The following is a 55,000-nucleotide window of genomic DNA, read 5'->3' on the forward strand; positions in this document are numbered from 1 at the left end:
GAGAGAGAGAGACACACACACACAATGAAGCATAGAATGAGTGCATGAGAAACTGCAAGGAAGGAGAGAGAGAGGGAGAAAGAGAGTTCATTAGGCTTGTTGCAGAAATATGGCTTTGACTGCACAAGGGATCTGCACTTTCACATATTATACTAACAAAAATCAAGAAATAAGAACTTTAAATTGGCGAGGGAATTTCCAGTGGATCCAGACCACTGCTAATCCCACTCCAATGGACTGTGTGAAGCTGCCCTCCACCGCCAACAGACAAAATAAGAGTATACATTACGCAATATAGGCCTATGTATATTTATACTGTGTAAATGTTTGTAATAGAAAATATAAGCAACGAAAATATTAATAGTAAAAGATGAACATGATGATGTAACGCTGCGGTTTTGGACCCAGATGCAGACACGACAGACACAGGACAGGACGAATGCTTAGTGGCCGTTCACACCGTACGCCGAAGCAACGCTCAACCTAAGCTCAACCTACGCTGAACCCACAAGTTTCATTTAGGCATCCTTGTTAACAGGCGAGGCCGTTCACACCAGCCGCGCGCGTGTCACGCTCACTTAACTAACTTCACTTAACTAACTTAACTTAACTTAACTTAACTTTAACTTAACTTAACTTAACTTATGTTAAGCGCCTGGTGTGTACAAAGGCTTAGTCTTTTTACTTGACTAAAACACAAAATAAACAAGAACAACTGCCCGAAACAAGGCAGGGAAACTATAACTATACTGGGTAAAAGATAAACTAAATACACAATCTCTTTTAAAGCAGCACAACTGAGGAATCCTCTCAGGAGTCAAAACGTGAAGAGGTCACGAGCTTGAGTTGCGTGGAGGTGAGTCAAGATCAGCAGCGAGGTCTGAAAGCACAGACGGTGATATAGGCTGCCAAACGGGTGCAGGGAATCACAGTGGAAATGCAGATAGATTATCACCGCTCTCCTATTCACCTTATGTTCAGACGCGGGGGTGGGCCAAATTCTGCAAGAGACAGTGCAGGGGGTAAAACAAAGAACGTAGCCTACTACTTTGAGCTCGGTACACAGCAAGCAAGCAGAGTATCCACTGTTAGCCAGGTCAGATAACGTTCTGGTCGACAATGATGAGCACTTTCTTGTAAAACATACCTGGACTCCAACAAAGAAAGCTTCAGATAGTTTTCTCTCCTCCGAGCGCAGCTCGAGCCACTTAACGTCTATAAGACCCGCAGACGTTAACGTAATTCCCTGGAATGCGAGAATTAACGAGCCAGTTACATGGCGTTGCATTCTTATACATTGCCGTTTGCTTTTATTTGGTATGTTGCATACAATTGTCTAAATTATTAGTTAATTCAGAGTTAGATGATATTGGAGCAGCCAGCCATTTTCTCTTTCTTTTTTTTTTGCCGGAAGTCGTCACACGACCACACAACCGGGTCAAATGGGCGTGGCTACATAAGGTGAATAGGCTCTTTCCTCCTGCCGGCACGAGCCTCTAACTGTAGTGGGAAGAACGCCTGGTACCTCAGACAGCAACGGGCCGGCCTCTGCATCAGGCCCGGTGTTGGGGGGGGGGCCTGACCGGGCCGGGCCTCCCCATTCCCCAAACTGGCCCCCCCATTCAATTTTCTTTTCTTTTTTTTTGGGGGGGGGGAACGTTTTTTCCGTTTTTCTGTTTTAAAGTTTAAAACGGAATCTGGCTGTCATTAGGCATTGATTAACTGAATGCTATTGCTAACTGTTACTTTGAACATCCATTTGCAATGATTCTGGCTGGATATTAACTATTGTAAATTTGTCACAATGAATGCAATTTGTGCACAATGTGTAAATACATTTAATATTAATTGTTTAGGCCTAATTATTTGTAAAGTCACAACACATTAGAGATGTGTGTAGTTCTTCATAGATTTAGCCTCTTAATTTTGCTCTCAAATGCACCAGGTTGACGAATTTTACTTTAAAATGTACAAAATCTTCTTCCGGGGGAGAATCCCCCCGGACCCCCCTTGGGTAGCTGGGCCCCCCCCAAGCTAGGGGCAGGCCCCCTCTGTAATTTGGGTCTGGAGCCGGGCCTGCCCTGCGTGCTGGAGCTCTGCCACGTTCAGCACCTCGGATGGCTCCCCTGCCACAGGAGGGGAAGCGCTGGTCTGCACTCCAGCGACCGTGTCAGATGTGAAGCTTTGTTTTCACAAAAACAATTGAGGATTGGCTTGCATTGGCCTGCACATTAGAGATAAAAACAACAACAACACGCCTTTATTTCCCTCATGCATTCAGATTGAAAATTAGGCATGGGCAAGACAAAGAAGGAACTCCTTTAGCTCAGAATAGGTGACTATGTCACAGGGTCACAAATATAGCAATGATCATATTGTATATCATTATCATAGATAGGTAAATCGTCCAAGCCTAGTGAACACCAGGCATGCTTAGAGACGTTTGTTTAAACACTGGAGCCTTTAGGGCAGGTGTGAGAATGATGCCGTTCAATCCTGCACTAACTAAGATGCCTGAAGATGAGTCTTGGTCCTCTTCCAAACAAACTGCAGTGTGCTTTGTTAGGAGTGAGAATGTCATCCAAACCGACTACAGAAAACAACCCCCACAATGTGCAATTTTATGGGTGTGAGAACACAGATGATGCCATCTGATAGCAGTTCTGCTTGGAAAGCATCAGAAAATGAAGCAAAGACAAACCGCTTCGACAGATGCTCCAATTCAGCTATTTCTCCATGTGTTTTCAACCGGTATGAGGATCAGAGAAGGTACATTCCGGCAGAGTCTTGAACACTGAAACTACCATTATCTTCTATTGTTTACACCAGGGGGTCCTAACCCTTTTTTTGCTTGTGACCCCACATTGACATCACAACGGTTTTCACATAATTGTGTTGCTCGGGAACAGTTTGGAACCTATAGCTTATGTCCTGTCAGTTATTGTTTTAGCAAACACTGCAACAGGAAGTAAGCCGGGGGCCGTTTAGAATGTTTATGTTGTCAATTTAAAACCGTTGTAGAACTCTAAACGTGGAATTCTGACTTTTTTCTCTCCGAATTCTGACTTTTATCTCAGAACCCAAATCAATTTTTCACATGTGGCGCTAATCCTCTTCCATAGTTTTAAATAGTGTGTGGTGTAAAAAGAAAAAGAAAAAAAGGGGTCTTCTTGGGGTCGCGACCCCAAGATGGGGAAGGGAACCACTGGTTGACACAGTCTTTACACTATCATTTAGCTCCTGGGTTCATGACTGACCGCCTCTTCCCACGTTCCCCCTGCTCTCCCTCCCCTGCACCCTCCCACCTCTCCTTCTCTGTTCTCTCCTCCTCTCTGTCCGCTCCCCTCTCTCACATTCCCCCTGCACTCCTTCCCCTGCACCCTCCCACCTCTCCTTCTCTGCTCTCTCCTCCTCTCTGTCCTCTCTGGGGGGGGGAGGGGGCGGAGAGGTCTGTTCCCTCCCCCGCCTCCTCCTCCCGCGTTCCCCCTGCTCTCCCTCCCCTGCACCCTCCCACCTCTCCTTCTCTGTTCTCTCCTCCTCTCCCCCTGCACTCCTTCCCCTGCACCCTCCCACCTCTCCTTCTCTGTTCTCTCCTCCTCTCTGTCCTCTCTGGGGGGGGGGGGGGGGGGTGGGGGAGGAGGGGGCGGAGAGGTCTGTTCCCTCCCCCGCCTCCTCCTCTCGCGTTCCCCCTGCTCTCCCTCCCCTGCACCCTCCCACCTCTCCTTCTCTGTTCTCTCCTCCTCTCTGTCCTCTCCCCTCTCTCACATTCCCCCTGCACTCCCTCCCCTGCACCCTCCCACCTCTCCTTCTCTGCTCTCTCCTCCTCCGCATTTCCCCCTGCGTCTCTCCTTCTCTGTTCCCTCCTCCTCCGCGTTTCCCGTTTTCTCCCCGCCTCCTCCCTCCCTCACACTCCCCCTGCTTCTCTACCCTGGCTCTCCCTCCCCTGCACCCTCATCTCTCCTTCTCTCCTCCTCCACATTTCCTATTTTCTCCCCACCTCCCCCCTCTCCTCCGTCTATATTGCTCATTCTCTCCCCACCTCCTCCCTCCCCCTGCTCTCTTCTCCCCCACACCTCCCCCCCTTCCCCTCTCCTGCTCTCTCCTCTTGCTCCTTCCCCACCTCCTATACCCTCCAACATCTCCCATTCCCTCCCCACCTCATCACTCTCTCACATTCCCCCTGCTATTCTCCCTTCTCCTGCGCTCTCCTCTGCTCTCCCCTCATTCCTATATTTTCTATATTATCAATTGTTCAAATGTTATCTTTATTCTGTATATTCTTGTTACTGTTGTGTCAGCTAGAATTAGCTAGACATACTTTCTGTGAAGCCCTCTGAGACATGCTTGTGAATTAGGGCTATATAAATAAACTTGACTTGACTTGACTTGACTAGAATCAAAGACCAATTTCCAACCTGTGAGATCTGAAGGCTTTTCTACAGTATGGCTCGAATTATGGGTTAAACATGCTCACACGTATGCATATTATACCGTCACACAGACAGACACACACACACACACACACTCACACACACACACACACACACACACACACACACACACACACACACACACATGGCGACTCAGTGGTTAGCTTTGTTGCCTCATAGCAAGAAGGTCCCGGGTTCAACCCCCGGTCCGTCCCACATCCTTTCTGTGTGGAGTTTGCATGTTTCCTCCCACCATCAAAGACATGTATGTTAGGGTTAATACTCCTGTCAGTGCCCCTGACCAAGGCACTGGCAAAAAGAACTGGAGTTGGTCCCCAGGCGCTGCATTGCAGCTGCCCACTGCTCCTAGTTCTAGGAAGGTTCCTATTAGTGGATGCACACGCGCACGGTATACACACATGTTTCATAGAATGTGGTTAACTAATTAACAAATATTTATTTTTATTGCAATGAGGCCAGTCGGAACAAAATTATCTATTTCAAAACATCCTCAATATACTTAACATCTGACAAATATACTGTGGAGTTTGAGCAATAGGCCTAAATGTTTTGCATTACAAAGTAAAACAGCAAAAGTTTGGATGACTTAATGAATGGCTAAAAAGTTCCGAGTTGCTGCGTTTATACAGTCGGCGTCTCTCCAAAGAAGCCGGCGTTTGAAACGTCTCTTTGATCTTGTGTTCACAATAAGCGCCGCTTTGCAGCAAACCGATCCAGCAGTTTCCTTTCTACTTTCTCCACCAAAAAGCTCAGCAACTAACTCTTCACAAGCAGCTGCTTGCCCGTGGCCACGCAGTCGACGTGATCTAATTCTCTGATTTCTTCTTAAGGAGGGAAAGCTAACAAACTCTTCAGTTGGTGAATTTTTGAACGATAGGAGTCCTCTTTATGAGCTTTGGTCATTAATGTTACGCTTCCTACTACTGGGTGTTCCTCTGACTTATACTTATTCCTCTTATGTTCTGTTTTCCTTCTGCCGATTTGAGTATTTGAGCAAGATGGCTGTGAGGTTGCTCGATTTCATACATATGAGAGAATTAGTGCCCTGGTACAATAAATAAATACTAAAATCTCCAGCAGAATTCAAATTATGCCAGACTGGGTAGTGCAGTGGTAGATTCCCTGCCTACCAACACAAGGGTCGCAGGTTCGAGCCTCCGTGTTACTTCCGGCTTAGTCGGGCTTCCATACAGGCACAATTGGCTGTGTCTGTGGGTGGGAAACTGGATTAAGGGTATGTGTCCTGGTCACTACACTAGCGCCTCCTCTGGTCGTTCGGGGTGGCTGTTTGAGGTGAGGGGAACTGGGGGCCATAGCGTGATCCTCCCACGCGCCACGTCCTGCCGGTGAAACTCCTCACTGACGGGTGAAAAGACGCGGCTGGCGACTGCACATGTATCGGAGGAAGCATGTGCTAGTCTACAACTCTCCCCAGATCAGCAGAGGGGGTGGAGCAACGACTGGGACAGCAGGCGGGAATTGGCCAATTGGGGAGAAAATTAGCCTCGCGTCACCAGGCTCTCAGGAGAAGAGCCCTGGTATTCTCTTACTGCAGTGCTTACTTAGTCGTCTGAGATCCACCAGATCTCGTGGATCCCACCGCCTAGTTTGTGCTACAGAATGATCATTCCCCCATAGAAAGATGTTTTTTATTTGATGGTTTTAGCGTTCATTCACACCATACGCCAAAGCCGCGCTCGAGCCACGCTGAAGCCCCGCAGTTTCATTTCGGCGTCCTTGTTAACGGGTGAGACCGTTCACACTAGCCGCACGCCACGCCACGCCACGCCACGCCACGCCACGCCACGCCACGCCACGCCACGCCACGCCACGCCACGCCACGCCGAAGCTGCGCTGAAGCGATCGTTCGGGGATTCTGTTCTATTTTCCAAGCTGGTGAAGCTGCCAGGCATGAAGTCAATGCAAGTTGAAAACCACGACAGACAGTCACTGACAGCAGAACCATACTGCTCAATCGTTAAAACACTCACTGTATGACAACTGTTTGCACTGATATGTGAAAGTATTGATCTTGAAAACGGGACTTGTTGTTTTCCTATTTAATTTCAGGCTCATCCCAATGTTTCTAAAATAATAATAATTAATTAATTATTATATTATTTTGAAGTATTTTGTTAAAAGCGCTGCCCTGGTGCTATCCCACTCCTTGTAGATTTAGACTATTTAATTAAGCGGAAAAATATGCAACTACCCCCCCCCCCCCCTCCCGTATCAATCATACTTGTGTTGCCTTTGAGCAACACAGTCAGCCGGTTGGGTTTCAGTCGTGCCAGACTTCAGACAACGCCCTGCAGATGTGCCTTGGTTTAAACATCAGGCTTTGGGGCGCACGCAGCCTCAGTCTCCTCATCTCTGTCAGGTTCAGAGCAGGGAAAATGTTCTGAACTCGCTATTTTCAGTGAAATGTATGATATGAGAAGCCGACTCCCCGCTGCCGAGTGGAGATAGAGCTGTATCACACTGCTTATATGAAAAACTGAGCTACAGTATGCAGGAGCCATGCAGGGAACGCCTGGTAACTAATGACAGCATTATAACGCAATTTATTTACTTGGCACAGAGCAAGGCAAATAGAACAGATGGCGAGAGGGCACGGAGATAGTGCTGCGAAGAATTTGTTGTCACAGTGTTTACGGAAAATGTGTCGCTTCTTTGTACACAGATAAAAACCCGTGTAAACTGTAGAAAAGACTCCTTTGTCTCTTTGCAAGAGAAATGCTGTCAGTTGTACACGCTACAGTATATAATAACCTGTCATTCGCAGTAATGAAACATACACAGTGTTTTTGTAGTTACTCTTACTGTATCTAACGCTCGCTCATAGCATGTTTACAGAGACAATCATTGCATGCACAGGCTCAAGTTTGTGTCTTTTGTTGAAAGTTTCCAAGTCGTTCGTTCTGTTTTTGATCCTAACTCAAACTTGTTTAGATTGTTCCTGCATGGGAGATGAAGAACAAAGCTTTTGGATTTTCACCTTCTGTCTCTGACATGGTTTGCAGGCTTATATTCCCATTTGCATGACAAAAACAAGACAGCTGGTTCCTCAGAGAACCACTGGACCAGCAATAGTCACAACTTAATCTTTGCATCACCCTTCAGCTCACCCCCTCGGGGCTTTTAAAAAAGTCGTTCTTTTCAAAACTTCGATATCGGTTGGTGGTGGTGCTGCTGACACCTAGTGCAAATGAGGGGATTTCCATGCTTTTAGCTGTTCTCCTGGCCTGGGCTAATGCACTATCACAGCGGTGTGTGACTAGTGAAAGGAGGTTTAGGCGCTGGGTGGGATTAAAGTGGGAGGAGGCGGCTGCAGGTGAGGACTTGATGCAACTCAGCGGTACAAGATGGAAACACTTCTGGAGTGAAGGCTGATACTCGACCAAGCTCCGTGGGGGTGGGGCCCCGCGAGTCTCCGTGAGTCACCGTGCGGACCCCGCGCTGGGGCTGATGCTATTATGCTCAGAAAGTGATCAGCATGTACAACGGTAATAGTGAGAACAGCCCGTGGAAAGGTCGCAATGAAGCGCTATTATGTGCAGTACTGAGTGCGCTTTCACTCTCAAACGACCGCACATCAGCACATGAAGGAATCACCAAACTTGTTTTTACTGAAAAGCCGTTTTACTTCTCAGCCCTGATTGCCTACTCTGTGCTGCTTTTAATCTCTCTCAATAATGCTCTCAACACAACACATTTACTTGGTGAAATGACTAAAAACGAACACTTGCAAATCAAAGTTTATAGCCTACCACATGGGTCAAGAAATGTGGCGAAAAAACAGCTCAGTGTTCAGGGCTCAGTGGCTTGAAAGCGGACATGTTTGGAGAGAAGCCGTGCGTTGCTCGCGCTGTGAAAAAGAAAGAAAATCAGGCACACGGCGAGCGCCCGACGGAGGTAGCGAATAACCACGGCCAACAAATTTGATGCACTAGAGATGGCGTAGATTATTCATCTCAATGTAATTCATTCAAGAATAGTTAATATTGCAGAGAGCTGAGAGCTGAGCATCTGACATCAGCAAGAGTGTGTGTGTGTAGGAGGAGGCATTGCTCTCCCACCCACTGTTATGATGATATAGCAGGTACAGTATGGTGACAGTCATCTGGACAGCTGGGTCGCTAGCTACTAGCTGTATTAGTCACTCACAAAGGTGTATGCACTCTGAGCACAGCGCGCGCACACACACACACACACACACACACACACACACACACACACGTGCGCGCGCGCGCGCGCACGCACACAGGACAGCACATTATTAAAGAAGGACTTCATTAAAATGTATAGGACACCTAGTAGTGTGAGACTAGCACTGTGTCTAACAAGACAATTATGTAATACCTGATGTGATACAGAAGAAATGTCATGAATGTGAGCTAGCATAATTATTGAACGATATCAAATTAGACTAACTGCTATAGCCTAAGGTCGCCTTCTGCTATGGCTCAGCTATAGTGCAGCAATATAATTTCCCACACGTTTGCCACTGGATAGAGTTCATTGCCTTTTGTGCCACAATGGGGAGGCATTCATGGCGGCTCTGGCTTTCATATGTTATCACTTCATATTTCTCTTCATTAATGGACTTTCTCGAATTTACCGTTCACAAATTTGTCTCTGTTGCACTATCAATTTTACAGTCAGCATTCTGAAGGGACTTTCAATTAGGGCGAGCTCGACAATAAAACCCCGGTCCACTATTATTTATCTCTGGCCTGAGATGAAAAATATTTCATGTAATGTCGATTTTATGCGAGGCAATTAAAGTTTCTGTTTGCTGAAGCAGCATGGAGGAACAAGTCTAATGAGATTACAGTAGCCGGGCGCCGGGCTCACTGTCTATAGGGGGACAAAGGAGGCCACTGGATCTCTTGTATGCGAGAGACGTCTTTTTTCAAGAGGATACTCTACGCAGTGTATACAGAATCCCGCCGGTCTTAAAGATACAGTCTAGTAGTCTAATGTATGCATAAAATAAAAGGAAAATAGTGAAAATAAAGTCTCAACACTTTCTTAGCCAACCATACGGGTAAAATAGGGTTTAGTGGGTGTCAGTTGGGTGACAGGGTTTCAACAGGAGACACAATAGTGCAGTTATGAATTTGCGCCTTAACGCTAGAACCGCCAAGGGGGTGAATACAGTACTACCCATGCAATTTTTTCAATTGTACAGTTTGATTTGTATTTGTATCCTGCTTTAGTATACGTTCAGACGGTGTCTCGTCATAGACGCGTGGTCAGTGGGTCAGCATGGGGGGGAAATCCTCCCGTTCTCCCCATTCAGCATAGTTAGCATTTAGCTGCTAGCCCAGCCCATGGCAGACAGGATCGGGGATTCAACCCCCGCAGTAAACGCACATCTGAACAGACGTCTTTGTACCTGCTCTTGAATCCCCAATCCTGTAGTGTAGAGCCGCAGCAGAAGCAGCCCAGTGAAATAATATTTTGGTGGGGGGAAAAAACCCCATATATATATTATAATGGGGTTTTTTCCCGCCACCGTCCTACCATTCGTCCTACGGATGATACCGGGAGTAACGTTTTGTGGGCGTTCCACTTCCCACACAGACCTACTGTATGGACTGCAGGTATCTTGAATGGGATAGGGTACAGTAGAACCCAATGACTTTATCATAAGATGTCTCTTAGCTAACAAATGATCACACGTTATTATCATTGTCACATTCCTTCCTAGCTAGCTTCAATCGCGTCATTTTTCAAGCTTGGGAATGGCGCAAAAGTACAGAAAAAGGACTTTTACGCTCACACTGTATTTATACTGTATTTTATACTGTATTTATAAAAAACCTTTTGTGACTCAGGAAGACATTCATTGAGGATTCTTTATTAGTATTCTGGGTTTTTCACAGTCTTTCCACAGACGGAGGAAAGCCACGGCTGTACAGTAAACAACACTGTAGGAACGGCAGGGATGGTAATGATGAATGTAGCTGGCTGTATTTTTGCCTGAGTCTGCATTGTGGACATTATACTGTACTATAACTCTCCCTTCTGGCTTGTCAGGCAGAGTGAAACAAGCTTCTCAGGAGAGCTGAACAGTATCTCAGGTTGGACTTTGGCTGGTGCTGCTGGACCCGTGCGTTAACCCCAGTCAGCCTCTGTAATGCCTCATCCTCCCTATGCCTGTCGTCATCATCAATAAGTTGCTGCTCCCCTGTAAGAAGAGTGCTGTATCTGTAATTAGGCGTCCAATGTGCCACTATCACCTTGCGTTGCAATCTACCACACACGCACGCACACATGCACACACACACACACGCACACGCACACACACACACACACACCGACACAGTCTCCTAACTCGGAGTAGAAGCGACATACGGCGTAAAAGGATACAGAAGTTTGGACAGGAAGCGACTAAAATTAGACACGGTGGCCGATTCTCTTGCAAATTGGAAAGGACACAAATGCTCGTAGTGCAGTGCAGTACAAGCATTCACACTTTGATGCACATACTGTTTGCGTTCACGCGTACCCTCCTGTCCATCCTCTCACACACGCTACTCTCCCCTAGGATGGATTGTGTCTGTAGCTGTTTTATCCAAACAAGTTGCTATCGTTCTCACACACTCTCTATTGGGGAAGTACCTATATGTGCCATCTTACTTACTAGTCTGGGGCCATTCACTTTGCAGTTGCGCCTCCGCTCTAGAGCAGATATGGAAATTGTTAGGAAACGGAAACGTCTCTTTCGTCCATTACATTTCTGATACAAAAATTCTATTGGCTTCAAAGATGTAATATTATCGATCCGGCAAATTTCTTTAGGTAGTTCTTGGGATACGGTAGCCTACTTTGTTTGGTATGTCTGATGTTTTATTCGAACTCATAGTAACTCGAAACCAGATGCAAATGACCGGATACAGCCCGGGCGGTCTCTAGACCGGATGTCAAACTGAACAGTGATAGAAAGGTGACGTGCGCGAGGTTAAAATAATACTATAGACATATTTTGGGTGACATTAACTGTGGCAATGTTGGAGGTTCACGGTGAATGGCAGATTATATTTCTAATTGTAGGTGTTTATGAAGAATTCAAAATACGATGAATTTCTGTGCTGATTTGTTGACTGGAAACTGATCATTTCAGCACTGATATCTGATCAACTTTCTATTTAGGCGTCAGCTTGTTCAGTAGCAAATCATAGTATAGTCAGAACCATCACTGTCTGATTTGCACACTAGCTAATGCATCTTACACATAAATGAGCAAACCTACATATTTATCTCTGTATGTATGTATGTATGTATGTATGTATGTATGTATGTATGTATGTATGTGTCTGTTTCATTTTCCTCTGACACCATCGCCCTGACAGCATTCATATTTGACAAAGGTTAGCAAAAATGGCTACTTAGTGGCCAAAATGAGTGAACACAGGTTCAGCACAATGGAGAACTTCATTCGTTAGCTACGGATGGAGCACACCTGAGCAGAGTTGGAATCAGCCACGGAAGTGGACTATGAAAGCCCTCGAGAGGTTGCATGACAACTCTGAGCGAGGCCTGACTAAATGGCCAGTGACTGTGTGCTCCAACACGGTATCTAGTAACTAGTTTAATAGAAACTAGTGACACGTTGCTGCAGCTACAAGCTAGTGTGATGCCAACATTGCCATCAGTTGCTAAATTTGCCTGCTGTCCACTCAATTAACCAGTTGGTTTTTGCCTTTAACTAGCTTAATTAACCAGTTGGTTTTTGCCTTTAACTAGCTTAATTAACCAGTTGGTTTTTGCCTTTAACTAGCTGAGTTGACTCTTCTACAAGCCGGTCTGTGTTTTTGGAATAGAGACGAGGCTAAAGACAAGACAGTTTACTGTGTCACTGTCACTACATTTCCACCACAGTGGACGAAATTGAAAGATTGAAAGAGATCCACAGCATATTTGACTTGCAGGTTAAACACAAAATGCAGCAAAGGGAATCCACCCCCCCCCCCCCTGGCTGTTCACACTGGCAGCTTAGAATTCTTAGTGAGGTTCTGCTGCTGGCGTAGCCCTGTGATTATCTCTGTTATACAGCCATCTCCAGGTGCAAGAGACATGAGATGAATGCTAGCGCCTCTGTCAGGATTACAGTATGCTGATGACAAGTGGTGTGCGGTTCTATTTTTTGGACACCTGTGGACAATTACTAGGCAGCTCTCTGTAGGTTTGGGTCCTCGTTGCTTGTCATTTTTTTCCAAAGGGCAAAGTATACAGATGCTTTTAGCAACAAAAACGAATGCCTGCATGTCTGATTTTGGATCACTGAGAGGGGGAGAAGCCCGGGGAGCTGTCTCTGGTGCTGAAACAATGCTGCAGGAGTGGATAAACGTTATCAAGAAGAGCCTTTGCAGGGCATCAGTTCCTCAGGCTGTAATGCACACAGGCTCTGAGGAGCTGTCTGCAGTTTCTCACAGAGCACAGTACAAAAAAAAAAAACCTTTTATATTTCCTGGCCTTTATTAAGTCGGTCCTTTTTATTACCCCCCCTTGACATGGAAGAGTTATGGCCCGGGGGGCAGCGGACATAGCGGGGCAGTCTGTCAGTCCTGGGAGGGCTGGAGACACATCGGCTGTGTAGGTGGCTGCAGTCTCACCTCTCCTCAGAAGCTGTTCTAAGAAGAATTTACTGTACCTCATGATTCTGGGGAAGAGTATGGCTCCTCCTATAGGTTAAGCTCATAGTGCTGCCAATGCAAGTGATTAGTCATAGAGGGTTCCAAGTGTGCTGCCTGCGAGACAAAAGGACAGGACGAGAGCAGGAAGTGAGAAGATGGCACAGGACGAGAGGAGGAAGTGAGAAGGAGCTGAAGTGGACCAGATTGTGAGCGTTTCTCAAGCTGCACCCACAGCCGTGCTGCAGTGCTGTTTCATTCAGTGGAGAACGCAGCACGATGAGGCACCAATGTGGTGTATATATGTGCCCTAATCACGTACAGTAGTCATGTAGTCCAGTGGTTCTCAACGTGGGGTCCAGCAAATTGATACATCTTGAAGTGTAACCAGTATTTCATTTACATGAAGTGAACCCAATCACAGGATATAGAAGAAAGACTGCTTTGATCATAGTTTCACTGTTTTATAGATACCGATCTCTCCACGACCATGGCAAACCATCTCAGGCAATCGAGCTTGGAAATGGGTCTTCACATCAACAGCCTGAAGACTTCTACCATGAATGTGCACGGGAAAGGAAATGTGAAAATCCAGAGGGTGATGAACTTGAAAATGTGAAAAAGTTTAAGTTCTTGGGATCTTATATCACCCCTGAAGGAGACAGCGCTGCAGACAACAAGATAAGAATAGGACAGGCCAGGAGCATTGCAGCAAACCTGACGGAAGTGTGGAAGTCAGAAGATCTACTAAGCCTGAAGTTGAAAGTGAAGCTTGCGAAAGCGCTGACGTGGAGCGTCGCGCTGTATGGATGTGAAAGCTGGACCTTAAGGAAGGCAGAGGAAAGGATGATTGAGGTCTTCGAGCTGTGGCTGTGGAGACGAGTACTGAGAGTCAGTGGGAATAACTGTAGAGCAAGGAATGCTGGAGGAAGTAAAGAAGAGGAAGCTGAGAAAGTATGACCACTGGAAGAGACGAGGCGACAGCCTAGTGCTGCTGGCAACACTAGAGGGAGAGGTGTGAAGGAAGGAGGACGGGGGAGAAGGAAGACAGAATGGATAGACAACATCAGAGACTGGAGAGGAGATCTGGAATCTGCAAGAAAGGCTGCCATCGAAAGGAATGCCCACGGCCCATCATAGGGCTAAGGCGAACTGAGCTGAGCTGAGATACCGATAGTCGTGCAATTCTTGCCAAAATAATATCTAACAATAACAACTCTCCTCAGATTTGGGTCTGAGAGACGCAATCTCATCTAATTTAGATGTGATATGTTAAAGGTGGAGAAGCACTGATGTAGTCAACAGGGTTTTGAATAACGGCTTTGAATAAGCCCTAGAAGAAAATGTGGCACAGTAACTAACAGTACTTTGCAAAAGCCTTCAGTCCTTCATGATCTCTGGCAGACAAGTGAGAGAGACGTAATGAATTCACGAGGGAGGGCGCGCGAGGTCGACGCAGACACCGACAGGCGGCGTCGGGCGCCTGAACCCGGGAGCAAGGGGAGGGCCGAGGAGAGCGAGCGGGCTGCTAATTATTACAGCACAGCCACACAGCCGGAGCTGCCACGCTCTCGCTGCTAGCACGCTGTTAAGCAAGCGCCCTGGGACACAAACCGGTCCTCCGTACGAGAGAGACACCGACCGCAGGCCCAGCCGCGAATAATTAATTCAATTGTGTGCAGCCCCCCACCCCCCACCCACCACCACCACCACCTCCACCCCCCATCCCTTTGAAAAACCTCTGCCACCGTCTCGATTCTAATCCTTCTCCACGCGATTGATGCAAGTCTCTCCATCACTCCGTTTATTCCCCTTGTGCCGTTGTTTTCTCCTGCGTCTCATCCCCTCGTTATAGACTCTCTATTTCTCTCGGCTCCAGATTTCCCTCCGCTGGCCCCGGCAAAAGGTTGAAACGGCAATCCTAATATGCTGCATTGCAAGTTTAATTAGTGCACTAAGAAGCCCCCCAAGATCACTTTAATGTCAACATTTTTCCAAGAAGCTATTTCGCCTTATGTCAAAAAAAAATTCCAAGAAGCTGCATGTCCCCTTAAAGTCAAATTTAAAAAAAAAGGCATAATTCTTGTGAGGTGCAGTAATGAGCTCAGTGTGCTGGCGGTGATGTTGCACGATGTTGTTTCTTCCCCCAGCGAGCCGTTTTCCGAGAGGTGCCTCCGCCGATACGGCGAAGCACCGAGCTGAATTAATGCAGTTTGTACCATATAGCCTAGTGTGAAATAATATATAACATGCTTTGATGTTGTCTCCATCCCAGGTGACCTTATCTTCTTATAGAAATATTCAGGAACTGCCGTGCAGAGGTAAGATTGCCACAATTGATAGTGGGATTGCACGGGTTACAGTATATGTACCAGCAGATTTAGAGTTATTGCGAAACATCAATATTCCACCTTGAGTACACTGTTCTAGAGTAAATCCCCGGCACTAATGGATTCTCTTGGCGCGTGGTTCAGCCTCATCCATAAAAGTTCACTCAGAATCAGACTTGAACATTAATGGATTTCACTGTTACACAGCAACCCTCGACTTTCATTATCACATTTTTGCATGGTGTATATTTGGAGCTTAATAGCTGCAATGCTATATTTAATTTATTATGGTTTAAAAATAATCAGATAGCAGCGTTTCAGTAACCACAGCTGTCGGGCTACTTTCTTACCATTTAAGATGAAGACTTGCGTTTCAAAAATCAGCCCTGGAGTCCGTCGTTAATTGAGAGCTATTAAGATTACTGATGGGGGACAGTCGTCCCGTTTCAATGACACTCTTTGCCGCATCTCTTCAATGAATCTCCTGATGAACAATAACAAAGCAATGTGACTCAAAGGACACCGAGTACTGGCCGACGTCCATGTCTTATTCACATAATGCGCGTGTTCAAGGTGAGCAAGTTTCAGAACGATTCAGATCCTGAGGTAAAGTGACCCACTCAAGCCAAAAGCAACCCCCTTATTGTGTAAGACTTACAGTATCAGAAAGATTGAGGGGGTCAGTACTTACACCTACCTACCTACCTTTATAGAGTTAAGCCCAATTTATGCTTCGTCTGCCGACACTTTTGAAACGGTCGCCGACAGAAATGAGGACTTGAGTCGACACTTTCAAGTGTCGGCGAGCAGTGTCTGCTACCTGGTGAAATGTCTAGTGTCGCTGACTACGTCATAGTATTGCGCAAGTCTAATTGGCTATATAGACGGCACACGCTTGGCTTCCTTGTTTTGGTTGGGGTCCACCCGCTAGTTTTCGCTCGATTGAAATGAATGAACGTGTCCCCGCTATTTTTATCAGCCTGTCCTTGATGTATGACTTTGTGAAAATCACAAAGAACGTCGTGACCAATTTCCCAGAGAGAGAGGAGGTGAGTTGTGTGGTTGTGTGCTGTTTATATGCGGCTGCAGCCCAGTACGTTACATCTTGCCTCCGAGATGGTTTCACTGTGCATTTCGTTCCCTCTCTTCTCTTGACTGTCTGCAGCTGCTTATAGCGTTCGAGTGTCACGTGACCGTTGAACCGAGGCGAACGTCCTCTGAAGTATAAATGCAACACCATGAGCGACACTTTCTTTTTCGTCTGCGACCATGTGCTGAGCGACACTTTATAATAAGTATAAATTAAGCTTTAGTCCTAAAGTAAGACACCTTTATGCGGGGTCAGGTGTAACTTTTGGACTGGCTGCACAGGCCAACACCCTCACACCTGACATGTCTTTGTTGTGACTGTTATGCTTCCCATGTGGCTGGATTTATTTAAATCCATATCTGTTAGGGCTGGGTATCATCACTGCAGTGTTGTAGTCAAGTCACTACAAGTCTCCACCGTCCAAGTCCAAATGCCTGAATGCTCAAGTCCAAGTCAAAGTCTGAGTCATCAGCGCTCAGGTCTAAGTCGAGTCCCAAGTCCTGAAAATGAGTCCAGCACTCTGACTCGAGTCGGACTAGACTACAACACTGCCTCACTGATTTCCCGATTCAATACGATTCCGATACACAAGGTGCCGTTTTGATTTCCAATTCGAAACTATTCGATATTTCACTTACAACCAGTCCATATCCGCCAGGGATGTGCGTGCCACATACAAATGAAGAGATTTCACGGCTCCTCAGCAGCATGACAGACACCACCCTCCTCGGCTCCGTCGTTGACGTCTCGTACGATGAATGTATTCTACACCGCGACAAGAAAATGGCATCATAGAACCAGTCAGCGTAAACTGCCATGTGATGAGCAGTAACAGTCAGCCATAAAGATCACATTTGAAAAACAAATTGGATTTTGCCTTGCTGACTGAACATGGCGGGGCACACTCCCATCACAGGCTGACCACTCCAGCATCTGGTTTCTGAGCATCCTGTCACTTAAAATTAGGGGTGCACCGATCACGTTTTTTGCCACCGATCACCGATTGCCGATCGCCTATGGGAAATATCTGCCCAACCGATCACCGATCACCGATATATAAACTCCTCAAAGAAAGTTTGGAAACGTTATTTTAGGTCGATTATTTCTCCCCTTTAATAATACCAATTGGCATTGTATTTTATATCGTTGGAAAGCCTGAGGGCTTTTTTTTTTTATAAAAAAATTGCCGATCGCCGATCGCATATTTGAGGTCAAAATCGGCCGATACAGATTGCTTGCCGATCGATCGGTGCACCCCTACTTAAAATGTATGCATCCTGCCTTCAATCATCAGCAATGCCTAATGTAAGAGTCTTCAAGTCGAGGTAGAGCTCATTTGCAGGAGTCCAACCAGGACTTGTTTCTTGATTTCTGTTCTCCAGACCAAATGCTTGACTTGGAGGCATTTGCTTACAAAGAAGGGTACTTTCCTTGTATCCTTTACTTGCACCAGCTACTAGCACCTTTCCTCACAGCAAGAGGTAGCGAGAGTCAACCGTTGGGCAATTAGAGCCCCAGCCGGTGTTAAGCCTGTGCGATTGTCACCGTGCCCATCTGTGTTGACCTTATCTCCTTTCGGCTGAAGGCAAAAGCCCTATCGCAGAGTCTCAGGCGATCCCTGGAGACCAGCGGGGATGAAAGAAAATGAATGTCAGGGATGTTTATTTCCTAATAGCTGGACAGTTTGTCCTTGTGGGGTAGACAGAGAGACAGAGACAGAGACAGAGAGACAGAGAGAGAGAGAGAGAGAGAGAGACAGAGAGAGAGAGAGAGAGAGACAGAGAGAGAGAGAGAGAGAGAGACAGAGACAGAGACAGAGAGAGAGAGAGAGAGAGAGAGAGACAGAGAGAGAGAGAGATGATGGTTTGGAGGACAGAGCCTTGAGCACTCAGCAGTCAAAACAGGAATGTTTTTATCCAAACGCCCTCAAGAATGGAGTTCAGGAGAAGGAACAGTGAACAAATACTCTGCAGCAAATGCTCATTTCAATTCCATACAGGCCCATTCACATCTGCTATGCCTCGGGTATTTACACTTTAAAGGGGAATTTACTCAACTAGGCATCCCGCGCGCTCGATTCCTAGCTGGCCCTGCAGCTCAGCCACTGCGTGGCCTCGCCTCCGCCCTGCAGCTCGATCACTGATGACATCATCCCTGATGACATCACATCATTAGGCAATTAGGGCAATCACCTAGAAATCCGGCTCCGTCAGGTCACCTGCACAGCCCAGGGGCGGAAGCCATCATCTCCGTCTGGTTCCTCCCCTACTTATACTCCCATCACTTATATAGCCTCAGACTGATGACATCACTGATGACATCATCACTGATGACATCATCACTGAATTATAGCCTCAGCCTTAGGGCAATTAAAAATCTGGTCGGGTGCTCTTTACACTTCCTGAAAGTTTCAGCCCGATCGCACGTAAAATGGCATAGCTGTGGCCGGCCAAAATTCTTGAAACAAAGAAACAGACAGAGTCCACATTGCCAAATTTATATATAGATTGATATTACATTAGTTCATCCCTATCTTCCCCAATAAAGAAAGACCTCAACATCTTTTAATTAGATTTTTAGTTGCAATGCAATGGGTATTGATTTGAATTTGTATTAAACTATAATCACTATTTTAAGTATAAAACAACTCATTGTCATAAAATCCAACTTTTTCCAACAATATCCCTTAGTGTGGCTTCAGTGGGCCTCAATAATTTGTGCGTCCTATAAAGCGGTTCTCATTTGAATATTGTGGAATGTGTAAAGCCATTTTTCTCGTCTTTTTTTAAATACTCATAACTTTTGATCTGAGAGAGCTATCTCAGTCATACCTTTTGATCCGAGAGAGCTATCTCAGTCATTCAAAGTTGCGTCTAGGGGAGAGTTTCTAATTTATGGAAATATCAAAAAATGAAAATGTGAACTTTTTATCGTGTCGAGGGTTTTTGCAGGCCTCCTCCACACATAAGTATTTCTGCATTACAATCCCCCCCCCCCCCCTGGATGCACAGTTGGAGGTTTGTTTATGAAAAACTCTATTTGCATTTGGTCCAGACTTGACGGTGCACTCTCCCTTTTAGCAATTGCACAGGAAGAGAGGCAGGTGGAAAAAACAGAGTTGAAAAGTATGCGGAGAGATAAAGAGGAACTAAGATGTTCAAAAACAAGCAAACATCGTCTCAGTCGAGAAATGTCATGGTGGGATTAGTGGCGAGCGGCGGCTCCCTGGCGTAGGCTTACCCCCCCCAAAAGCTCCCTGTGGCACGGCCCAACCGCCCAGCAGCAGGTATAATCATCCTCCTCACCGCTGCCTTTCAAAGTCTTGACAAAGTGCACATAAGTGCTGCGTTTAGCTCAACCCTAAGCTTTATCCAGACTCCAGAGCTGCAAGAGTTCCGCCATCGAGTTCAACGGGGCACCAGCAGAAAAACCTAATTTGCTCAACCACCCGGCTGTGTGCCTCATAATAATAAGCCCAGCAGATCTTTATCGTGATCCATCTTCTGTCGCATAAATCTTCCGTGCGGAAACTCCTCTGTGATGTAGCACCCTGCCCCCTACGGGCCGTCCCGGGTCACACTCTGGGCCATAAAGCATTCGCGAGCCGATCGATCGGCGCTCCCTAAGGGTAGATAACAGTCACAAGACGGTGGTGTTAATGCCTCGACTGTTGCCGATGCTGGGGCCCATTATGCAGCCTGGGTTATGGGACACCACCACCCAGCATCCGGCTCTCTCTCCCGCTTCAGCTACTTTGGCAAATTCTTCTTCATCCATTACCGTAATTCACGCTGGGACACGGGAGTAGTTTCAGGCTTTATCTCTCTGCCTCTCAGCCCAGCTGACGGAGATCACCCGGAGAGAGGAGGAGGAGTGCGTTTCACGGTGAACCCGTAAGATGAGAGGGTCTTCACACATTGACTTGGGCACAGAAAGCTCACCCAGAACCACCCGATCACAGTTTTGTTTGCTTTATTGGATATCGATTTGACGTTGAGGTGGAGGTGGGGAGCACGGGAAAGGCGAAACTGACTAGTCTTCAATTTGTCATCATCATCCTCGAAAGCTCTCTTTGCTGTCTCTTTTCTCTCTCTCTCTCTCTCTCTCTCTCTCTCTCTCTCTCTCTCTCTCTCTCTCTCCTTCACCTATATCCTCCTCTCCACCCTTCACACTTTACTGGAGCTCTCTTGCTTGCTGACCGGTATATAGGCAGCTGCTCGCTGAATGGAAATATGATTATTTTTTGTTGCCATGCTTGTCAATTAGAGTCATTTTGTCTGATGCGTTCCTTTAATAGCTCGCTCCATCTGCCAGACCACACTTGCTTTCACTTAAACCACAGCCTATGCCAGAAGTTTCCTTCCATTTACGCAGCGCACCTCCACTAAGCCAACGCATTTAGCACGGAGAGAGACACAGACGCATACAGTAGTGCGAGAGAGAGAGAGAGAGGGAGAGAGAGAGAGAGGGACAGAGAGAGAGAGAGGGAGAGAGAGAGAGAGGGACGGAGAGAGAGGGAGAGAGAGGGAGAGAGAGAGGGAGAGAGAGAGAGAGAGGGAGGGAGAGAGAGAGAGAGGGAGAGAGAGAGAGGGAGGGAGAGAGAGAGAGGGAGAGAGAGAGAGAGAGGCAGAGAGAGAGAGAGGGAGAGAGGGAGAGAGAGAGAGAGAGGCAGAGAGAGAGGGAGCAGGGAAAGGCCAATTTGTCGCTTTTGCTCGACGACGCCGGCTCTCGCCCCGGGTGAAAAATGGGGTTCACAGGGAGCGCGCTTCTCCTCTCCGCGTTTTCCGACGCCCCTGTGCCGCGTCTCGTCCATTTAGATTGGATTACGAGTCGTTCACGGAGCTGCGCTGAACAGATTGCCCCCCACGCCCCCTCCCCCCGCCCCGCCCCCCACGCCCCCTCCCCCCCGCCCCGCCCCCCACGCCCCCCACGCCCCCCCTCCCGTACAAATACTTATCTCGCTGTCTGCGCTCATTTACATGTGGACATCAATCACCCCCAGCTGGCAGCGGAGACGGATGCAGTCGCGTGGTTGGAAAATATTACTTAGTCTTTCTTCATCTGGAAGAAAATGTGCTGTGCAATCGTTTTTCAGCAACGCCCTACTTTGCATTCATAGAGTCCCACAGATTCACCACACCAGCTGCCCCACAACTCCAGTCTTGTACTGATGGACCGCTGAGCAGCTTCACTGGACTCATGAAGAGCTCAGTGCCTCCTTCAAGGACAGCTCACTGGAGGTTGTCGAGGGAGGAGTGTTACTCAGTCCCCCCCCCCCCGCCCCCACCCTCAGATTTTATCACCCAGTCCTCGGATTTGAACCAGCGAACTTCTGTTTCCAAACCCCCCTTGTCTTAACTGACCCCCATCTGCTTTTATATTGTAATCTATTCCCTCCAAGTAATAGTGAATTCACGTTTAGCCAGCTGCACTCAGCCTGCATTCTGAAACCGGCCTCTTGTCCAATACACGTTCACATCACATTATGTGGGGCATCACATAATTGAGATCAGATTAGAATTCCTCAATGGAACAAAAGATTCTCTCGAGATTAGAAGATTAGAAAATACGATTATGTTGACTGCCTGTCGCCACACGTAGGCGACGCGCGCGCACACGCACGAGCACACACGCACACACGCGCACACACACACACACACACACACACACACACACACACACACACACACACACACACACACACACACACACACACTGTCTTCATTGCCGCACTAGAGAGTGTAGTGTGTTCATCACAGCTGTTTCATCACTCATTCTGGGATCTATGCTCCTGACTAGGATGAAAAAATACATTAAAAATGAAATAAAACCACCGTCTCTTCCCTTGAAACGCAAAAATAACACACTAACGAAGCTGACCGTGAAATCTAAAATGCTCTGTACCTGCAGTAGATTTGGATAGGTCGCTCTGAAATTTCACTCCATGCTGTTTGAGGAGTGGGGAGAGTGCAGAGCGGCAGAAAGAGGCTGCGCCACAATTAGGCGAGTGTTGATGCAGAGCTCGTAAAGTTCTTTAATCTGTCTCCAAGTCCGGTGGTGCTCTGCCCCTAATTGCCGACTCCCCGTCTTAATTGGAAATGCTTCGCTTGTTGCCGTGGTTACCTGTTTGGGCTGGCGGGTTGCATTAGCCTGTTAAGAACCTCCCGCTCCCTCCCTGACACTGTGGATTGCATCTTTCACCCCATGCCATCACTGACAATGGTGCACTCAGTCCCTCCTCGCTTCACTGCAACGCCACTCCTTACACACACACACACACACACACACACACAGACACACACACACACACACACACACACACACACACACACACACACACACACACACACACACACACACACACACACACACACACAGAGCATAAAGTTGAGCCCCATACAGCACATCCTTGTTGCCTTGTTACAGTAGTTAAAGGGATAGTTGTGATTTTTTGATGTGAAGTTGTATGAGGTACTTGCCGACAGTCAGTGTACTACATGCAGTGGAATGCAGCCGACGCTGTCGCAGTTTGGAGAAATGGAAACCGGCCGCGTCAGGCAAGTAGTGTCTGCTGAGTGTGAAGGGGGCCATGAGCAAAAACGTAAAAAAATAAATAATAATAATAATACAGAAAAAATACAGAAAATGCTTCCATACTGCTCACCTGGCGTAATCCAAGTCTTCACAAACGCTGAGATGCCAAGTTGACTTGAATTGAATTGAATATAACTTGAAAAGATGTCATTTACACCCTGTTTTTAGCTGAAATCTTCACTTCACTACAAAACTTCAGCTAAAAATTGCTGCCAAAAATGTGTTATTGTAAGTCGCTTTGGATAAAAGCGTCTGCCAAATGACGTAATGTAATGTAATGTAAAAATAGGGTGTAAATGATGTTTTCTCACGTCAATTTGGCATCTCAGGGCTTGTGGAGACTTGGAAGGATTTTATGTATTTTCTCTGATGTGTGTTTTTTTTTTAAACGTTTTTGCTCATGGGCCCCCTTCACACTCAGCAGACAGCTCTACTTGCCTGGCACGACCGCCGGTCTCCATCTCTCCAAACTGGGAGCGCACCCGACGCACCGGCTGCGTTCTACTGCATGTAAATACACTGACTGTGTGTGCAAGTACCTCATACAACCCCACATCAAAAAAATCCAAACTATCCCTTTAAGCCAAACAATCCGCCGCATTGATATCGCCCATGGTGGCGCCTTTTAGCGTCAGCGCCTTCACCTTCTGAAAGGCTTCCTCAGCATTTACTGAGGATTCTTTACGACAGAGGGAAGGCAGGTTACACTTCTGCCCAGTCATCATCTAGTGTAATAGTATGGCCCGTTATGAGGACGAGCTGACGAGAAATCATTAGCTGGGTGGGAAGCCGGGACATAACGTCTTGATAGATTGATGGGAGTCTTCTTTCTTCTGTTTATTCCTCTCTCTGTCTCTCTCGCTTCTCTCTCTCTCTCTGTCTCTCTCTGTCTCTCTCACTTCTCTCTCTCTCTCTCTCTCTCTCTCTGTCTCTCTCTCTCTCTCTGTCTCTCTGTGTCTCTCTCTCTCTCTCTGTCTCTCTCTGTCTCTCTCACTTCTCTCTCTCTCTCTCTCTCTCTCTCTCTCTCTGTCTCTCTCTCTCTCTCTCTCTCTCTCTCTCTCTCTGTCTCTCTCTGTCTCTCTCTCTCTCTCTCTCTCTCTCTCTGTCTCTCTGTGTGTGTCTCTCTCTCTCTCTCTCTCTCTCTCACCACAGGTCAGGAGTGGCCATGCCATTTGGCTGTTTAACAATCGGGGAAAAGAAGGATTATAACAATCCTTCCGAGGTGACCGATAAATATGACCTGGGACAGATCGTTAAATCGTGAGTACCTCATCCGCCGCTTGTAGAACCTCCTATCCTCTATAATATATACTTTTTAAAAGAAGAAGCAGTGGCTTCATATTAACCATTTATGACTGCCTGAATCTTTTATTAGTATTGGAAATTGTTCTGTGGGAATGGACCACTTTGATATTCCAGTCTGTGACTTGGAGCTGTTCCTCCTATCTTCCCTATCATCTCAGGGAGGAGTTCTGTGAGATATTCCGGGCCAAGGACAAAACGACCATGAAAATGTACACGTGTAAAAAGTTCCTGAAAAAGGATGGAAGGAAAGTCCGCAAGGCCGCCAAAAACGAGATCCTCATCTTGAAGATGTAAGTGGCTGACTTCACAATTAATTTAATTAATTAATTAAACGAGATCCTCATCTTAAAGATGTAAGTGGCTGACTTCACAATTAATTTAATTAATTAATTAAACGAGATCCTCATCTTAAAGATGTAAGTGGCTGACTTCATCATAATGTGCTTCATTGCTGCATAAAACAACGAATGATTAGGCTTGTGGTAAGATTCTCAAGCTCCACAAAGAGTTTTTGTTGTTTCCCTTACCTCATCTTCAACACTGTATTTTCATTATGTCATTCATCCATTTTGTGTATTTCCTTTGTGGAAAACCAGAAAAATAAAAAAGATCTCTCTTGTTGCTTGTTTTTATAATAAAAAAGAACATAAAAAGTAAAGCAAACCCTGCGTGATCGATCGCACACGGCTGACATTGCTCTCATCAGCCGGTGGCAGTTCTTTCATTATCTCACCTTTTAGCAAAACCCTACATTAGCATAACCCGGGCCTTATCGAAACTCTTTGCTACAGACAGCAGGTGAACCTGGGCCTTATCGAAACTCTTTGCTACAGACAAGTAGGTGAGGCAGACAAGCCCCTGCTGTGTAATGGGAGACGAGGGTGTCATGTCTTTCAAATCACTGAGCCTGCTAGTTGTCCTGTCTCGGTTGAATTCTCGCACGATGGCAACAGGAGGATCTTCTCAGCTTCATAGACGCTCAATGCGTTTCACAGGGTCAGTGACGTGGAAAAGTCCATCGTAAACGACCGCTTAGCAAATACTCCCAAGTACACGCCGAGTGCACATGGCATGTCACGGCAGCTCGACAAGCCAAATCCACCATGAAGTTGCCTAGCTAGCTGGTGGTGGGGCGCTTATCAAAGGCACGGTCAGCTGCATGGTCGGTCGTCCTCGTGCACAAATGGACGCATCATCACATCACATAAAGCTCTGGCTTCTGCCCGCTCATCTGTTTAAACATGCAGATCCCGGGGCCGGGGAAGTGAGCTGAATTGATTACGTTTGCGATTTTTTTTTTTCGTTCTGCGTCGGTTGCCTCACATCTTGGCTTCCTTAACTATTGTAGTGTGTTATTCATGAGCAGTGTTGTACATTATGCGTCTAACCGAATGAATGATGCAATCGCCACATCCCTCTCTCTCTTTCTCTCTCTCTCTCTCTCTCTCTCTCTCTCTCTCTCTCCCTCTCTCTCTCTCTCGCCACTTGTGTCACATCTCCTCAGGGTGAAGCATCCCAATATCCTCCAACTGGTGGATGTCTTTGAGACCAGAAAAGAGTACTTCCTGTTCCTTGAACTGTGAGTTGAGACCTTGAGACGTCTGATGGGGTGGGGCTCTGTGCTTGTCTTTGCTTTTGGAGCTGAGGCCTCCATGCGTGTGTTGATTACGCACTGGTGGGGAATGAGCTGTTATCGCCTGAGGCCGTGTAGATATGAGAACAGCTCTGAACTTCCCTCATTTGGTATTCAGATATTGCTTGCTAGCTGCTCCACGTTCTCATCAGCATGTGTTCCTGGGGAATTTGATGTATTTCCATGGCCACGGATGTGTTAAATGTGCGATACTCGCCTCCTCCCCCGAGGACACTTGATTTGTGGGTTTTGGAATTCTCGTTATGAGTTCGACTCCTAAACAGGTGGCGGTCGATTATGCAATCTTGTCAAAGGTTTTTGCTCTTGGAGAATGTGTAATGTTCAGCTTTCCACGTTCTTTACATAGAAATACAATCAGTTACCACATTACCACTATTTTAGATGCTCCAAGCAGCAGAGACATCAGGCAAGCGTTTCATTTGAAAATTGAAAAAAGGGTGCCTGGATCATCATCAAACATTCTCACATTCAACAACAGACGCGTGCAATGCATGATGGGTCGTCCTGTCTCCTCCACAGTGCGACAGGCAGAGAGGTATTTGATTGGATCCTGGACCAAGGCTACTACTCCGAGCGGGATACCAGTAATGTGGTGCGACAGGTGCTGGAGGCTGTCGCCTACCTCCACTCCCTGCGCATTGTTCACAGAAACCTCAAGGTAACACGCTACGGCAGGAGAGGTTTTACAAATCAACGTTATGCATTGTCATAGTGTGAATATGAAAATGGCAACACAAGTTTTGCAGTTTGCATCACTGTCAAATGATTGTTACCGTGACCTGAGGCAATTTATTTTTGTCGATTTCAAGTGGTCACAATGACACAAAAAAACTCACAAATCATGGTGCTGTCACTTAGAATCAGGATCACTTTTATTGCCACAGTAGGTAATCAGATTATATTATGCGGAATTTGACTTACTGCAAGTGTGCAGCGTAGCGGTCACATCAATAGTCAGAAGACATAAAATACAGAAAGGCTAAATAACATCAAAAATGCAGTCCGATATAAATTATACAACACACGCACAAATCAGAAAAAGCCTTTGAAGTGACATATGGTGGTGGTGGTGGTGGTGGTGGGGGGGTAGGTTCAGTGGACGGTTCTGGCCTGCTGTTAGTGCTTGTCATGTTAATTTACTGGGTTCTACCTTTCTCAAAAGTTATTGACCTTGTTCACAACAAAACCAAGATCACCTCGGCACCTCGACACCCCTTAGAGAGGGGACAATGTATAAAACACTAGATTGACAAAATGATTGATAAAGATGTCAAAGTCACTGATTGGTTTTCTCTTTGAACTGGGTAGTTAATTGTATAGTTATTTTATAGGATACTTCTTGTCAGTCAGCTCATCATTTCTGTTAGGAGGCGGAGAAAAGGTCTCACCACTTCAAATCAAACAGTGAAGAAGAGGGTGATCTCAGCACATTATATATTTTTCACTTGGTTGTTTAAATACAAACTTGCTGCCATCTTGATGTGCCATTTTTCCTAGCTGGAGAACTTGGTGTACTACAACCGCCTGAAGCACTCTAAAATAGTGATCAGTGACTTCCATCTAGCCAAGCTGGAGAACGGACTGATCAAAGATCCCTGCGGGACCCCGGAGTACCTGGGTGAGAATATTCACTTTAAGTGGCAAGAAAACATTGGAGTGAGACATTTCTGGACATATTTTATTTTTCCACGGGGACATCAGTGGCTAGAGTGATGTCCCCTGTCATTTTCACATTCCCAGAAATTCTAACCATGTGTCACTGCTCTTCTGCAGCTCCTGAGGTGGTTGGCAGACAGAGATACGGCAGGCCTGTGGACTGCTGGGCTATAGGCGTCATCATGTACATACTGTAAGTTCTGTTTACAATGATGGATTTGTGTTTGTTCCTGCATTCATGCATTAGTCACATGTGATATCTCATAATATAAAAAAAACTATTGGCCTGAATTTAACAAATTAATGATTAGGGATGGGACGATATATAGACAAAATCAGTATATCGAAATACAAAAATGTGACAACATGTATTGGGTAGTTTATTTTTTATTTTTATAAGAAATATTGTATTCTGCAGTCACAGGCTCTGCATTGAAATTATATTATTATTTTGACTTTGTAATGGCATTTTTAAATTGTTGTTTTCATTCTAGCAATAGTCCACTGGAAATTTCTTGGACCCAGTAATGGGGTTTCCTATGAACTTTTATGATTGAAATGTCATCTATAGTCATCTATAGGCCTATAGTGGATGAAATTCAACTTGGTTTCCAAAAATTGCATGTTGAGCAGTTTGAATAATTAGCATAATGAGCTGATGTTTATGATGTGCAGAAATTCATCTATTACCATGGTGCGGTCATGCAACCTTTCCTCATTAGCATAATGTGCATAAATTAGGTACACATTTGGTCAAAATCAGGAAATGGGCATATTTTTTGCTTTTAGTTAACTAGAAAGATGATCTTAGATGTTTCGACATCTAGAAATTTATCTCTTGCCATAATTAAACTAATGCAGCCTTTCTTCATTAGCATAATATGCATAAATTGTGTAATGTTAATAACTTCGCAGAGGCAGCAGATCCAAACCCAAATGTCCCTTTCCCTGGCCTCATTGTCCAGCTCTGACTGGAGGATCACAAGGCGTTCCCAGGCCATGCGTTCCTCGTAATCACTCCACCTCGTCCTCAGGCTGCCCCGTGGCCTTTTCTCAGCTGCACGTGCCAGGCAAACCTCCCTGGAGGCATCCTTCCTAGATACCCCCCAAACCACCTCAACTGGCTCCTTTCCATGCAAAGGAGCAGCGGCTCTACTCTGAGAGTCTCTCACGGGTGAACGAGGTTCTATCCCTGAAGGGGGACATCCCAGCCACACTCCTGAGGAAACCCATTTTCGTCCGCTTGTATCTGCGATCTCGTCCTTTCGGGCATGACCCATAGTTCAAATGAAAACTATATAAAGTTTGGCTGAGCTCCAGCTAAATTCTCAAATATCGCCACCTGCTCGCCACCCAGGTACTATGTACTAACTTAACTGATCTTATCCTGTGTGCACAAAATTGTCAGACTAAACTCAGGCTGACACCCCAAATACATAAAATCCGCTACAGAAAAATGTATATTATTAATGGTTTATTAACTGGCCCCTGGCCTCCTGTCATTTTGCAAATGTGGCCCCCGGGCAAAGCAAGTTGAGTATCCCTGCAGTAGGCCATATAGGGCTTTCCAGTAGACTGCCCATGATATTGTAGAAATGTTTAAATTTATGGCTCAGAAATAAACAGAAGCAGCCTTACAGTCATTAGACTTTTATTTATTACGTCGCCTTGTGGTTCTATCTTAATCGTGAACCTGTAGGCTTGTTTGAGATTTGCAAAAGATACTGTATTATCTCCCATTATATAATAGGGTTTGTTGAGATATGGGATATTCATATACGCAGGCAGCCAACCGCATTGTTTGCATTGTCTTAGACATTTGTGTCTAGATGTTTCTCAGGGTTTTGATGCTCTTTACTCTGCTTCCTCAGGCTGTCAGGCAACCCTCCTTTCTACGATGAAAGTGACGACGATGATTATGAAAACCATGACAAGAACCTATTCAGGAAGATCTTGGCAGGCGACTACGAGTTTGACTCTCCCTACTGGGATGACATCTCTGATTCAGGTATACTTTGAAGATGAAGCAAATACTCCAGAGGTACAGCACATATTGACAGCTTGCCGGGCAAACATTTCAAATTGGGGAGTGTTTTTCCCCTGTTAGCGGTTGAGTGTTCAAAAGCAGATCATATTTATATTCCCGTCCAACAGGAGAATAAAGCTTTTTGTTTGTTGAGTTCTTCCTGTGTGATTGTTCTTTTCCCCCCCTGGCAGCTAAGAGTCTGGTTGCTCGTTTGATGGAGGTGGATCAAGACCAGAGACTCACAGCTCAGGAGGCTATAAACCACGAATGGTAGGACAGCAGCACTATGTGGCACATAATGAACAGACCCTTGATATCATACCAACTAGAAATCTGTGCACAAATGTCTAGCGGGGAGACTGGAGAGGATGTGACAAGGTTGTTTACACATTTAAAAATAAGTTTTATACGTGAAAAGTTTTATAAATGAAAAGTCAACAAAACTTCACATCACACCACACCACACTGCATTTCGGAAATTCGCACATCTGAGCGGTGCTTGCATAAGTTTCCCTGTTGAATAAATAAACTATGAATTGAGTAATGGCGTGTGCAGCAGCCCATATCTGTGTGGAACTCGTGTCAAAAGATAAGATAAGCAAAGCATAAAGCCCTGTTGTGAATTTGGATTTGTCCCTTTTTTGTACACCAGGATCTCTGGAGGCGCAGCTTCGGATAAGAATATCAAGGAAAATGTCTGCGCACAAATAGAGAAGAACTTTGCCAAAGCTAAGTGGAAGGTAAGCCTGTTGTGTTCTCTGTTCCTGGAAGCCCTTTTTTTCCTCAAAGTTCAGTAGCAGTAGTACGGTCCTTGAACGAGGAGGTAGCCCAGTGTTGCGTAACTGTGAGTCGATTCATGCCCGGTGAGACTCGGTGTACTCTGAGTAAGCTTTCAGAGGTACGGCAGGCTACCTACCTGAGCTGATTCTCTGCATGCCTCCTCCCACAGAAAGCCGTGCGGGTCACCACCATCATGAAGAGACTGAGAGCGCCCGAGCAGAGCGACTCCTCCAGGGTGGTCAGCCCCGCGGACCCGGCGGCTCCCCGCCCAGCCGCCACCGCCGCTGACCCCTCCGCGACGGCCGAGGGTGAGCCCGCCGCGCTCGCCCAGCCCCCTGCGGAGAGCGACCAGGCGGAGGCCGGAGGAGCTGGAGCCCCCAGGCTGGAGCCGGGACCCCCATCACGTTGTAACGGAGAGGCGTCACCTCCTCTCCAAGCAGCTGCCGATGCCGGGGACGCGCAGGGTTAGACCCCCCCCCCCCCCCCCCCCACACACACACACACACACACACTCTGCAGCCCCCCGCCCCCCCCCACTCCTGCACACTGTACATTAGCTGCTAGCTAGCATGGTGACGCGGACTCTGCTTCTCTCTCACTTGCAGCATTGTAGTATCATCTCATGGAGGCTGTGTGCTATCTTCTCTCCTGTGTCGCATTGCATTGGCTTTCCTCTTACATGTATTGTGTCTTTTCTCAATGACCCTCTTGGCTTCCACGAATGGTGTTTTATGTCGGACTAATTGCCGTCAGCGCTATCTCAACACATTCAAATTTTAGGGGCAAAACAGATTTAAGCGATTTAAGCTAAAGTCTTCATTCTGAATACTCTCTCTTTTTAGCGATAAGAGAATCCAGGGAGACGCGTCATTGTGTTGAAAAATTCGCTTTGATTCCTTTTTAATGAGCCAACTTTGGAAACTTCCTCTCCCCCCGATTTTTGCTATTACAGTATTTGTTCTGTTCTAATGGTCGTCAGTAGGGTACCAAACGGCTTTGCTTTGCTCCTGAAATCTTTATTACAGTATGTATCGTAATATCTACTCAATATGTAGTGGTCCAACATTAGTATTCATTTCAGAGGGGAAACATTGTATCTCTTTCTTATGTGTTATTGTTGACACCGATGACCAATTATTGTGAAATGATGCTGAGATTGGTCACTGTCACTGGGAGTTTTTTATGCCCAATATTGTATTTTGAGATAGGCAGCTTCTCCCGCACGAACGTGCGCGCACGCCAACACACACACACACACACACACACACACACACACACACGCACGCACGCACGCGCACACACACACACACACACACACACACACGCACACACACGGGCAGACACACACACACACACGCACACGCACACACTATGTTCCTTTGCTAGCTTCCTGCTCAGGAAAGAACCTCATAGCTGTAAGTGTAAAGATTCTGTATATAGAGACCTTTGTAGAAGTAGCCAAAACAGCATGCGTTCTCAGTTTTTGCTGTTGATCTTACATAATAGAACCACTTGGTGGCGCTACTTGGCCTTTACACACTCTGCCAACCTTGTCTTATCGTCGGCCACAGCACTCTTGCCTCTGAGCAGACGCCTTGCCGAGGCCAATGTTCTTTTCATGCCCACATCTATTGGCCCTGCTCTAAATGTAGTGTTCTGACAATGAGTTGTCTCTGTCACATAGTCGTTTCTATGCACCAAACGTCATTTGTAGCCCATCTCTATAGATACATACATACGTACGTCTCATTCTACCTGTATCTGACTTGATTTGATGATGTCCTTTGTCTTAGGATATTGACTCTATAATGCCACACAATGTCTTAATAGGCAGTTGCAGTTGTTAAAGAAATAGAGTATTGACTTTGTGGTAACTACTGTAGAGGGAGAGGGGGTATTACAAAGCATTTGTTTGATGTTTTCCAATCTACAATACTGTATTATTTATTTATTTATGTATGTATGTATGTATGTATGTATGTATGTATGTATGTATTTATTTATTTATTTATTTATTTATTTATTTATTATTTATTTATTTGTCTGTTTGTTTATTTACTTGTTTGTTTATTTTGGGGTTGTCGATTTATCAGTTCATCTCATTGTTTACTGCATAGATTTTCAGCTATACTTGATGAATAATAACTACAATATATCCATTGTCCCTGGTCCGCTTGAGCATGAATAATGAGCTACAGAAGAAGTTCTCTGTCATCACCCCAGAGTAAATTGAGCAATACTCGACTGGCTGCAGAAACTGTGATTCCTGGTGTCCTTTCAATACAGTCCATGTACCTGTGAGTACACGTCTGTAGTCCTCACAAACCCTCAGTCCCCTGGCCCATCTGGATAACCTGTGAGTAAAAGTCTGTAGTCCTCCTCACCAACCGTTAGTCCCCTGACCCATCTGGGTAACTGAGTAGAAGTATGTCGTCCTCGCACACTGTCAGTCCCCTGGTAGTCTCACAGTAGCCAGACCTAGATACGATACATCTACGTCTGGAACACAACTCTTGAAAAGTGGTTAACGCCCGCCCCCCAAGACAAAAAAAAAGAGGTGTGACAGACATTATGAATTGACCAACCACGGACGGCATGCCGGACTTCCGTAACAGCCCAGCCAATTAGATTTCGCCACAGGGTTCCTGACTTGTGAAGCGTGCTGACGTTAGATGTTGGGTCTGACCACGTGAGACTAATCCCCTGGCCCATCTGGATGGCCACTTTACCTGACAAGTGACTGCTGTCAAATCAGCATGGGGAGTGGGGCGGCCTCTGACCTGTGACCTCCGACCTGTGAGTCCCCACCTGATTAACTGTGCCGCTGCACATTGCATCTTCTGTACAAAGGGTTTTCATTCCCTGGTGGCAGCAAGACAGCAGTCACATTGTCAATACGATTACTACCAGACGGCATACTTATAACCGTAATGTTGACGGTTTCCACTTGGGTCTTACTTTAGTCCTGGCCTTTAAGAGGCTATATTTCTGGTGGGCACCTGTAAATTCATATGGAAATGTGTACTTCAGATGGGGGGACTACTTTCGAGAAAATCAACTCTAGAGAAAACTAATCACATTTGCTTCAATCAAATCAACAATCAAATTTTTGTCATTTTTAGAATCTGAACTTTGACTTGTTGTTCCAGAGTCTTTTAATTAATATGTATCTCTCACCTTTGAAAGTGCACTATAAGGATGGGTGAGCAGATATATTACCCAGATTATACCATTATATAATTTATTTATATTGTCTAACATAAATATGTAGATTTTAATGAGAGGCTTAATCAGAAGAATATCAGAGATTATTTATGCGAATAGATTATTTTAGTGTAGTCCATTATCTTTGTTTAGATGGCAAATAAATACTGTTTAAACTCTGTTACACAGTTTAAAAGCAATGCTTTTTCCAATGCATTTTTCTCACTGTATTTAGTATTCCATGTCTGTTCATTTTGCCATGCACCTACAAGTGTATTTGTAGATGTTTCCCAGGACCAGTGGTCACCTGTAGGTCCTGTCTCACATTTGTAAGCTCTGTACCGTACTCCTTGACTGAGTTGATGACTTTGATGGTAATAAAAATTGACTTCATCTGTTTACTCAACTATGATCATCTCTCGTTTCTCTCTCTATCTTTCTGAGCCATGTGTCAGACTGGCTTATTGACGTGAAACGAGAAGATGTACCAAGTAGACAGAGTGTGCATGCATAGCATCATTTTTGTGAAAGTAATCTTCAAGTCCACGTGACGGCTCCGTCGAAGGTCTGCAGGATTATTTAGGAAAACGTGAGAAATAATCAACATCATCGCCAACCCAACCCGGAGGAGAGCATCTGCGCTAAGCCCTCTCAATTAGCACAAGCTTAGCGCCCGTCCTGGTGGGGTGTGAAGGTGTGAACTCATGTGAGAAGAATCCCAGCGTTGCCGGTTGGTGCGACTTTCCAGGCCACTTGCATCGCCTTGGAGACTGAAGAGATAATGCCGGTGTCATGCCGAGTTTTGCACCCCCGCCGCCAAATGCATCCCCATCTCACGGGAGCGTATTGTAATGATTTATACGGAAACTTAACTGTTTACAAATTATATAATTGTCTGGGTAGACGTGATCTCAAGGCCAGGGGGTCTGTCCTGGCTCATGGAGACCGACTTTACTTTACTTTACTTTACTTTATTTCATTTGGCAGACGCCTTTATCCAAAGCGACGTACAACAAGTTATTTACAACAACAAGAATACAAGTCAGAGACTAGCAAGAATAGAACAATATAAACAGTAAAACAAGGCAGTGACAGGATCAGAACAAAGGTCAGTTCATGAAGGAATACCGAAAAGGTGAGTTTTTAGTCTTTTTCGAAAGATGGGAAGAGTTTCGGCCGTCCTGACCGAGGGAGGGAGTTCGTTCCACCATTTCGGTGCCAGGGATGAAAAAAGTCTCGAACGGGATGAGCGATTATTGAGTACATGTAATGGTGGAGGGGCGACTTTGATGCATAAAATCCGCATCGAGGTGACTTCCATGCTTGGGGCTCTCTTCTGGCTCATGGAGGCCGAGTTTGGTGCTTAAAATCCGGCTACAGGTGACCTCGATGCCTGGGGTCTCTCCTAGCTTTATGGAAGGGGAGGCAAGTCTCGGCGGTTTGTACCTGCCGAGATTTGCGTCCCTGTTTTTAAGTTAAAACAGCCCCAAAATGTGGTGGGGATGCAATTCTCGGAGGGGTGCAAAACTCGGCATGACACCGGCGCAAATGCACATTTTCTAACCCCGCTCGGGACTTCTAGGCTTCTTCTTCTCGTGTCCTCGATCCTCTCCCATGTCCGCTAGTTTGCAGCCATTTCCATACGTGCATCAGGCCTCAGAGGGATCCTAACTTTGTGTGTCTGTTGCCATGGGGTGACTTCATTATAGGAGGGACAGACAGTGTGTTTTGCTGTTACTTCTCACCAGCAACGTAGAGATTAAAGACTACCGATCACAGCCTGTCCTTGCCCAGGGGAGGAGAGACTGTGAATCATACATGCCAGAGTTTCATAGAGTCTTCACTGTTTTTTTTTGAGAGATTGCTCATAGAGAAATATTAAAATATCGAAATCCTATGGGCTCACCCAGACCTATATATTGTATGTAAATGGTGTGAAACTGAAATAGTTCCTGTTCATTGTGGAATGGGCCATGTAGTACAGTACATTTACATTTACATTACGTCATTTGGCAGACGCTTTTATCCAAAGTGACTTACAATAACACATTTTCATCAGCAATAGAGAACAGTACAGTACAGTACAGTACAGTACAGATAAACAAATTATAGCAAGTGTGTTAAAGTATCTAGAGAGAGAATGGATTTACGCTTCCTACAGTACAGCATTAAGTTGCTCCCTGGGCTCTGCAAAGCTCTGCTCGTTATACATGCTTCCACTATCGATGTGTTCATCTCGCAGGGTATGCAGGTGACGTTATCAGGCATCATCTGACCATATTGACCGGGGAGATGAGGATTATGACCATGATGCATAGATGTGGTTTGTGACATTGATTTATTGGCAAGCAGAGGTTAAGAAGAGCTCCATCACAAAGGCTCTCTGTGTATCTGTTTGCTCTCTCACCTCTGAGGTCCTGCAGAAAACTCGCATCTCTAGTGTTGTAGTTTTTATATAATGAATGGCAAAAGTGCCTATGTCTAGAACCAAGCAGTTAGAATGATAGTAAAATGGATGAAAGGGGGGGATCAACAGTCTTCAGCTCTGTAGTGTTAAGACAGGTTGGATACAGAAGGTTTTAGCAGGGCAGAGATTTGAGATGCTGGAGGAGGAAGCAGCAATGAAAAGAGATTTGACTCATAGAATTTGTGAGGGGAAAACATTTCCAAAACCAACAGATTGTTGCACAGCATAAAAAGCAAACACTATACAGTCTACTTTAGCATTTGATAACAGAATGCCATATAGTATGTGAATTAGAAAATCCTGTGGTGCATGACCACTATTTCCATTTTTCACTAGCAAAGATGCTGTAACCAACATAACATACGGGGTACGGTGGCGCAGTCGGTAGCGCTGTCGCCTCACAGCTAGAAGGTCCTGAGTTCGATTCTCGCCTGGGACGCTGTGGGCGCTGGAGTTGTGACCCCCCCATATCTTCAGTGCCTACTGCCCAGGTGGGCTATCTCGTCGAAAGGGCCTTTCTGTGTGGAGTTTGCATGTTCTCCCCGTACCCACTCTGTACATAACCCCCCTTAAAAACATGCAGAAGATCGTCATCCGACCAGTGACGACAACATCTGAAGTTGGTCCAATGATGGTCCAATGATGGTCCCCGACCACTGCTCCTGGCCTGCCCCCCGGAGGAAAAGACAAGCCTGGATGGGTCAAATGCAGAGGACATATTTCACCGGCCACCGTCAGCATGAGTGTGTGTTGTGGCCGCATGCATGTGTTGTAGTGTGTTCGTGTGACAATAAAGACGGGCTTCCGTCTGAAATTGTGTTTTTTTAACACACTTTTTTTTAATATACTGTATATGTAGAGATTGTGAATTTTATACTTACAGGCCTATTCATTTTTTGCATTTCAAATTAAAGTCTTTACATGATTATTGTAGAATTTATTTGAATTCGAGAAGCCCCCGGGGGTCCTTGGGGGGGTTCCAGGGGGTCCCCAGCCAAAAGGCGGGTCATTTATTTGAGCTATAATTCCATTCACAATGACTATTTTGGTCATGGTGGGTTTTATGCACTTTCTGTAATAAAACATATACAAGCATCAATCTTATTATCATATGGGGGACCGTGGGACAAAATCCTATCAAATGGGGGTCCGTGGTCTAATCTTTGTCAGTTTAGGGGTCCTTCATGTGAAAAAATGTGAGAACCACTGCTAGACGCTCACTGGTGCATCTTGCCATCTACTGGGTGATAACATGTAATGCAGCTGTCAGCAGGACCCATGTTGTAATCCAGTGCCACATTACTCACATAGAACCAGCAGAGGGCAGCATTGCTCCCTCTTCTCTGTGCTCTGCTGTGCAGGTTATTGGTATTGGTGGTCGTCGACAATGGTTATTCCACACTTTCCCCCCCCGCAGGCCCATTCACATATAGTTCACTGCAGGGGAACGTCTGCCAATATGAGACCTGGGAGTTCATCGAGCCCCAACATTTGGCGTGACATATACTGTAAAATGAAACACTGAGCAAACGTTCTCACCTCAGCTCTTTGACCTAGGTTGCGAGAGAGGTTGACGCACTTGCTCGTCGTCATCTCCTCAGAGGAGTGAGCTTGGCCGCAGCAGCGTTGGGCCAAGTCTGTAGGTCTTCTGAAGGAGGTCTCCAAACAAAGGGCCGGTTTCATGGCATGCCAAACGTCTGCCTCTCGCTGTCCTGAGTCCTGGGCCTGTCTGCTCCAACAATGCGGCCTCTACACTGTGAGAGAGAGACGGCGCAGATGGTTGATACCCACAGAAGGCCATGTGTGCTCCCTGAGCCACACAGATCACACACACTGATAAGATAGAGCTGAATTCCTTCATTTGAATGATGTTCGTGACGGCCTCGCATTATGTCATCATGTCTAGTCATATGCCACTGTGGAGATAATGCCCCACAATAATACATAGTGCATAAAAAAACCGCCTTTGATCAGACTCTCAGAGGTCCCAAAATGTGGCTCGCCATCTATTAAAGGAAGACTCCGCCCATTTTCAACCAGCTTTGTATCATTAGAACATCAGTAGTAGCCTATATCAGAAAACTGTAAACTGTTTTGAAGTCTGTCATTTAATTTGACAGTTATTGAGTGTTAAAATGTGGACCAGTGACATCACTGGTCCACACTAACTCAAATGAATAACTCATTAACTCAAATCAATGGGCAGAGTGTTCCTTTAAGGATGTAGTCCGCTTGGTTTCAAACCAGTTTCTGGTTCATCTGGGAGACACAGAGGTGGCTGGATTTGATGGATGATGACACGGCCGTCATTTAAACAGCCACATCGGGGGGACGCTGACCCTGGATGACACCAGCTTGATTGGTGTCTAACTCCCCTCGGCTGCTCCCTGCTGGAGATCAGATAAGCAGGGGGGGAACAGTGCCGTCTCTATGGGGCAGGCTGCTGGAAAAGGGGAAAACAGAGTCGTGTCGAGCCCAGGCGGCAAGTGGTGCCTGTGATGGCTTTCCAAGCTGCCTGAACTCTTGCCTGTGTTGTCCTGAAATCAACTCCTGCTGGGGTGAGAAGGTGGTGGGCACACCCTCCTCCTGCAGTGAGATACAATCTGTCCTCCACATTTTCTAATGAGTCATCAGGGTGACACGGGGACGGATGAACTTCTGATGATTCTCTCTTTGTGAGATTGGCCTCGCCTGCCTTTGCGGAATACAGACGAGACGAGACAGCTTCTTTAGTGGAGATGTGGGTATTCAGATGATTGAAGTTAAGGGCGTGTGATGTTACGAATGTGATGATCAAATGTAGCAAAAAGAACTATATCCAAGATGAAGTAAATGTTTGCTGTACGCTCAAGTCCAACTTCAGACGACTGATCTGTTTTCATCCATAATTTATGTGAGTAAAAACATGAGAGCGAGACACATTTTTGCATCGCTGTTTGTGCAGGTTCGCTCGCCACGTTTTTACTGACATCAATTATTAATAAAAGCAGATCAGTCGTCTGAATATAAGTCGATCCGAGAATGCAGCAAACATTCGTTGTTGGATAATCAGATTCCACTTTTGAATGTCTTGTCGTGACACTCTGTGCTAGCACACCTCCACCTCCACCTTGAATTCCTGCTACCAGCCGGATCCCAGCCAGCTGCCATAGCAAAGAACTGAACTTTGTTACACCATAAGGGACATTTCTTTAGAGAAAGGAAGGACATCTATGGTTTATTAAAGGGTTGAATTGGTTTACAGTAAGTTATGATGTTAAGTTAAGTTTAAGTAAAGTTTCTGGTTTATCTTTGTTTAATCTGCAGATCTGGATGGGCCCTGTTAGGGAATTCAAGGTGGCTATGTGTATCAGTTTGTATACATGGTACAGTACAGTGTTGGGGAGTAGTGAACTACATGTAGTTGAACTAGGACTAAACATTTCCTGTCTGCCTACTGTCCTGTCTAAATAAAGGCAGAAATGCCCTACAAAAAATCATCTTAAAAAAAAAGTCTGCAGGATATTTACTGAAGATTTTCAGGCTCCTAAGTCCGGTAAAGAACTTCCTAATTGTGAAGCGTAACTTTCTTTTTCAAATCACACTCATATTCCTCTTATCTCCTTCATGTCAGACCTACTTCAACAGTCACAGATCAAGGTTTAAAACTACAATATGAAATCATTACAAGAGGAAGTGGGCTATAGCTCACTCAGATGAACATGTGGATGTTGTGTGATGTCTGAAGGTTGTTTGTTCAATCCCTGCCTCAGGCAGCACCAGTCATACTACTTTTATCATCATCAGTAGTTTGAACACTGATAGAAATAAGCTGATGTAGGAGTCTAGTTAGTCTCTGACTCTAGCTCAGTCAGATAAACAGCTGTTCACTTGTTCAATTCCAACCTATGTCTCTGTTTATGCTCTGTGTTGTTGTCATTTTAAACACAGTGCGTAGAATTCAGAAGGGATGTTGCAAACAGCTCATAGCTCAGCAGGTTCAGTTGCTGTGTCTCTGTCACTACCTGACAGGTGCACTACTGGTTCGATTCCCGATGGTATCGGCAGGCTTTTATATCCTCAAATTAATTAGAAGTCGTGTAATAAAAACTAAAAGAAGATAGTTACGCCTATTTCCACTTTTATCCAAATGCCTCAAAATGAAATGAATGAAAGCTCTGTCCGTGCACATCCCAGATTAGAACTCACAACCTCTCCCTCTGAAGGCAGCTGACATACACAGTGAACCACAAATGACGCTGCCACTGATGCTGTATTTCTCTCTGTATGACGTATTTCTCTCTGTATGACTTTTGAAGTGCCTAGCTATAGGTCAAAATCTGGAAAAGGCTACTGTTTATTTGAGCTTTTAGTCAATTTAGAAATAGTTAAGTAGGCTCGGTTATGGCAAGAGATTAATTTCTGGGCTTCTAAACATCAATTTAGACTCTAGATCACTTTTCTAAATTGATTAAAAGCATCAATACAAGAGAAAGAACATGCAACAAATTCCCGCACGCTGGATTTGTACCAGGGTTACTGTGAGAGCATTGAAGCTTACATGGTAAACTACACACCCCAAGCTGAATTTAACTGAATGTACCCTGAAGGTAGCCTGGCTTTCCTTTGAGCGAGTGACATAGGGAGAGAGTGAGAGAGAGAGAGAGAACAGAGTTCGGCCAAAATCCCGCTGTAAAAAGTTTGACCTGTCTGGTTTTTAAAATGTTGCATTTCAGCTGTCAATCAACATAAAGCTGGTGTGTGTGTGTGTGTGTGTGTGTGTGTGTGTGTGTGTGTGTGTGTGTGTGTGTGTGTGTGTGTGTGTGTGTGTGTGTGTGTGTGTGTGTGTGTGTGTGTGTGTGTGTGTGTGTGTGTGTGTGTGTGGTGGATTTGTACCAGGGTTACTGTGAGAGGACTGAAGCTTACATGGTAAACTACACACCCCAAGCTGAATTTAACTGAATGTACCCTGAAGGTAGCCTGGCTTTCCTTTGAGTGAGCGACATAGGAACAGAATGAGAGAGAGAGAGAGAACAGAGTTCGACCAAAATCCCGCTGTAAAAAGTTTGACCTGTCTGGTTTTTAAAATGTTGCATTTCAGCTGTCAATCAACATAAAGCTGGTGTCTGTCTGTCTGTCTGTCTGTCTGTCTGTCTGTCTGTCTGTGTGTGTGTGTGTGTGTGTGTGTGTGTGTGTGTGTGTGTGTGTGTGTGTGTGTGTGTGTGTGTGTGTGTGTGTGTGTGTGTGTGTGTGTGTGTGTGTGTGTGTGTGTGTGTGTGTGTGTGTGTGTGTGTGGGGTGGATTTGTACCAGGGTTACTGTGAGAGGATTGAAGCTTACATGGTAAACTACACACCCCAAGCTGAATTTAACTGAATGTACCCTGAAGGTAGCCTGGCTTTCCTTTGAGCGAGTGACATAGGGACAAAATGAGAGAGAGAGAGAGAACAGAGTCAGGCCAAAATCCCGCTGTAAAAAGTTTGACCTGTCTGGTTTTTAAAATGTGCATTTCAGCTGTCAATCAACATAAAGCTGGTGTGTGTGTGTGTGTGTGTGTGTGTGTGTGTGTGTGTGTGTGTGTGTGTGTGTGTGTGTGTGTGTGTGTGTGTGTGTGTGTGTGTGTGTGTGTGTGTGTGTGTGTGTGTGTGTGTGTGTGTGTGTGTGTGTGTGTGTGGTGGATTTGTACCAGGGTTACTGTGAGAGGATTGAAGCTTACATGGTAAACTACACACCTCACACCCCGTGGGGGGGAAGTGCCCACGGGGTGGTGCATGGGGGAACGGGCACGGCACTAGTCTAAATAAAGGCAGAAATGCCCTACAAAAAATCATCTTAAAAAAAAAGTCTGCAGGATATTTACTGAAGGTTTTCAGGGTCTTAAGTCCGGTAAAGAACTTCCTAATTGTGAAGCGCAACTTTCTTTTTCAGATTACACGCTCATATTCTTCTCTTATGGCCTTCATGTCAGACCTACTTCAACAGTCACAGATCAAGGTTTAAAGCTACAATATGAAATCATCACAAGAGGAAGTGGGTTATAGCTCACTCAGATAAACATGTGGATGTTGTGTGATGTCTGAAGGTTCTTTGTTCAATCCCTGCCTCAGGCAGCACCAGTGATATTATTTTTTATCATCAGTAGTTTGAACACTGATAGAAATAAGCTGATGTAGGAGTCTAGTCAGCCTCTGACTCTAGCTCAGTCAGATACACAGCTGCTCACTCATTCAATTCCAACCTATTTCTCTCTTTATGCTCTGTGTTGTTGTCGTTTTAAACACAGTGTGTAGAATTCAGAAGGTACATTGCAAACAGCTCATAGCTCAGCAGGGTGAGTCGCTGCCTCTCTGTCACTACCTGACAAGTGCACCATTGGTTCGATTCCCGACGGTATCGGCAGGCTTTTATATGCTCAAATTAATTAGAAGTGTAATAAAAACTAAAAGAAGATAGTAAACTACACACCCCAAGCTGAATTTAACTGAATGTACCCTGAAGGTAGCCTGGCTTTCCTTTGAGCGAGTGACATACAGTAGGGAGAGAATGAGAGAGAGAGAGAGAACAGTCAGGCCAAAATCCTGCTGTAAAAGGTTTGACCTGTCTGGTTTTTAAAATGTTGCATTTCAGCTGTCGATCAACATAAAGCTGGTGTGTGTCTGTCTGTCTATCTGTGGGTGTGTGTGTGTGTGTGTTGGGGGGGGGGGGGGGGGGGTCATAAAGTCTCTGAAAAATGTAATAGTATAAAACAAAGATAAGAACTGTCTTCCTTTATGTTTTTTCTTCTTCATTTCAGACATTTTATGTTTTATTGACAGACGTGGCGTGAGAGAAGGACATAGAGGTGTGGGAGAGAGACAGAGAGACACAGAGAGAGAGAGAGAGAGAGAGAGAGAGAGAGAGAGAGACACACACAGAGAGAGAGAGAGAGAGAGAGAGAGAGAGAGAGAGAGAGAGAGAGAGAGAGAGAGACAGAGAGAGGAAGACCACCCCTGCCTTGTAATGGCACAGCAGCAGACCTTGGACCTGACCCTTGAGAGCTGCACAGTGTTGGCACCAGTGTGGGTACCTCCTCAAGTTCATGTACTCCAGCTCAACCACTCCTGTGCTCTTCGTCAAAGAAGTAATTTTCTCTCTCTCTCTCTCTCTCTCTCTGTCTGTCAGTTTGACCTAAATCGGTAAGGGAGCATGTGAGTCAGTCTTGGGCTGATCAGGGGTCAGCTCTGCTGTCTAGGCTTTTATGAGGTGCAGTAACCCTGTTGGGCCTGACTAAAGCACGCTATACCCTGGCCTGACCACAGCCTGTCCCTCCTGGGGTGCTGGAGCCAGACCGGGCCTCCGGGTGCTCCCATCACCCACTCCATCTGATTGATGGTAGGATGGACATGATACTACCAACTGGGGGTCTCGAGAATAGAAGCCCAAATGGACATCATCCAGAAAATCTTAGTCAACACAAGATTTCAGAGTAGCATGAAGAGAGTAGTACCTATTTAACGTCCAGTAATGGCTGGCCTCGGGCTTCTACATGTTCCAGTCAGCTTAACACATGTTTTTTATTGACCTCTGTTGGTGATCAAGGAATTGCAAGTGAGTGACAGGTCTCTGGCACAGCTGTGTGACATAATTCAGTCAAAGTAGACAGACAAACTCGAGTCCTCCCATTGCAAACAGAAATGCCACGTGTATATTTTATACAAATGTGCATCCATATCTCTTTAACAGGTAGAACTTTATTCCAAGGATCCAGAAGGTTCTGGGCAGAACATGGAAAACATCCAGTATCAAGCCAATCACAATGAAGGGGGGGGAGCATTCCATTCTTATAAAATATAGAGCTTTAATTTATTAGTCGGCAACAACAATGGAAAGGGAAGAGAGAGTAATTTACACAAGTCATTACAATAACATCACCTCTGTGCATTTTCTTTTTTTCTTTTTCAGAAAGTCTTAACTGATAATGCAAAAAAAAAATACAAAACAAACATAAAACACTCAAAAACTAAAGACACATCTTAAAAATACCAAGAAATTGTACAACCTTTCTTCTTCACTTTTTTTTTGTTTTTGTGTGTGCTGTAACACTCCCACGTCTCAGCTGGAAGAGAGCATCAGGAGTTGTGATTGATTCTGGCAATGCAGACTAATTTCATATTGAGCAACTGTAGACCCCCCCTGGATGAAACATGGATGCATCTACTGTACTGTAGACCCCCTGTATGAAACATGGCTGCATCTTCCCAGAGGCGTATGCAGACTTTTATACAGTCTGAATCCCACAGTGCCAGAGATGGACCAAATGTATCCCATACTCATACAGACAATTTTAAAGGTCCAGTCACAATGAAATGAAAATTACTTTTCCCCACGTCATGCAACCAATTAAACAATAAATGCCAACACATTTATTCATTTCTTCTATTTTTATATCAAAATCCCATTGTTTTTACTTGCTGGAAAGTGATGTACAGTATTTTTTAGTGGTTACTTCATGGTGTAGGCTAGGCGTACAGTACATTCAAACAATTCCAAAACAATAACAAACACCATCACAGATTTTTTGAACAATCCTCCCATGAAATAAAACGGCCTTTCTCCCTCCCACCGTTATCTCATTGGTTTACGCGTTTTGAGTGATCCCTCCTCCGTGCATCAAGTCCCGCCCCCAATATCCTGTTTCAACCTGATGCATCTCAAAATGACAGAATGTGGTTTCATTGTGACTTTAAACACTCAACAAAATCTGTATTAAAGTCCATAAAGATGCATCCATGTCTTATACCGGGCTGAGTTTGCAGGTAGGCCATCTTTATGTAAAGCATTTCTCCCAATTTGTTTCTTTTGCTGCACCGAAGACATGTACAGTATGTCCATCAGACACTTCTAGAGATGAAGAACAGAAAAAAGCGACCACATAATTATCTTATCAGAATTACAGTACAAATACAGGTTCATGCACACAATGAAAAGCCAGCTTCCCAATATTTTGGTTAGTGTCACAACATTGTTACAATGCTCTGTTGTGTATATGGGCGATTTTTTTTTATCTCCACACATGAACGTCAAAGGATCTAAAATGCACCAAGAAACAACGAGAGATGTCTCAGAGCTAACACTGCTGCCTGACCCGGGCACCTCTTTCATCTTAAACTGGATCGCCATTTTGTTTTTGACCTTGCCCACGTGTGCTCGCCGCATTTGGCCCCCTGGTGGATGTTTTGGAGATCTACCTTCCACAGCTTGTTCCCCCCCCCACCCGAGTCCTGAAGGTGAAAGAATAATGCCCTTTGTGCAAAAACCTCCAGCCTTTATTGCATCGCACTCTCAGTCCAAATGGATGTTTCAATTTGAAAAAGAATCCAACCATTACATCAAACCTTTCTGTGAAAACTGATCCGATGCTTGCCTCTTTCCATCAACATAAGTTTATCAGTGAAAACTGTAGATCGTGGCCATTTGGAAAAGACATTGCAAGTTTCTCAAAGTACAACTGAGATTTAAATCCTTTTTTGACCATCATTTTGTTGAGCAAATATACATTTTCATAATCGGTATGAGCAAAGAAGTAGCAAAGATGTTGCATCATTTTAGAGTCAATCCTTGAGTCAACCAGGAAATGGGAGAAATTACCAATCAGGACAAGATACCAATAACCTGTTAAGAGGACCAATTACAACAGTCTTTTTGGATGTCTGCGTTTCCATGAGGAAGGGTCTTTTCCCCCAGATAACTGGGCCCGTTTGTGGATCCCTCGCAATAAAAAGTCTCTGTCCACATGAAGCCATGTGGAGGCTGCGTCACGGGGACCCCTAGTGTCCAGGAGGAGTTAAGGGTCCTGGCTTTGAGTCCCAGCAAACAAGAAACAAGAGAGATCCCATCCGCCTAACGAGCTCCTCGCAGCTCGCTCCCAACAGTTTACATGCCGGTTAACATTCCAAACAGTCGCCAATGTCACACGATGTTCACCGATGAAAGATGAGATTTTTGTAATGACAGTAACAGCAACAATAAAATTAACAATGTCAATAATAACAATAATATTTGCCCCAAAGGTACCTATACACAAAGAGCATGTTTTTTTTTCTATAAGTACAAAGAAATCCACAGAATGATACTATATACAACCTACAATAAATACTGTGTATCATATATCTTACTGTTAGAAGGGATGTATGTGGGGTTTTGTTTGTAAGCCTCTTTTTTCTCAGTTTGCTCGGTTTGAACTTTTTTCCCCTCGCGTCGTTACTCAACGAGTCTCTCTCAGTTTTCACGGGGATGGGAGGCGGGGAGTGGAGGGGTGTGGTGGTCGAGGGTGCGTTCCGGACAAGAGGGGTGGGGGGGGGCGGGGCTCCTCATGTCTCCGCCTCCTCTTGCTGCTCCTCCTCCTCCTCCTCCTCCCCCTCGCCCTCTCTGTGATGCCGGCGGTTGCGGGGCTTCTTCTGCTCCTTGAGCTCCTTCAGGTCTTTGGCCTTGATGGCGCCCAGCAGCGGGTCTCCGAGCTGCCAGTAGTCCTGGCAGTACTGGTTGATCAGGCCCATCTCCGGCTGGCTCAGGATGGTCAGCAGGTCCTTGTACTGGCCCGCGCTGGGGGTCCACTGGCCCTGGTGGAGAGAGGAGGGCGGCGCCAGCCCGCCGCCGCCGCCGCCCTCCACCAGCGCGTTGTTGACGGACCGGCCCGACAGCACCACCAGCTGCAGCTTGACCAGCGTGTGCTTGAAGTTCTTCTCCGTGCCCGTGCACTGGTACATGCCCGAGTCGGACGGCTGCAGGGAGCGCAGCAGCAAGCCCTGCTCCGTCTTCAAAACACGCCCGTCGGAACGCATCTGGGACAGGGAGAGAGAGAGAGAGAGAGAGAGAGAGAGAGAGAGAGACAGCGGGAGAGAGAGAGACAGAGAGAGAGAGAGAGAGAGCTCATGAGATACCTGTGTTATAACTACCTGTGCATTCGTTCCCTGTCATGGCCTCTACATGTAATATTAGGAATAAAAATATGGGACCATCAATTCCATTGAATCAAACTGTGAGTGATGTTTTCCAATTTTTATCCCGATCCAGGCTTCTGATTAGGTGATGACGGCTTTTATGCTCAGGATCAGATGTGCACGGCAGAGAGAGGCAAAGCCAAGGCAGCCCTGCTGCCTGTGGGAATAGACACCATCCAACAGAATAGTCAATAAAAGAGAGCGAGGCAGCAACACTACATAGCCTCACAATAAAACTTTAACTACTGTAGCGCCTCGGGGCTATATATTATAAGAGGGGGGTTTTCACAGTTCTCCTGCACACAGCATATGTCCTTCCCCTGGGTATGTACGGGGACAGTTAGAGGTCATTGGGGGGGAGCAGACATCATTCACTCACAGCCCCTTCAGATGATTGGAAATAATGACTTCTTCAAATCTGGCATAGTGCAGAAAACCTCCTAACCACCGAGGGGCATATCCTCTGCTTTAGTGTCCGCCTTAAACCACCCGCCATACCCCCACCCGCCATACCCCACCCGCCATACCCCCACCCGACATACCCCCACCCGCCATACCCCCACCCGCCATACCCCACCCGCCATACCCCACCCGCCATACCCCACCCGCCATACCCCAGCCGCCATACCCCCACCCGTCATGCCCCCACCCGCCATACCCCCACTCGCCATACCCCCACCCGCCATACCCCCACCCGCCATATTCCCACCCCCGCCATACCCCCACCCGCCATACCCCAGCCGCTCCCGCCATGACATCCAAAAAGGGACTTGTTTGCGCTCCTCTGCAGAAACAATCATCCCTCATTAAGCCATGTCAGGAAAGTGATGAGCGCCGCAAAAAAAAAAAACCCTGAGCTTCAGGAAGTTCAGTCATTGTCTAAAAACTTCAAACGTGCTTCTGTAACGATGTGCTTGGACTCAGGAGCTGGAGTGGCCGCTCACCTCTTTCCTGCGGTCGCTGTTGTCTCTCTGCAGATGCCATTTGATGAGGGCGTGCGGCGAGCGCGCCTGGCACTCCAGGAAGGTGCTGCTCCCCTCCACCCCGTATTGCACCATCTCCAGAGTGTTCTTATTGGCTGCAGCCAGGGAGCGCACAGGGGGAGAGAGAGAGAGAGCGGGATTACCATGACAACCAAACACTCATTACCCATGAGCTCCCTTAAGTCCAAAATCTCCGTCGTGGCAAATCAAAGTTCTTTTCAGATGCATGCGATGCAGTTTCCACAGAGCGGCTGTATCGCTGCCAGAATGCAGTCATTACAGCCTCTATAATAACAATGAATGTCTTCAAGCCTTTGGAACAGCAACAGTGAGACGTGTCATTATGCTCAACCTGTCGACCGGCGCGTTAACAAGGCCCCACGCTGTGTGTGATTAATCAGCAAATGTGAGCGCAAATGAAAATTCGGGGGCGTCCGGGGTAGTGCAGTGGTAGATTCCCTGCCTTACCAACACGAGGGTCGCAGGTTCGCGCCCCCGTGTTACCTCCGGCTTGGTCGGGTGTCCATACACGGACGGTTGGCTGGTGTCTGCGGGTGGGAAGCGGGATTGAGGGTATGTGTCCTGGTCGCTGCACTAGCGTCAGGGCGCCTGTTCGGGGAGGAGGGGAACTGGTGGGAATAGCATGATCCTCCCATGTGCTAGGTCCTACTGGTGAAGCTCCCCCTGTCAGGCGAAAACAAGCCACTGTGTCGGAGGAAGCATGGTGCTAGTCTATGGCTCTCCCTACATCGGCAGAGGGGGTGGATCAGTGACCGGGGCATCAGGGGGAAATTGGCCAACTACAATTGTGGAGAAAATGGGGGGGAATCAGAAAAATCAAATCAAATAAAAATAAAAAAAATATGAAAATTCGGGGGGCTGAATCCAAGAGACGTACTGAGGAGGAGATATCTTACCATTGGAGTTGAAGCCTCGGCACTGGCGGATGGGGTTGCCGTACTTGACGTCCTGCCTCCGGCTACGTCTAAAGGGGTCAGACCAGTATCGCCGAATAAGGAGAGAAAATATTATAAAGCAACTGCAAGCCATTCAAAGCCATTCGACAACACATGGAGCCATTCAATAATCAAACTCAACGGGTTTAATCATAGAGCAACTTCTCGTTACGCTTCTATTATTATTAGGTCGTTCATCTCATTCACTGGTTACACTGGGTTACACGATGCATAATCTGCACATTTATTAGTCTAACAGGAGTGAATGTACTGTGATTAAAGGAACACTCCGCCCATTTTCAACCAGCTTTGTATCATTAGAACATCAGTAGTATATCAGTCTGTCATTTAATTTGACAGTTATTGAGTGTTAAAGTGTGGACCAGTGACATCACTGGCCCACACTAACTCAAATTAATAACTCATTAACTCAAATCAACTCTCAATAACTGTCAAACTAGATGATGGTTTTGAAGTCATTCATCTAGTTTGACAGTTATTGAGAGTTGATTTGAATGGGCAGAGTGTTCCTTTAAAATATTAGAATGCCATTAAAAACACATTGTGTGTGCCATCTCATAACCTATACAGCCAATCAGCCATCCAGGCAGCTGACACATTAATTTGAACAGACGGTCACTCAACAGAACAAACAGTCAGTCGGTTAGTTATTTAGTGGGTGTAGTAGCTGGAGGAGCTCATGCTGCAGATGTTGCTGGTTGCTCACCTCTTCTGGGAGGCGGAGTAGCGGGAGCAGGACTTGCCGTCCCAGGCGCAGTACGGGTCTCTGGCCAGGCAGCAGTCGGCACAGGCCTCGCCGTACACGTCGCACCGGTGGAGCGCCAGCTGGGTCAGCCCTACCGCAGATGAGACATACAGCTGTTGCTGTGGGGGGAGGGGAGAAGAGGGGGAGAGAAGAGGACCTTAAACCTAGCATTCGACAACACTTTGGACTAGGCTGAAATAAGGACAGATGCACTGAGCCGAGGCAGAGAGAGAGAGTCCATAAACCCCCAGACGGATGTAATGAGATAAGTGTTAAATCTAGATGCGCTTAAACAGCAGCCTGCTCTGGAGCACGTGGGCGACTATTGAGAGCCAAAGGGAGCGTTACTTCCTGCTTCAGCATGGTACCAGAGATTTTCATCCGCCATTTATTTTCCCATAGACATTTCGTAAAATGTTTTTTATCCCATTTTTATCCCCCTTAGTGCAAATTTTACTTTTATTTATCCTGGTTGCTACTCCACCCTCTGCCGATCTGGGGAGAGCCGAAACTGGCTCCATGCTTCCTCCGAGACATGGGCAGTTAGCCAGCCGCTTCTTTTCACCTGACAGGGAAAGCTTCACTGGTAGGACATAGCACGTGGGAGGTTCACGCTATTCCAACCGGTTCCCCTCTGGGGAGAACATGCAAACTCCACACAGAAGGGCCCTTTTGACGACCCCACCCGGGCGGTGGGCACTCGAGGACATGCGGACGGGCACGCATTCCTTCAGTGTTCACAGCGTCCCAGGTGAGAATCGAACCCAGGACCTTCGAGCTGTGAGGCGACAGCGCTTACCACTGCACCACCGTACCCCCCTTATAAAAATAGTTTTACTTGTTCAAACCAAACGGTTTGCTATATTTAGAAACAGGAGAGACCATATAGCATTTCACTCGGACCAAAACGTTAAAAAAAATTGCGGATTTAAAGAAAACATTTTTTCAATGTTGTTTTTTTAAGTTTTGGTCGCAGTGAAAATGGTCTTTCCCGATCCTAAATATAGCTGAATCGCTTGGTTTGACCAAGTAAAACAATTTTTTATAAGCATTTTTTATGAAATGTCTCTGGGAATCTCTGGTACCATGCTGAAGCAGGAAGTGACGTTCACTTTGGCTCTCTATTGAGAGAGCAGCCGTTGAGGTCATCTCTGTGTTGCTCAGGTTGCCATCGTTCCACCACAACGCACCTTCGCCATTTTACGATCAGCTGTTTTGAAGCCGTCTCTCAGGCAGGCAGGCCTGTGTAGAATGGTAACTCTCTCTCTCCCTCTCTCTCTCTCTCTCTCTCTCTCTCTCTCTCACTCTGTGTAGAATGATGTCATGGCACACAGAGGAGCCCTAGTATTTTAATCACGGTGAAAGACAACACTAAACTTTTAATGCCTTTTCCATATTCCTCTGCTCATTGTCTCTCCCAGACGCACAGGCAGGCAGTCAATGAGTTATGAAGGGGCAGCATTGGTTCCACAGCTGTATACATTTGTCCCATTTCCAAATCGTTCATTTCATTCCCTCCCTCCTGCCGATGATATAGAGGCCTATAAAATAATCTGTTGCACAGACATGCTCACCCGTTTGGATGAGATCTTCATCGTTGTAATCGGAGTAGGGACCTTGAAAAAGAAAATGATTTATCGTGAGTACCGTGTGTGTTATCTTTACAGTAGCTGAAAATGTCACGTATAAAAGCATTAGCAAAAAAAATCAGAGAGAGATGGGGCGAGAGAGAAGGAGAGATGACAGAAATACAGAGAGGAGGTGTGAGACGTCACCAAAGAGAGGGAGAGCGGAGAAGGAACTGGGAAAGGAGTGGGAGTTGAAGCATGGTTGCACAAGAGAGAGAGAGAGAGAGAGAGAGAGCTAGAGCATAATGGAGAAATAAGCGAGAAGGAGAGCTCACCTTGAACACCTCCACCTCCTCCAGGACCAGCTCCTCCGTCTGCAAGTCGTCTCTCGGCAGAACGATCACTTTCTGAACTGTCCCCTTGTCTGTGGACCGCAACACACCTGTCAGTCCCACCACACCTGCAATCTCACACCCTGTCTGCCTGCCTGCCAAATCAGCCCCTACTAGGGTTGTCATTGTGTGTCTCTCAGCCTCACCTAGGGGCATAGGGCTAATCCCCACATCATGTAGCCTACCCCACCTGCACCTCTCTCTCACGTGGATCTCTTCGGCTCAACCTTTGTCCCCCGGATGACGTACAGCTCCGTTCCACTCGCCTCGGGCCTACAAACTGTCACTGCCCTGACAAACCATCCTCGCTTTGAGCCATTGTGCTGGAGCGCCCCCCGCAGGTGGTATTCCCTGGGCCGCGCCCTAACCGCCCCGACGTGGTGTTTGATTCCTGTACAGAGCGAGGCATTCCTGTGCGCGCGCAGGTAAGTGAGATTTATTACGACTTGTCCAATGTGGCCCAGCTGAAGGCTCCGCCTCTGACAGCGGCTGAAAGGCACGGGGCATTCCAAAGCACAGTGGGGGGTGGGGGGGTTTAGGACCGCCATCGCACACAAACCCATTAGTCCCCCCCCCCCCCCACACCTCACCTCCCCCAACCCCCGAACGCACCGACGAACAAAGACGTCAGTTAAAAGCCGTCATGTTAAAAGCTCGTACAGGTAAGAGCGGTGTGTTGTGAGGGGGGGGACATGTCATTCTAGGTGCTTATTAAAGGTTCAAAGCACTGGAGAGACAAACAGATAATCTGTCTTACACCAGTGGGCAAGATTAAGGTGATGGATAACCTAACTGTATCCCCCCCCACCCCCCTCCTCTCTCCCTCCTCCTCTTCTTTTCTCTCCCACTTTTCTGCCCTTCCCACTGATGATCCACCCCCCCCCCCCTCCCCCCGCGCCCCGCAGGTACAAAACGTCCCTGTGTTTACTCGAAGCGAGCGGAGAGCGAGAGGTGCACCTCCTTTGATCGGCTACATTTCCACTGGAGCACAAAGGACATTCTTTTCTTTCTGTAATCATGAGGAATGATGAGGGAGGCCCTCCGCTTGTGGTGGTAGGTGGGGGTGGGGTGGTGTAGTGGTGGGTGGAGGTGGTGTCGGGGTGGTGGGGGGCAGGGCAGGGCGGGGGTTGGGGATTCCCTCCATCATTTTTATTTTCCACAGACACATCATCATGTGTCATTCACCATCTTGACTCTAATCAAAGGGTTCGTCAGGTATTCATGTATTCATTCTTGTGATATAAATGTGCTGCTGAGAGTGAACTGCACCTTGCTACTATGCACTTTATATTTCTACTGTGCACTTTAGATCGTTGCTACTGTTGTCATTTGCACTTTAACTATTGTGTTGCACTTTAAACTGCTGCTCTAGACTGTTTTTACAAAAAAAAAATTGTCTTATTTGTTTTTATGTATGTACTTTGTACTACGCTTTTTGCAATCCAATTTGCCCTTTTGGGACACTTAATAAATCTTGAATCTTGAATCTTGTAAACACTCTGCTAAAAACCATCAGTGGAGGTGCGGGTAATGCAGCTCAAGGTTTAGTTCCTGTCCTCCCTTGACTCTCAACACATTTTTACAGACGGCCTAAATGCAGTTCAAAATCCACAAGACACTCACCGGTTCCCAGGAAAAGCACCTCATAGTTGCCATCCGCAGCCGTCACTTGGTCCACCGTGATGGTGGTGAACTCATAGTCCACGTTGGTCCGAACCACCAGGGGGCGCTTGTGCACCGGGTAGACGGCGTTGTACATGGCGGGGTGATTCCTCATGAAGTTAATGACTTCGTCTGGGTAGTCCTTGGTGGACTTCATGTTGGGGGTGAACGTCCCCCCGGGGCACTGAGGGAGAGGAGGACAAGGAGCATTAACATCAGGAGCACAGGTGACACCCGCAGAACAGAGCGCGGGTAATCCCAGGAACAAAGAAGAGTGGAGGGCCTGTGCGCCCCGCTGTAACTATTCTGTGTTTGGTTTCTGCTGATGCTTGCGTCTCGCTCAGATGGTTTCTATTTGAAGAACTAAGTCGGCGGAGAGAAGGATCTGTTATGCCGGCTTGCTGTGGGATTGATGTGTGCGGGGGTCAGTGCGGGGTGAGGGCCTCACCGTCCCGGGTCGAGGGTAGGGGATCTTCCCGGTGTAGGCCACCCACTGGTAATTGGGACCCTCCTTGTGGGCGAAGGGCCCGTTGAAGACCATGCGGATGTCGGCCATGGAGTAGACGCAAACCGCTGAGCCTTTGAAGACGGAGCTATGTCGTGGGAACAGAGAGTCAGAGTCAGGAAAAAAAATCTCTCTCACAAAATAATGACAACTGCATTTTTTTTTAAATCTAACTTAGACAATTCATGTTAACACAGATCCTATTGTTGGCTATGGTGCCTATAGTGCTGTGACAGTTACTGACCCAGAAACGGAAAACACTCCGTATATAACAGGGTTTTTAGTGTCCTGTGTTGGCTGGATGTAAACATCTCCTGAAAGAGAAAAGAGGGAAATCACATTTAGTTGCACGGAGATCAGGCTGAGGAAACATCACGCTCCGCAGCACAAACACGCCTCATCGCTAATATTGACACAGCTCCCAGTCAATCCAGCCTTACCGCGGCGCCCAGACCTAAGCTGCACCTTATCAGGGGGGTTGATGCAGGGAGGAACAAAGAAAACGTGAACTTCCATCAGTAACAAGATGATCGAGGCAGGGAATATGGCTCCTCTCTTGTCTTTCTTTATGCCACTATGCAGGTCTCCGGGATCTAGGCCTATATTTGCATCTAAATGTGAAAAATGGCTGTGACAAGCCTTGTGTTGCTTAGTAAGTGTTTGAGTGAATGTGGGTGTCTGACCGTCCTCAGCTCTGTCACGCTATAGTTCATGAAGGAGCTAACAGGAAGTGGCGCGTTAGCTAGACGTCTAGTAGAGCGGATGAGAGGAAAAACTCCTCAGATAAAACGAGGAGAGGATAAGAACGAGGTGAGTCCCTTCCTTCTCGACAGTAGGTGTCTGTCAGCCCACAGCAGTCTGCCCAGTGCAAAGAGGAAACACTGGACCAGGGCCGGAAGGACAAGTAAGGTGAAGGACAAATTTTTTATCCCATTTTTATCCCCCGTTAGTGCTAATTTTAATTTATTTATCCTGGTTGCTGCTCCACCCTCTGCCAATCTGGGGAGAGCCG

The 55,000-nt window shown here is 46.3% G+C and overlaps 2 protein-coding genes across 2 annotated transcripts in view; one reads left to right on the plus strand and one right to left on the minus strand.

Moving 5' to 3' along the window:
* Nucleotides 1-24,272: 24,272 nt before the first annotated feature.
* Nucleotides 24,273-30,997, plus strand: camkvb (CaM kinase-like vesicle-associated b; the record flags this gene model as incomplete). Its single annotated transcript, XM_083660597.1, has 10 exons — nt 24,273-24,367; nt 24,571-24,702; nt 25,917-25,991; nt 26,586-26,724; nt 27,564-27,684; nt 27,840-27,915; nt 29,594-29,730; nt 29,940-30,018; nt 30,401-30,488; nt 30,698-30,997. 10 exons carry the CDS (start codon nt 24,273-24,275, stop codon nt 30,995-30,997), a joined length of 1,242 nt encoding a protein of 413 aa, XP_083516723.1.
* Nucleotides 30,998-44,074: 13,077 nt separating this feature from the next.
* The window catches only part of sema3fb (sema domain, immunoglobulin domain (Ig), short basic domain, secreted, (semaphorin) 3Fb), a 73,679-nt gene continuing 62,753 nt past the window's right edge, over nt 44,075-55,000 (minus strand). The window contains exons 10-18 of the mRNA XM_083661100.1: nt 54,233-54,302; nt 53,932-54,076; nt 53,445-53,667; nt 51,765-51,853; nt 51,436-51,477; nt 49,823-49,980; nt 49,057-49,124; nt 48,101-48,234; nt 44,075-46,997 (exon numbers count right to left, since the gene is read on the minus strand). Coding sequence (XP_083517226.1) covers nt 46,527-46,997; nt 48,101-48,234; nt 49,057-49,124; nt 49,823-49,980; nt 51,436-51,477; nt 51,765-51,853; nt 53,445-53,667; nt 53,932-54,076; nt 54,233-54,302 — 1,400 coding nt within the window. The 3' untranslated portion in view covers nt 44,075-46,526. The remainder of the gene's footprint in view (nt 46,998-48,100; nt 48,235-49,056; nt 49,125-49,822; nt 49,981-51,435; nt 51,478-51,764; nt 51,854-53,444; nt 53,668-53,931; nt 54,077-54,232; nt 54,303-55,000) is intronic.

Source organism: Poromitra crassiceps (genome assembly GCF_964638095.1).
Source record: "Poromitra crassiceps genome assembly, chromosome: 25".
Classification (NCBI taxonomy): domain Eukaryota; kingdom Metazoa; phylum Chordata; class Actinopteri; order Beryciformes; family Melamphaidae; genus Poromitra; species Poromitra crassiceps.